Genomic DNA, 63,744 nt, shown 5'->3' on the forward strand with positions numbered 1-63,744 from the left:
TTATTATTTTAGTATATAATGTATTAACGATATTGGCTTAACAAGAAATAACCTTATTTAGATGGAAATAATAGATTTTGTCCATACAAATTGTTAATGCTACATGTATAAAGATCTTTAAAATGTTAGATAAAATGCATTCAATATTTTTGTAATTTATGTAGTTAATTTGATAATTAATTGATTTAATAAGTCATTTTAAAGTTTCAATAAAAAAAAATTATTTTTCAATAAATTTCTATCACTTTTTGTGAGATTTTTTTTATCAATATCGGATAAATTCTGATATTTTCATAGATATTTCTATATTTTGAATTATTTCTATCAATACCAATTTTTTGAATCTTATTTTTAACAACTTATAACTCTCATAATACTTGTTGTGGGTGGATTTTCAACCAACTCGTCTAAGCAAGCTTAGACGAAGAACAACTTCAAAAAGAGAAGAAACAACCTTAGATTGTAAAATGGCTTCAAGTTATGGAACGACTCCAGGTTGTAGAACAACCCTAGGTTGCAAAATTATCCCAGGTCATGGACCTGAATGACCGTAGGTTTCAAAACAAGTTGAGGGAGGAAAAAATGACTTAATCATTCAATATAACCTTGATGTCTGAGAACATGATGAAATATTTAAGAATACCTTGACATTAGGAGTACGACTTGAGATTTGTCTTGAAAAATTCTTAACATTGTTATCAATAACATAAACACTTTTTTTCAACAATGTAGCTATTTTATTAATTGAATAAAAAAAAGGTCGATTTGTCTTGTAAACAATTACTTGCATACTCCAACATTGTGTGACCTAAATTGTGTTGCGGTATGACCTCAAGGATCTCGTCATAACCCAAATGGTATTGAGAGAACAACCTCATCATAATCTCGATGATGTCGAGGGAACAACCTCATCATGATCTAAATGCTGTCAAGGGAACAACCTCGCCATATAATTCAAAGGGTATCAAGGGAACAACCTTGCCAAAACTTAAATGGCTGTTGAAGGAACAACCTCACCATAGTTTCAATGGTGTTGAAGGAACGACCTTGCCATAGCTAATAGTGTTGAGGGAACAACCTTGCCTTAATCTCAATAGTATCAAGTGAACAACCTTGCCTTAACCTAAATAGCATCAAGAGATTGACCTCGCCATAACTTAAATTGTATCCTGGTACGATCTTAAGTCTCAGGACAACCTCGCCATAGCTTAAACGATGTTGAGGGAATGAACTCGTTATTACCTCAATGATGCTAAAGGAATCAATTTATTGTGCCCAACCTTAATAATATCAAATGTATAACCTTAAAAGATTTGATGACCTTTCCATCAACACCTAAATTTGGAAAATACCAGTTATGGCCTGGATAAGGAGCCACCTTGAGCTCATGACATTCCCAAACACCCTTAACAAGTTTATCACCGAGCTTAGCCTCATGAACGACAATCAAGAAGTCCAATCGTCAACTAGTGATCCTTTACCATCCTCAGCTTAGCTCCTTAAACTTGGAGACATTTGAGCTCAAAGTTGAATAACCTCCTTAGCTTGTGATGGTTGACACAACATACAGTTCATATTATCAAACATTTTCAATAAAGTGTAGGCGATCTGCCAATGAAGATGGTCACTAACCATGAAAAGCATACATTAAAGAAGATGCATGTTAAGAACAAGGAGAATAAAAATCTAGGGGGCAATGACTTAAGGTGAACTTTACTAGGAAATTCCAAAGCAAACAACTTCATAACCTGAAGATCTTATCAAGGTTGAGAGCTCTTCAGCAGCGAAGTCGAAATTTATCATATGTTCAACCCTTCATTTCAAGAAAATAAATGGTTAAGGAGGGCAACTATTATGAGTGGATTCTTACTTAGCTCACCTAAGTAAGTCATATGAAGAACAACCTCAAAAAAAAAAAAAAAAAAAAAAGGAATGACCTTAGGTCATGGAATGACTTCTAGTCACAAGTCATGGGACCTTAGGTCGTGGAATGACTTGAACAACCTTAAGTTGTAGAACAACTAAACAACTTAACAAAGAAACAAGACAACTTGATTATTCGGTACAACCTCGATGTTGTTGTCAGGACCGGTCCAGAATTTCTCTCCGGAACCCTAGACAAGCCCTGATCCCAGAGAAATACCACTGAACCTTCCAACGGAAAATCCGACAGCACCTCCCCTAAGGGTAGGACTAACCAAAAATTTCTGCACTGAAAACACACTTCTAAAAACATCCCCTTATTCCTCCCACAATACTACAAATTGATTCCACAAATTTACAGCACTTCAAAGAATAACAGCAACTCAGTGCATAAATAACAACTACATGTCCAATACAGTATACAGAGCATTATTCAAATAAATGTGGAATTTATACAATGACAGATAAGAAGTAATACAAGATGAAGAGGAAAAAGGGAAGAAATACTTCTTGGACTTTCGGCAACGAACTGAGACGTCGGGCTCGCCCCGGACGATCAACGTCTCCCAACCTGGACCTAGGGGAACGGAATTTAAAAACGTGAGAAGCTAATCATCTCAGTGAGTGACCCTATCTACTGAACACCTTTAATATTAATAATATAGCAATGAAAAGAATTTAATTAATATCAACAATTAAATAAATAATTAATAATAAACAATTGAAAGAAATAATTTCACTCAAAACTCTCACTATTCACTCCGTTGAAATGTTTTCCTTTTTAAAACATTTTCACAAAACCCGATATTCGTACCTCCCGAAAACCAAGGGATCAATTAATTTAATAAACAATAAATAAATAAATACCCCAATGTAATTAAAATGTAAATAAATATAATAAATAACTTTTGAACACTTTGGGGTTTGAAACTTTATCTGAAAATTTACACTTGACGCACCACACCACATACCGGTGATGCCCTCCGATACCCAGCATCCCGAGCACCGACTGGCGGGGGGATTAAAAAGAGAAACTTGCAAACGGCACTTCGGCATCCCGACAGTACCGCTGCTGAAACCGTCATCCCGACCAAGGAGGGGGCGGCTGTGGCCAATATCAAACTTGCCTGCCCACGGTCCAATGGCAACTCACGGGAGACATAATACTTGCGCGCTAAACCACATATACATACACCAGAACACCAATACTGTATGAATGCGTCTAAAATAATTATTAAATCAACCGTACCGTTTTCCAAAATTACCATGGGAAATATACCAATTTTCACATTTACCATCCCACATATTTTCATTTAACAACCCGGTACGAAAGCATCGATAACCAATAAAACAATAATTTTTCTCGTAATACGAGGTTCAATAAATAAAATACCGTGGGCATAATTATAAAATTAAACCACCAATAAACAAATATTTTCATAAAATATTTAAACCAATTATGCCCAAAAATAATATTTAAAACCACATACGACTTATTACTGAAAATATCTTGCTCATGCATAATAATTAAAATTAAATCACAATAAAATCATAATTAAATTGCACCACATGAGCATAATTCAAATATCAATTTAAACACCAATTAAATATAATTAATTGCCCAAAATATTTTTAAAGGTGGGTCACTCACCTTAAGCGCGTATATCAGCTAAGATCCTCCTCAGGATCAACTCCACTATTCGCACGCGCACCTAAAACAGCCACAGTACACCAACCAAATATATTAATAGTTTAATCGGGTAACTCCCAAATGGGTACCCGGGGAGCGAACACAAACGACAACTAAAAAATTACGAGTGATATACCGAATCGAAGCTTGAGTGATGAGGATCACGGATTCGGTCTTACTTTCCGGAGATCGGACCCGAGGTGGCCGGAATCTCGCTGGAAAGCTTTCGGGATTCGACTCCTTAATTCTCCCAAACCGTCGCAAATTGGAGGAAAAGGACGCTGGATTTGGATTCAGGAGGTCGGAATTAGTGGACAGGGACCGACGGTGCAACTGGGTACTCACCGGAACAGTGACTTCCGGCAAGCCACAGCGGTCATCGGCAACCGTCGCCGGCGGCGGCACGTGCGGTGGCCGTTGGCTGAGATTTTTGGGAGTTTTGTAGATCGAGGGGAGAGGATTCCAACGGGATCGGCGGTGAGGCAAACGGAGGCCGGACGGCGAAGAGATCAAGGTTTGAAGATTTTTGACGCCTCGCCGGAAAAAGCTCCAATCCCGGAGCGTCAGAGGTCCGGTGGCCGTGAAATTTGGTGGGCTGGCCGAAAATGAGGAGGTGGTGAGGGGTGGCTGGTGCGTGTGGCCTGAAAATGGCCGGAAAGGGGTTAAACGGCGGTGGCCGGCGGTGGAGGGGAAAAATCACCGCCGAGCTTCGCCGGCTCGGTCTGGGCTCGTCCGGCAACTGACGGTCGTGAAATTTCAGGGTTCGGCCGGAAATGGAGAGGCGCTCCCGTCTGGCCGGCGCATGTAGCAGGGATCGGCAGGAAAATTGGACGATTTCCGGCGGTCGGTCGTTTCTCTCTCTCTCTCTCTCTCTCCTCTCTCTCTCCTCCCCGGCGTTTTTGCCAAATAAAAGCCACACGTGGTTGACACTATTCATCCACGTGGACCAATCAAGTGACAACACGTGGCATCACTATGCACTTAAACCAGATATAATAAAATATTACGGTATCCGGCGAACTTCAAACATACATAACTTTTTAACCAGATGTCCAATTTAAGCGTACTGCTAGTCCATGAACTCATATCAACGAGTACTTTACAACCATACAAAAGTCAAAACAAAATTACACAGCAATAAAAAGTCAACTCCCGGCACCTTTTGGACAGTTTGCACCTCAACTTGTTTTGCCCATAACTTTCAAACCGTAGCTCCGTTTTCGACGTGATACTAGTCTACGAACTCGGGGCATCATGCACTTCGCCACGGTACCTTGGTCAACTAGAAATTTTAACTGGAACAAAAAGTCAACTTTTGACCCACTAGGTCAACGGTCAACCTCGGTCAACGTGCACGAATTCCGATGTGGTTTGGGACGGGGTGTTACAGTTCTAATAAATGAGCTTAGGATGAATGACCTAAAAGTGCCTTAATGTCAAAAGTACATCATCAAGGTAAGTCCGTACTCACACTAGATTCAACTTGGAGTCTAAAAAAGAATGAACAATGAACGAACATGCTAAACACATGGAGGCATGTGTTGCTTCCATCAAGCGCAACTAATTCAAAGAACGCCACCTATCACGTGCTCATTTGAAACCTTCAAATGGGGTTAGGTCAAACAATCGAATGAGTTCACTTAACAATAATCTGCAAGCTCTTGTTGAGCTGAGCTTGCTACCATTTCCAGCTGTTACCTTGTGAGAGATCAAAAGGTATTCCATATGGAAAGAATCTTCTTGAGCTAGAATGAAAGAACCACATGGTGCGCATCCCGTAGTATAAGTGCTAGGTATCGGAAATGCACCCTCCTTCATCTCTTATAAAAAGTGACAAGTTCATTCTCTCTTGAGTTCTTTTATCTTTCCCTAAAAAACTCCTTAGAGGCATTCCTCTAGAGAACAACCTGCTTATTTCTCGCTAACTTGAGCATAGGAAGGATTTTGTCGGCACTCCCTGATGGTTTTCAAGTCGTTTCCACAACCTCAGCTTGCATTCAAAGGTTAGTTAGGTTAAGTCCAAAGATGGAGTTCAAGTTGGAAGTCAATTGGGAATCAAGTCGAGACAGTATAACTTTAGATTGAGTCAGCACAAATTCAAGTTATGGAGCTTGGGGTCAGACGAGACGCAGCGCTCCAACTCATACCAAAATTTGACAACAACAATACTAATAACAAGAAAGCACAAAGCATTTTGAAAAGTAAAAAAATAAAAAAAGTATGAAGCATCAGGATAGGAGCATGTTTCTTTCACTTTTTTTTTTTTTCTTGTTAATTTTGGTAATAAAAAAAATAAGAAAGCATGAGTGGTGTTTGACCCTTATAATAATATCTTATGTAGCCCCTTCAAAATGAAAGGAAATTTAGCCTAATTATTCATTAACTATTTGACAGAAGCTTGTTTGGTTATTTTTTTTTATATATATTATTATTACCACTTGTGAAGGGAGATTTTCATCCAGGTCACAGTTAACAATCATTTTTATCCATACAATTATGGACATTGATTAAAATAAATTAATAAATATGGTGCCTAAAACAAACAAGCAAATAGACCCTACATTAATTTATTGTCATACTTAGTCTTATTTGATGTATAATTATATATATATGTCAAATATTAATGTTAAACACAATTAGATCTTGCACAAAAGAACATTAAATTTTTTTATACCAATATTGATAATGGAAATTTAATCAATTCAATATTATTTTATTTTTATTCAAATCAGTATTTGAATTTTAGATCTGAAAGTATACTCATCATTGAGTCAAGGCCAGAAGTATAGCTTTAATTAGTTAAATAAAAAGAAAAAAAGAACTATGGTTAGTTAACCAAACGCTTTTTTTAAGCCGGTTAATGCATTTATCACTTTCATCCATACAATTATAGACATCAATTAAAAAAATGGTGCCTAAATAAACAACCAAATGAAGGATATATTAATTTATTGTCATACAATGGTTAATAAGTGAGAAATTAACATTAAGCTGGCTTTCTAAGATTCCCTAAGGACCCCAATAATTCATGCATGTTTGGTCGTATTTGATGTACAATTATATATACGTCAAATATTAATGTTAAGCACAATTAGACCTGGCAAACAAAAAGAAAATTTAAATTTTCTTTATGTCTATGTTGATGTTGACAATGGGATCTTAATCTAATCCAATATTATTCTATATGTAATCTAATAAAAAATGCTACACGTATAAATTAAGCAAAGTCTAGTTGCATATTATATAAAATATTCACTGACAAGAAGTCGGTATTTACAAGCCCTAGCCTAGCCATATAGGTAGCTTTCTTGCCATGCTTCTATAGAAGAGTTTGCATTAATAATTTTTTGACAGGTACATATTATTATATTTAATAATTGAATAATATTATATACCAACTCTTAGTGGGATGTCTCCGACATGAGACGTATGCAAGGGAGGTGAAATAATGTGTCATGCTTAATTAATTATTTCATTGTGATTAAAAGTTCTGATCAAGAAGTTTAAATCAAATTGGTGAGAAATTTCATTCCTAATAATCACCTCTATCTTTTCCGAATAGGTGGTACAGTAGCAAAATCAGTATTTCTTCAAACAATAATATGAAATTGAATTTCTTTTACATGATTAAATAAATTAAAATAAAAATGATCATCTCTATCATCAGCTATATATAGGTGCTGAAGTTCTCAATCTTTCTTAATTAATATGCTTAGGTATTTAGCATTAAGAAATAGCTTAGGTATTTTATTTTGTCCTTACTTGTAGAGCAAAATATTGTATATTATTTACTATATACAAATACAAGTAAATAATTAACAAATAAACATTTTAAATAAAATAAGATTCAATATGCTATACGTAACAAGTTTGTTTACCGACATTTTTTCTCTTACTTAAAAAAAAATAAAATTTAAAAAAAATAAAAAAATCGTAAGAGTGGGAGGGAGAGAATGACATATATACCTCCTGATGATTCCTCTCCCTTCAACATCATAGCGATGGCAAGCTTATATGTTGAAGACTTTCGTATTTATTCTTTACCTCTTTACTTTTTCAATTTCTTGTTCTCTATTTATTTGTTTTTTGACTTTTTTCCAAATGATTCTAGCTAGCTAGTATTCTTTTCTCTATGTGCATGTCTTGTTTGGTTTTTTTATTTAAATTCTGCTTTAAATTACTTGTATATAAATATAATATAAGGGATGTGCACGCCTTTGTTTGTTTGTTTGGATTTTTTTTTTTTTTTTTTTGGGGTAAATATGTGCACGCCTCTGTTGCATATATACTCTTTAGCTTAAGGCTCTTATCCTTGAATTTTTGTTCAATGCGTACAAAAAAGATGCATGCCCATCTCTCTCTTGAATTTTATTCAGATTCAAAACCCACATTTGTACTCTTTGCACGTCGACAATAATATTATATATATTAATACCAAAAGGGTTAGACCTAATGAACCACGGCTTCTTTCCCTACTATCCTTGTCATTTCAAATTTTAAATTTAAGATTTCTGCACTATCTGTGAAAGCTTTTGCTTCTTTTCTTTTTGTTCTGAGTGGGAAATTCATATTAAATAAGCATTACTTGAGAAAACAACATTTCAGTGTTCGCTGCCACCGAATCTAGGAAGTCCTTTATCAAATATAATATTTTATTATTTTATTATTATTAATATAATTTAGTTATATATAAGAAATTTTTTTTTAAAAGACAAATAAATTAAATATAAACCAACTAAATTAAAATATATCTATAATTGATAAATATTTTGATAGACTCTTATTATTTGTTACTAAGTAGTATTATACCAAATAATAAAATATCGTTATTTATTAGTTGAAATATTAATATAATATAATTGTAAAGGTAAATATTTAAAGATATATATTACTAAATTTAAAATAATCAAATAATAACTCATTATCATTTAGTAAAAGTTTTAATAGAATTTTTTATATATTAATATAATCTAATTATATATAAATGAATCTTTAATATATATATATATATATAATTAAATTTTAATCAATCAAATAATAATATATTATCGTTTGATAAATAAAATTTCTAGTACCCCTAATATTTTTCCCAGCATAACTAACAACAAATTGTCCCTCTAGTGAGAATAGAATAAAAAATATATTATTTTTCCAAAAGAAATACTGAGACTGCGTAGGTTGATTGGTACTCACCGTGCCTTTCTAAAACTTCTTGCCATTTATTAACATGCGGGATTTTTTTAAAAATTAACTTATACTTCTAATTATTCAAAAAAATATTATTAATCCTAATAAGATATGCTCAAACTGGAGTTGCAGTATAAATAATGATTTTTAACATTAAATTGGGACAAATATAGTAGTACCTACATGTATCTAAAAACTAAAAAAGTTATATTCAAGGGACAAATAAAACTCTCTTTGAATTTTGATTTCTAGGTAAATAAGCTTAATTTATTTATATATATATATATATATATAAACAGAAATTCTACAATTTAAAAAGTTGTGATACAAATCATATAGATGGTTTATGGATGGTTATTGCCTATCAAATAATGATAATTTCCTTGATATTATAGTAAATCAGTATATATATATATATATATATATATAATATTTAAAATTTTATAACGGCCAACTTAATGGCTATTGCTGATATTGTTTTGTGGCGTTATTTAATCAATGCTAATTATATCGCTTACCGAATTAGCGTGGGCAGAAGACACATTAATATTATGGATATGTATATAACTAAATTTATTGATTTCTATAATGTGGTTGAATATATATGTTAACAGGAATTTAAAATCCAAGGTCTCAACTCCTCTCGTTGCCCTTTCAATAAGTTTTTTTTTTTTTTTTTTTTTTTTCGGGGGGGGGGGGGGGTTGGAATTTATAAATCATTCAGTAAGTTAGACGGCAAACTTTATGTATACATATAGAGTTAGTCAACTATCACACTGCACCAGATAGGTACGTTTTAATTATTAAACAAAAATATATGAACATGTATGCATGAGCATATATATATATAATTATTCTCTTTTATACTACCTCCTAGGAGGCATATTGACAAAACAAATATACATATTTTTTCACGCCTGATGTTTCAACAAATGTTTTAAAATTAGAAACCTAGTCAGAAAAGTGATCCGCATGCATTTACTATATTATCATATTTTCCACTATAATGAAACGGAGCTATGATCACAAAAACAAACTATATATATTAATACATAAGGTAGTGGTTTTTTGTATCAATATTTTTTTATCAATATTTATTACAAATCATCATTAGCCATTGAAATGGTCTAATTCAATGATGGATAAAAAATGGGAAGTTAAAAATTTTAAATTTATAACTGATTTTAACTTATCATCTTATCCTTTTTTGGGTTACATAATTTTAATAGTCATAATAATTTGTCATAAATATTGGTCAACAACCTTGATATATAGAACGAACTCATATATATATATATATATATATAGTTTTACTCTATTAAGAATGTATTTATATATATATATATAGATAAAGTTATGTTATTATGGAAATTATCATCCATACGTTATATGATATACAATAATATATGTGACACCTCAACTAATGATTAAAAAAAAAATTGGATTAGTACCCTCAAAGTATATCAAACTAAAATATTTGATGTGATATAAATTAAAAATAACCCCAGCGCCTCTTATTGGATTATTTCTGTTTTTCTTTTTCTTTTTTTTTCCTTTTAATTCCAAATTTATATCCAAATTTATATCCAAACTTCATCAAATGTATATATAGAGAGCGAGAGAGATAGTGTCTTATGGAATCCTAATTTAATTAAATTAAAAATGCTTATGTCATAAGTGTTTAGCTGTTTGAGGCATTGGCAATAATTATTTGAATTTAAATTTAAAAAATAAATAAATGGAATTTGGGAACTTTTAACAGTCACCAGCTGGCATGGAAGTATTTCTTATTGAATAAAGTCTAATGACTTTGCCATTAGACGTTATTTTTTTTTTTTAGAATAAAAAAAAATTGCATGTATTTTTTTAACCAAAAAAATACTTTTATTATTAAATTAATAATTTACTTAGAATCATTAATATTTATATCTTTTGTCAAGAATTTCTTATAATTTTTTTTTTAAGACCTTTTGACTTTCTTAAGGATAGGCAAATAATTTAGGATTTTTAATGATTTCTTGTCAATATTTTAAGTTGATTGAACTGAGACATGAAAGTTTACATGCCCTTTTAATATCTATGCTATGTGTATGAATTTAATTAAGTAGCTACCCGGAAGATTTAATTTCAGATGGAAGAGTACTGTTTGAGAGACGGAATATGCAGCCGTCCCTCGGTGGGATTCTCTTCTTCTTCCTTCCATTTGATTTGATTTTATTTTATTTTTTATTTTTTTATTTTTTTTTAGTGGGGGGACTAAGTTATGCTTTATTTGGTTGAGTGCCTTCCCACAAGAACAGAACTTTAATATTCTGGCTGCAATAAACTTGAAAAAAAGAGGTAAGAAAATATGGAATTCAGCCAAAAGCATTTATTCGGATGATTAATGGAAAGAGAGATTAGAAAATGGTATGACTCTAATAGACGATAGAATTGGATGCATTGGCAAAACAATTATCTCATCCACACCTAATTTATTAAAGTATAGATGCTAATTGAAAGGGTTAATTACACTTGAGTACTTTTAATTTTTAGGATTTTGTAATTTAATTGTTTAATTATTCCACTCAACAACTTAGGCTTTCCTTCTTGTTTTTTAATTTGTTGCAATTTGAATTTTGTGTGACTTTTAACTATAGGATTTAATTGTTGTTGTTTTATGTGTTTAATATTAAATTGTATTTATTTTCTATTTTAATTACACTTTGGTACTCTTAATTTTAAGGATTTTGTAACTCAAGTTTTAAATTTTTCAATTCACAAATTCAGGGCTTTTTTTTTTTTTTTCAGTTTGTTGCGATTTGGGTTTTGTTTGATTTAACTGTAGAGTTTAATTGATGTTTTATATGTTTGACATTAAATTGTATAAATTTTCAAGCTAAAAAATTTTAAAGTGTAAAATTTTTAAATTATATTTAATATTTTATACTTTAGTACTTTTTAATTTTTTTTAAAAAAATTGATATAGTTTAATTGTCAGATATTAAACTGTATTAAATTTTAAATTAAAAAATATTAAAAATTTAGATTTCTAAAATTTATTTTAAAAGTTTACAATTGAATATTTTGTAATTCAAAATTTGATACAATTCAATATCAGTTATGTCATGAGATAACTCTTTAATCATATCAATTAAAAGTTAAAAAGGCTTGAATTTTAACAAATTAAAAATTAAAATCCAAATTGTTGAGTTTAAAAATTAAAAACCTAAATTATATAATACTGAAAGTGGAGAATATCAAAAAGCAATTATTTCTAATTAAAATATAATAAGGATTCTTTAAAAAAAATAAGCAAACAAAAAACAAAAGAAGGATAAAATTTTTAGTTTAACCCTGTTAGATTTATGGTAAACTAAGGAGGACAATTTAGCTGAATTGGAATGAGTATCTTCAAAGTTGTAGTTCAAAAAAATTGATTTTGTTTTATAGTGCTTGGTTGGTAATAAAAAAAAAATATAAAGATATAAATTTATTTATATTCAAAAAAAAAATTAAATGTATTTAGAAAAATTGATGTCTATAATTAAGGCAGGGTGCCATTTGAAAAAATATTTTAAACCAATTTATCAAAAAATTTTAGAATGATACAATTTTATAGAATAATTTTTCTAAATTTTTTTAAAATTTTGAATATCAATTTTTTTATAGTTATACATCTCGATTTCATAAAATTTTAAAAATATTATTTGTCATCTCAAATAATTCAATATTAATGAAATTTATATATCAAAGAATAATTTAATTAACTATTATTAAAAAATAATATTTTTTATTTTAAATTTTTAATATTAAAAAAATTTAAATGCCACCAATTAATATAATTACCCACGTGGCAACATGTTCACATTCCACAAATAATCATCGTCGTAGACGGACTCACATTGGGCCCAGGAGGGCCACGTGTTCCCCCTCAGATTTTAATTTTTTTAAATTAAGTACGTATTTACTGTTTTATCCTCAAATATTTTATCAGTGTGCCCTCGTTGCCCCTCACTATCAGTCTCTCCTCTCTCACACGTGGTGTAGTGTATACTGTTCTTTTGTTTTTGTCTTTTTCTAAAATTTGTTTTTCCATTTAATTTTTTTTTTCTAATCTCTTTTCTTATATGTAATAATAATTATTTATTATAATTATAAAATAATAACAAGATAATACTAATTTAATTAATACTTTCCCTATTTCGTACAATTAGTTAATAACCAAAAAGATATTGATAATAAAACTCCTCTTTAAGTTTCAAGTTAAGCTGCAAATTCTTTTTTTATTTAAATTCTTCTGTTTTAGTTAATTATTCCTTTCTTTCAAGTTTTTAATTACTTTTTTTTTTTTTGAATGCTAGAAAAATAAGAATTTTCTTTTTATTTTGGTTAAAAAAGTTTGTTTATTTTATTATTATTATTATTATATTATAAATTTGGAACCAGTTTTTAATGTAGCGCCAAAACATTCAAAATTATATTTTTTAAAAAAACATTAAATTATTTTTTAAAAAAAAAATTATTTTATGGTAGTGTATTCAATCTAAAATTCGAAGGATTTTAAAAATATTTAAAAGTTTAGAAGTATTCGATTTAGATTTTAACAGAATATATACAAATCCAATGATATTCAATTCAAATTTTAATTAATTTTATAAAAGTAAATTCAGGTATATTCAATTAGAATTTTGTAGAATTCTTTTAAAATCTAATGTATTTAAAAAGTCATTTATTTTAAAAAAATTTAAAAAATAATAGATTTTAATAGATTTAAAAGAATTTTAACAGTAAAAGTGTAAAAAAAAAACTGTTAATATAAAATTCAAATTTAATCCCCAAAATTTTATTGGATTCTTATAAACTATTTATAAAATTTATGAAATTCTACTATAATCTATTAACTTTTTTAAAATTTATAATTCATTTTAAATTTATTAAAATATAAATTAAATACATCTTTTTTAGTAGATAATCTAAAAAATTAGAATACAGCATAACAAAAAATACTGCATTTTTGTGTATATTTCTGTTTCTATTGGATTTGCTTGCCCCCTGAAAGTATTTTCCTGATTTGTCACTAATCATTATCATGGATAAATAGTAAAATTAAAAAAAAAATATATCCAAACCTCCAAGAACTATATTTTTGTAAATGATTGTCATATTCTGATCAACTTTGCCGTGAACTAAACGGGACCCAGGGAAAAATTAATTATCACCTAGTGATGATCACCAACGATGTGGACTTCAAAATTGTTATGATTAACGGGATCCATCATCACCACATCTACTGTACCCTCTTTATATCGATGATCATGATAAATAGCATTACCATTAATGAAATATTGAAGTCAAGCCCCAATAATATTATTCTACAGCTGCATATAATTTTGAAAGATCTAGAAAGCAGAGAGGTAGAGCAACAATAATAATACAGTAGTTAAGCAAGTTTGGAATTGTATTTATTATTTAAGTGGATAAATTTACAATGATTAAATTATTTTATCAAAATTATGATATTTATAATTTGATAATTTTTAAATAATTTACCTATTCATATGTGTATATATATATATATAAAATAATATAAATTTAATACTATTAAAAAATTATTACATAATTATTATTGAAATTTTGATAAAAAAAAATTTTGTAGAATGCTGTTATTTATGGATAGATAGCAGATGGACAATTAAAGTATCATAAATTAACTTAAGCAAACAATGAATACGGGAATTGCCATCCATGATTTTATCAACTTCGATGACTCTTTCAGCCCAAGGAAAAAAAAAAAAAAAAAAAAACAAAAAGGCGCTTTGATGAGACTTTCATGACTTGTTTTTGTTTTCCTTGATCCACATTAAAATTGACTATATTATTTTATTTATGGGAATAACTTGTCAAACTAAAAATCATAAAATAAATGCAACCACAGTAAGGTTAGGTTTGAAAAGAAACCTTACCCTAGAAGAATTCAAAATCTGATTAAAAATTATTATTTATGAGAGACAGACAGAGAGAGGTAGGGATGGAAAATATAGCAGATACTGTTTTCCTGCAGCATTTTTCTGTTTTTTTAAAAGCAATTAAAGAATGTAATAATTCCTTGAAAGCGAAGCAAAAATCACAGAAAATGTGTGAGAGATACGCCAAGTGTGTTGGAAGTCTTTGTTCATGTATGATAGACTTTTGAACGAGTCCAAGGGGCCAACCACACTACAAGGTTACCATTTCTACAAGAATTTTCCAAGAAAACAAAAGGTCATGCATGCTTCACCACGCAAAATAAATTAAATTATAGAATTAAAATGACTTTCTTAGATGTCCAGTGAGTATGACTAATTATCATCCTAGCTAGTCTTTTATTTTGTTAATTTATCTCTGAAGGTGAATTAATGTTTTTCTTTTTTTTTTTGGGTATAAAAATAAAATGTGTTTCTTCAAAAACGGTTAATCTTAAACAATATTTTGAAAGTTGCAATACCTTTGAAGAAAAACAAAAATTAATTATTAAATAAGAATCATATATATTATGTTAAGACGATTTGTGAAAAAGGTTTGTCAAATTACTTTACCAGTAAAACAGGCTCAATAGGAATATTCATACTAATAATGAATTTATATGTTCTCATGACATTGTGATGTATACTAAAGTTTTTGTTCCAAAAAAAATATACTCATTAAGAAAACGATTAAAAATCCATTCATTTTTTTTTTCCATCGCTCCTCCACAAAACATCATTTTCTTTCCAACATAAATTAAATCAAATTCAAAATAAAAATCCTGAAGTATGTAATACATTACCCACAGATCCATCCTCAAATCGCAGAACTTTCAAACGCTAATCGCAAATGTTAATCGTGAGGCTTTTTGGAAAAACTATGGTTGAGAACCAGAGACAAATAGGCTTCCCAAGTCGAAAAAGTTGGATAAGTTTTTGATAAAAATTTCTCCTTTTTATATTTGGTTAAATCAAAAAAAATTTAGATAATGAACTAATATGGTACAGATGTTTAGAGTAGTTTTGGCTCTCTACATTTAGAGAATAACCAATTTTTTATATTAAAAAATTAAAATAAAAAATTTATTGAAATTTTTTTTTAAATATTATTTTTTTAAAATAAAAAAAATATCACATTTAAAAAGTTTTTTAAAAATGCTCTAAAATTTAATCAGGATTCGGTCCATGGTAAAAAAGAATTATTGAGGCTTCATTTGATAAAGGATTAGGGAGTGGGAATTCAAATTCTTTGTAAAAGTGAAGTCTTTATATTTGACTAGTTAGCATTTTATCTTGCTCTTTAAAAGCTTTTTTATTTTATATTTTAAAAAGAAATTTTTTTTCATAGTTATAATAAACTCTTTAAATTGGAAAATTAAAATAATGAGTGGATTTCACTGTTTGACTAGAGAGATCCATTTTTTGTATAAAATTTTTAATAAACTTATTTACTCTTATATAATTTTCTATGTACAATTTGAATTATAGTTTAATATTTCAATTTTCCAAAATACTATTTTAGTATAAAGAAGGGGAAGAATAAGAGAAAAAGTTATGAATCGTAGTAATTGACTTATCAATTTAGCCAACATCTTTACCATAATTTAGAAGATTGTTGTAATTTAGGAGAATTACATGATTATATATAGATAATAATGTCGTTGCTATGTTGGGCGCGACCCAACTATCAATTCATAAGGTATTTCATCTAAATGATAAGTGATAATGCTAAACGCACAATAAAATAAAAGTATTATTATTATATAACATTATATAAACTTATTTTTTATAAGTATTACATTTTATAAACTTGATATAATATTAAGAAGGAGGACAATAGGAAATGCAAAAAGTCAATAGTTATGTAATCTCAATTATTGCTGGACTCACCCATGATTTATCACATCACCGTAATTTTGGAAACATGTCCATTAGATCTTAACTTTATATATATATATATATATATATAATTATATAATTTGTTGAGAATAAGATATACATGTATATATATACACATATCTTTATATAATTTTTCTACTGATATGCAACATAAGCAAAGTTATAACTTTATATATATATATATATACATATATTACATAATAATTATTTAATAGACTATTATCATTAGCTATCTGGCAACAGATTAACACATCATATACAATAATATTAATTTAAAGCAATTTTTTTATTTTTGCTTTTTAAAACTAAAAACCATTTAATGAAACCAATTAAATTCTCATATAATATTTAAATAATATTGAATTTTTTATTAAAAAAATTAAAAATTTATATAATTTTTTCTTAACCCCTATTTAGTTTTATCTGACACATAAAGTGAATTAGATAACTCACTCAAATCAAAACTATATATATATATATATATATATATATGTATGTATTGATGAAAATATACAGTAAAATCTCTATAAATGAATATTCATAGAACTATGAAATATTATTCATTTAAAGAGGTTATTTATTTATTGATAAATGAATAATTTATTCTTCATTGATAAATAAATATCTATTAATTTGAAAAGAATTTTATACTGTGTTTGTGAAATAATTTTACTAACTATAATATATATATATATATATTTATTAATAAAGAAAAATATAGATAAAACTTGATCATATTTACAATCACATATTGATCACCACTCAATTAATAAATAAATAAAAATAATCAATATAGAGAATTTTATCATACAAAGAAGTCTACACTCTACAGATGGAAAAATCTCACTGATAAATATGAAAAAAATCATTACTCAGTTGGCTAATTAGTTAACCCTCTACTTGTGATAAAATATAAAAAAAAAAAAAAAAAATCGTTGTTCAATTGGTTATTTAATTGACTCTTTATTTATAAAAAATTATGGATCAATTGAACAATTTTTATTTCAAATCTTATTTTATTATGCATTTTGAAAAAATTAAAAACTTTATATACATATTTGGAATAAAATAATAAAGCTATTAAGTAAAATTTTTATTTTATATATTATTTATTTTATACAAGTTTAACTAATTATTAATTTATATATTTAACGGATTCTAAAAAATATTTTAAAAATCATTATCTTATATAATCAATAAGTTAATTCATTTACTTCACCCATTCGAATAGAAATCTATTAATTTTATTTATTTAATAAAATTATTCATTTATAGAGGTTGTATTGCATATATATCCTTAAAATTTTCAAATCCTTACGTTTCTTTTTTTTTTTTTTTTTGGCTCTGATTCAAATCCTTATGTTTATTAAGATAAGGTCAGGCCTTAAAATGTTGGGACTCAAAATGATATACGTAGGCATGAAAATTCTGCAACATCTAGTGAATGGTTTTGTGTCAAGTGTCTGTTCAGAAGAAGTAAGAAAAGTATGAAATAGCACAATTTGCAGCCCACTTCCACTTCCATCAGTCATGCCTCCCATACAATTTGTCTTTCTAGATTTTGGTTTCCAATATTTACACGTTTCCAACACAAAATTTGACTTGAAAACGGCATCAACCATTGGATATTTTAATTCTAGTGTCTAGATGAAATCCCATGTGGTTGCACAGTAGCCATTTGATTCTGAAGATCATAAATGATTGGTTGTGATTGTGTACCTCATCAATGATCTAGATGAAGATGCAGTTGGGTGGTGGCATGCTAGTGGGGAGGGACCCATCAAGTTTTGACAAGATAGGGGGACCCAGACAAAAAAAAAAGAATAAAATGGGGCCCAAGAAGTATTATATTATCAAATGTTGAAATGTGGTCCATGGGTCATGGTCATGTGATATTGGCTGGTACAATTTGTCAATTCCATGTCATTATGTGTCACCTTGCATCAACTAAACACATTATGACACCCATTTGTATTACCCACCATATTTGCCTGTTTGCCCAACTAATTTTATTACCAATTTGTAGCTAAATTGGATCTATTTGAATGCATTGGTCTATTTTCCAACACCTTGTTTATAAAGGAATCTAGGGGTTATATTAATCAGATTTCGAAGTCCAACAGATTTTCTTTTCTTCTTTTTCAATAATTTATCTTTCACGGCAATGCACAGTCTAGTTGACAAATGACCTACAATAAATTTTCTTTTTTAAACAAACCTTTATGAAATATTAACCCCTAAATTTTGGATACAGATCTAAAGCTTAAAAAAAATAAAAAACATATATATATTGCTATTTATTATTGTTGGTGATTCATCTTTACCTACTAACAAAATAATAGATCTTACATGCTGACAAAGTAATTTAATAGACTAAATTAAAAGTGCTCATTTTTTCATTAGATTTTTAACTCTATAAAATAAAAAATATATATATTTACAAAATCAACAAGGTCTCATTTTTGTTTATCATTGTTGATAATAAATAATAAAATATTAATGTTAAATATTATTAAAAAATTACAAAAAGACCTTTAAAAAAGGGCAAATTCAAAACAGGCAGTTTTTTTTTTTTTTAAATTGATATTGGAAATGAAGGATTTTTAGCATTAAAATATCTCTATAAAAACAAATACATGTAAAAATTGAAAAGTCTATTTTGTAGATTTTTCCTAACATGATCCCAATCAACATTTGGTGAAGCCAAAAGGAAGAAACCAAAAACAAGTAATCTTAACATTTTAATTAAATGTCTTTTGTTATAAATTGATTGAAATTATTACAAGAATTTTAATTAAATCACAAGCAACATTTGATTGACATGATAAAAACAACCAAAATAAAAAATTTCATCCATCCCTTTTTTTTTTTTTTCTAAACTATTGTTATTAATTAAAATCAATTTCAAATAGCAATAACAATTTTAATTAATAAATTTTAAAAATATAGATTAAGCATACATGAATAATAAACAACAAAATAAAATGTTTATTTTAGAAACCTAAAGTGTTTATTAAAATGAACTTCTTTTATAAACAGTTTAAAATGCTTCATTTTTATTTTATTTTAATAAAATTTGTAGGTCGGTAAGAAACCCAGCATAAATCAGTTATATACAACTAAAGAAAAATCCTTAAAAACAAAATACGTAAAATATAAGGGGTTATTCGACTTGAAAAGTAATGTTATATTTACTAAGTTTGTTTACAAATGATGTGATAATATATAAATGGTTGAAAATTTATACATGTTCTACAATTATAGGAAAAAAAAAAAATCAATTGCATAATGTTATATTATTATTTATCAAAATTTTAAAAAATAAATTTGATAAATGTAAAATTATTATGTTTTAAAAATTGTTATATAAATGAGTAAATCTAGAGTAATCAAATTTTTTAACCTAAATTTTGATACCCACCTAGATTAGATGTAGTCATGAATTTTTTAAAAACAATTTGAAAAATAAAAAGAATAAAATAACAAAAAAAATGAGGGAAAAAAAAAAGTTGCTTTGAGTTGTTTTCATGTCTCTAAAAAATAATTAATATATAAAAAAATAAAAAAAACAATTTATTGTTTTGAAGACTTGTTCATTTTTACGAATCCTTGATATGTTGAATACCAAGGTACCCAAATCCGACCAAATGAACCTTCGGCAAATAACCAAAAAAAAAAAAAATCTTGTATTAGTTTCAAAATCTTGTATTAGTTTCATAAAATAATCTTGTATTCTCTGTTTTAGATTTTTTTTTAAAATATGGCAAGAGACAATATAATAAATCGAACATTATTAAATAAAAATTTGTTAACAGATGTTTGATAAGCGTTTGAATCCCAACGAGGTGAATAAAGTTTCAACATTTAAATACTATTATTGTCTAGATTTGAAGTACAATCAAATCTATGAAATTATACACACACAAACACACACATATATATATATATATATATATATATATATATATAGACACTTGTGGATCGAGCTGTGTACCTAATCTAGCCTAAAAAACAAAAAAGGAAAAAATAAATAAATAAAAATTGGAGCATGACTAGATTCAAAAGGGGTGATAAATCTACCTCCCCAGTTTATAAAAAAATAAATAATGGAGTGGTAATTGGAAGAATGAATAGGGGTATAAATGTAAATAAAGATATAAAAATATCCAAAGCTCATTGATTCTAACAAGTCAGGCTGGTGGTGGCATTGTGAAACCACGAGGCAGCAGAAAAGAAAATAAATTTGATGAATGTGAAATTATTGTGTTTTAAAAATGGTTATATATTATAGAGGAATCAAATTTTTTTAACATAAATTTTGGTATAACGTAGATTATATATAGCCATGAATTTTTTAAAAACAATTTATAAAAATAAAAAGAATAAAATAACAAAAAAATTTTAAAAAAACTGAGAAATAAAAAGTTGCTTTGTGTTGTTTTCATATCTCTAAAAAAGAATTAATATATAAAAATAAAAAAATAATTTATTGTTATGAAGACTTTGTTCATTTTTATGAATCCTTAATATGTTGGATAGCAAGGTACACAAATCCGACCGTATGAACCTTCGGCAAATAACCAAAAAAAGAAAAAAAGAAAAAAAAAAGGAAAGTTATTAGTTTCATAAAATAATCTTGTATTCTCAGTTTTAAATTTAAAAAAAAAAAATATGGCAAGGGACAAAATACCAAAAAGCATCTCCAATAATTTTTTTTATTAGAATTTATATAGTATTGATTTTTAAAATTATTTATGTTTATATGGTATTTTTTATATTTAATAGATAATATTTTAGATAATTTATTTTCAATAAATTTTATTTAAAATATCATAAAATACTAATATGTTATTTTTTATTTTAAAATTATATTTAATTAAAAAAATTAAAAATACACATTTTTTTTAATAAAAATATAATAAAATACTAAGTCAATCTGTCTAAGAAAACTTTCAGAAATAAAAAATATCCTTCACAATTTCTATTTTTTTTTTATTGCCATATCAGCTTAATAAAATTAATACATAGAACTATTAAAGAGTATTTTTTTAAAACCTTATCTTTTTATCTTATATGGTAAATGATTTTTAAATAGATAGAATCAATATACAGAGCCATTAATGCTTTAAGTATTTGTTTGATAGAATTTTTTTTTAAACAAAAATTCTATTTCAAAATCAAAAATTTTTTTATTAAAAAATAAAAATATTTGACAAAAATTATCAAACACTTGTTAAAAAAAAAATTTTTAAAAGTTCATATTTTATTTTTTTTAAAAAAATTATTTTTTTATATATATAAAAATTTAATAAGTATTTAATATATATATTTTTAATTTATATGGAAACTTATTAAATATTTATTACAGTTTTTTTATTTACAATTAAATATTTATTAATTTTTTAATAAATATTTTTTAAAAAATATATTATATAACACTCTATACATTAAAATTCTATTTTTAAATTAAACATTATTAAATAAAAATTTGTTAACAGATGTGTTGATAAGCGTTTGAATTCCAACGGCGTGAATAAAGTTTCAACATTTAAATACTATTATTGTCTCGATTTAAAGTTCAATCAAATCTATGAAATTACACACACACACACACACACGCGCGTATACACATATATAGAATGATGACCGTTAAAAATAAAATTATATACAGATCAAAAATAAAATTAATACAAAATTGATATTTTTTAAAAAAATTAATATTTTTTTTTTGTGTAGTATCTATTTTTATTTTGAGGAAAAAATTAATTTTTTTATTTTATATAGCATTTAGTTTTTTATGAATCTGTACCCAATTTTATTCCGACGATCATGACGGTAAAAGGTAATCTAGCCAAAGAAAACAAAAAGGGCAAAAAAAAAAAATTATAGCATGACTAGATTCAAAACGGGTGATAAATCTACCTCCCCAATTAATAAAAAAATAAATAATGGAGTGGGAATTGGAAGAATGAATAGGGGTATAAATGTAAATGAAGATATGAAAATATCTAAAGCTCATTGATTCTAACATGTCAGGCTGGTGGTGGCATCGTGAACCCACGAAGCAGAAGAAAGGACACCCTGACTTCACTTCCACCCCCAACCCTACCAAGTTTCATCCAATCCACACCACGTGGGGCTGGGCAGGCCGCTTCTACATTTATTTAACGCCCGCGGCCCTACTCCACATACGTGGCGCTCCCTCACACAATTTCACAAATCCGATTAGTTCTGATCCGTCCGATCATATCACATCATCAACCACGCTCGACTATTCTTTAGTCGGTTCCGTTTTGTACGGATCCCAATTTTTTTTTCAAAAAAAAGGGACGGTTAAGCTTTCTCACGCACCGTTTCAAGTGGGACCCACCCCGAACTGTTTTGCAAGTTTTCCAGGCCACGTTCCGATGACGTGGCGATATGCATGCATTGAAATTGAAACACAAGCCGTAGAAGCTGACTGTTCGTACCAGAGGTTTAATCGTATTTGGGTTTTCTCAAAAGCCGTGAAAGCCGATTTTAATTGTCGGCGCCGCATGGGGTTTGGGTTAAACGGCTTCATCATCGGCTTGGGAAAAAAGATTCGTCTTACGGTAGAGAGAGAAAGAGTCTTTGATGTTGTGTCGGTCAGTTTTTAGATGCGGTTTTGAGGGCCGTTGGAGATTGTACACGTGGTGTGAGAATGAGAGTGGGTCCCACTTTAAAGATAGGGTTTTAAGGTTAGGAATTTAAGGTCACCCTATATGCCATTTTTTATTTATTTAATTTGTTTTTTTTTTTTTAAGATACAAATCTCAGTGGGACCCAAAAAAGAAAACGACGACACGTAAGTGTGTTTTCTTTTTCTTGCCTAGTTATGAAAGATTTTTTCTGGTTTGTACTTAGCTTGTGACCGGCTGTTTTTGGCTGACTTAGCTTGCAAGAAAATTTCAAACTTTTTATTCTTTCTAAATATTAAATATTGTCTCTCTCTTTTCTTTAACTATTTTTTTATTAGAGAATTATTTTTTATTAATTTATATTAATTATAATTTAAATTTTAAATTATTTTAAAATATATCAATTAAATAATAAAAAATATTTTTCTATGAAAAAAATATAATATTTTTAAAATTAAAAAATTAAATTATATTTAAAATTATTAAATTATAATATATGAAATTAACCTTTTTCATTTTTTATGATGGAGAAAACAAATCCCTATCAAGTTTTATTTTATTACTTATTTAAATCCCTATCAAGTTTTATATTATTACTTATTTATGTCATAACATGATATGAAAAGGGGAAGAAAAAAAAAAAAAGTGTTATGGGGCTTCTTTCCACCTATGACGGTCCTCTTCTACATTTTTCTTTCTTTTTTTTTTTTTTTGTCCATTCTCTCACCACATGAAAACAAAAAAATAAAATAAAATAAAAATTCATGAAGTTAGTACGCATTAATAAATAATTTGAATGTCGGTAGGTTGATTATGGTAACAAAACTATTGTAAATGTGATTATTTTCTTTTAAAGTGAAATTTCATTTATTGATTTTGTATAAAGATCAAGAATAATGTTAAGGTAGAAATAACCCTATCAAATTTTAGCAAAAATTAAAATAAATAAATAAAAAGTAAAGATAGAATATCTATTTCTATATGGTTTTCTATAAATTTTTTAACATATGGAAAAAATAAAAGTAAAATATTAAAATATTAAATCACACTTAAAAATATATCAATCACTTTTTTTATTGATATCAAATATTTAAAGAACAAATAAAAATAAGTAGTCCAAAAATAGAAATAAAAATTCTTTCAAGATGTAACCCAAATATATGAAAACATAATGTATCATTATTTGATTGATTAAGAAATATAAAATCTAATAGATGAATCATGTATATCATAAATATAATTTTATATAATTTTAGCCAAAAAAAATATATATATATATATATATATATATGTATATATAGATATATAATTTTATATAAAAGCATTCCAATAGTAAATGCAGGTGACTTCTTATATAACATATATATTAATATTGTTTAAATTTAGATAATATCAATATATAACAAACTTTAAAATTGTGATTTAATAACAATGTACATAATAATTATTAATTAATTATATATATGATTAATATTTAAAAAATAATAATATTTCAAGAAAAAAATTGCCTTTTACAATATCTAATAAAGCTTCAAATAAACATTTATGTTGACATTGTCATTATTTGAAAAAATTTGAACAGAAGCAAGATAGACAGTCTTTTTTAAATGTTATGCTAATGTGGTTGAAGTATTATCAAAATGAATGTATATTTTATAAACTCTGTCTAATATTTTCTATTTTTTATAAAAAACTAATTTTTTTGAACAGTTGTTTTTCTTTTTAAAATGGAAAAAAATTGATAGAACTTATAATTAATTACCATTAATAGTCTTTTTTGCATATTATTATTGAATTTTTTTTATTTTACTGTATATTTTTTATATCAACATTCTTAATTCATATTTCAAAATTATATTATTTTACATTGATAACTTTTTATTTTTCACAATTTACTACTATACCCTAACCCAATAAAATAATGACTTGTCGAATAAAAGCCCTTTAGCCAACTGCATATTTTATAAGAATTATTGGATAAAAATTATCAAACGGAATTTCCTAATAAAGGAATCTAGTTGACATTTTCAAAAAGCCTAACGGTGATATTTAGGGATGGCAATTTATCCTGCACATCTCGAAAATCGCAGTGCACCGCTCCTAATGGGGTTGTTTTTTCCCGAAAAATATGGGTGACGGGGCAAGCTCGGAACTTTAGATGAAAAACTGATTCGAGGCCGGATTGGGCCCGAGGAATAAATATCCCGCCTTGAACCCGGCCTGCTATATATATATATATATTTAATTTAATTTTTTTATTTTTTATTTTTTTATCATTCCCAATTTTTTACTAACAAAACAACCCAATTTTTTACTAACAAAACAACCCTACCCTTGTAACCCCTCATTTCATTTTCTTCTTGCCCCGACACACACTGCCGCCACTTGCAGCTGCTGCTTAAGCCTTCACTGCCACTTGCTGCTCACCGCCCGTGCCACCTGCTGCAACAACATAGTTGAGCTCCTTGTGCTACTGGATCTCTCTTTCTTTCTTGTTTTTTTGTTCTTGTAAGAGCTTTATCTGCCATTGCTCTAAATCAGATATTTTGTTCTTTACTTTTCCGTTTGTGGGGAGGCGTTTGGGGTTTGCGGATTGGGATTGGGGGTCTGGGAGGTTGATATTTAGGAAGGGGGACCAACTCGAGTTAGCAAGATGGAAAGCTGTTGATTTTCTGAAATTCTATTTTATTACTTTCCATTTTCTATTTTTCCTTTCTTTTAATTATTTCATTTTCTTACTTTTTATTTTGCCCTTATAACAAATGATTATAATCCAATTTTTCCTTTTTCTTTTTCCAAAATAATATTTTTAAAACATTTTTTCTTTAGTGATTAGATCATAGCATTTCTTCTTTATTTCATTTCTTCTATTTATTTTTATCCTTACAAAATATTTTAAAATATTTTAATTTTATATTTTGCATCCGATTTATTCATTGAAGTATACTTGTTTAATCCCTTTTAATGCTATAAAATCTTTGTCTCCATGACAAAACTATTTATATATATATATATGCATTTGGCCACCGGGGCAAAACTGCCTAGAATATATAATTGTTTATTTTAATTTCCTCACACACTTGTCATCATTCAACGAAAAAAAAAATATGGCCGAAGTATGTGCATTTGTTTTTTTTTTTTTTTTTTTTTTTGGGTCAGTATCATGATATTGTGTTAATAATTAAACATGATTTTGCTAAGACTCATTGTGTTATGGAAAACAAGATTGACTCTTTAGATTTTCCAAAATCATTCATGCAAAACCATAATAATTAAGTTGTTTAGAAATAATATATATCAATTAAAAACGGAAAAAACTGTCTTCGTCTCGCAAAATCCCCGTCCCCACTCCGTATCTAAAGAAATGGGGAAAACCGCGGGGATGGGATGGCAAATTTCCCGTGGGGACAGGGACGGTATTTCAAAAACCGACCCCGCCCCGTCCCGTTGATATTCCTAGTGATATTTGTTTCTATGGGATAACTCTGTAGTAAAAATTATTATCTTTTCAAATAATGATGATAGTTTAATCTTAAACTAAGTATCAATAAAAAAAATTATAAAAAAGGAAAAAAATGATATTTGATTAAAAATAATATTCTTTGTTAGTTTTTATAACAAAGAATTTACCCTAAAATTTATGCATTCTTTCTAGTAGGCTGGGAGCTTGTTTTCTTCGTACCCTAACAACTTTTATTTGTTTTTTGGTCAATGTGAACCTAACAATTTGAATTGGAATAGCCAATTTGCGTGGAATTTTATTTGGAGAATTTTGCATTAAATTGTTCCTTGGACGGGCCTATCATTATAATGTTTAATTCACATATATTTGTGCTCTCCTTCTCCAATTTATATTTAGGAAAATTTTCATTTGAATTTTTTTAGTTTTATACAAATTATATTTAAATTTTATGCTTTTGAAAATTATTATTAATATTTTTTATTTTTTTATATCTATTAAAACAAATTTATCTATTTTTAACCTTCACTTATTTTATTGCTTTTAAAATTAACTGGTAAAAATTTATAAATTAATTTGAGTAATAAATTTTAAGAACTAAAAAAAGATTAATAATAATTTTCCAAATATTTTTTAAATATAATTATGACAATCTAAACATGCTTAAATAAAATTTGCATTTGTTTTTAGTTTTTTAATAATGTGCACTTGCAATATGATATTTCATAAAACATTATTTTAATACATTAACATATTGCCTTTTATATAATTAAAATCATTATCAAGTGTGGTTGGTTTAGAGTATACCCTTAAAATGTGAGGATTTGTTATAAATGATTAAAAAAAAAAAGAAAAAAAAAAAAACCCGAATATCATTAATCAAAAACAAAATGAACAACCTCATACAAGTAATCTTTTAGTCACATAGGATAGGCTCTTTAACCCCCATGAAATATAGGGCCCATTTATAAATTGATTAATGAGAAATCACCTTTTGAAACAAAATCGATTAATTACTTTTAGATTTTTTTTGGTAACACTGTTTTTATTAGGGGCGTTCATCGATTCTTTTGGATTAGTGAGGAAAAATGGTCGATTGATCAATTATATGACTGAAAACATTTTTAGGCTTTTGAAAACCGAATGAAACTGAACAAATGTTGATCAGTTGATTGTGGTATTTCACCAACAAAATCAAGAAAATAAAAAATAAACAAGTTACTTGGACAGTTTTTTTTTATTTAGTCCTTTTGGTTTATTTGGCTTTTGGTCTTTTTGTTTTATTTACAGATAATTTTCAATTTTTTGAATAAAATATAGAAAATAATAATAGATATGTATAAAATTATTATAAAAATATTAAGTATGAACAAATATATATATACAAATATATATATATATATCATGTCCTTAATATCATACTTAATATTTTGATTTCTTTTTACAACTTTTGGATCATATTAGAGATTAGGTATGATTTTATTATATTTATTAATCATTAAGTTGCGGTAAAGTTTTCTTTCTCTAAATAAGATTTTAGTTTGTAATTAAATTTATATTTGATCACTTTTTAAATTTTAAAAGTTTTCTAATGCAAAATTAAAACTAACCAATCACGATCGATTTCTCTAGTTTTTGATCGATTTTGAATTTAGTTGGTTTTCAGGTTAATATGCACATCCTAGTTAGAATCTTTGCAATATACCTTTTAAAATTCTATGAATCACTTTTAAACGCACCCTTAATGGCTAGCTTAACATTGTTGTACTTTATTTAAAAAAATGATGCCAGCTTGGTTGAATGTAATATCAGTTGTATGAATAATCAATTAAATGTTTGATATATTATATTTGATATAAGTGTTGTAAAATGTAAAAATTACATATAAATATTTGGTAACTCAAGAAGTTAAATTGGTGAATCCTACAATTGCTATTAGTAATTAAGTATGATGCATTTACTTATCTTATTGTCTACTGATGTAATCCCATCCCCATTCTTTTTTATTAAAAAAAAGCTAAATCATAATGACCATCCTCTTTTTTTTTTTTTTTCCCTTGTCCTGATCAAAAGAGAAATATATCCATCTTATTGTTTTTTCAAATAATAATGTTTAATTAAATAAGTATTTATACAAATAAGAAATATATATATATATATATATATTATACTACGAAAGACACCACGGGTCCACATGATTGAAGTATATGGTAATATGAGCAATTTCTATCAAAAAGAAAAAGGAAATTGTTCATGTGTATGTTTCAACTACGAAATGTGTTTTATCTTACATTAATTCTCTGCTTGCTTTGTAATGGATTGATTTTTAGTAGACAACATTTATTATTTTTTTAAGCTTTTATTTTAGTTGTACAAAATGTCAATTTTTTAATCGTAGCAAAACATTCTCATACAGTTGCAAACTTTAATAAAAACTAAAACTGATTTAGAATGGTTGTCAATTTTGTATTTTTAGTTAAGTGAGAATACATAACTATCATTGCCCCCCAAAAAAAAAAAAATAAATAAATAAATAAATTCTTTGAAAAAAAAATGTTTATCCTACGTAGTTTAGGCCACCAACTGAAGACTTAAAACAAAACGATACCAAAATACATTTAACATTTTTTACTTTTATTTTTTTCAAGAATAACAAAGTACTTAGTAATTAACTTTCAATTGTTGGATTATGGTTTGCAATTTATTTTATATTGATGATCTAAACAATTGATGCTATACCCTTTGAGATAGCCAACGACTTTGCCACATTCACCTTTTCATTTGAATTTTTGACACAATGTCATGTAGTTTCCAATTTTTTTATATTTTGTTTTTCATATACATAGGAGAATTTCTTTTTGAAGAATGAAATTCAGAATAATTTAAGCATTTGAATATTCCACAATATAATATATTATAAAAGGGATGCCTTCCATAATATGTTACAGGACTTTTAAACTTCTAGATTATCCAGGATTTCATCCCTCATAAATGCAAAACTAATTATATATATATATATATATATATATATATATATAATTGGTTTCTAAAATTGGTCATCTAGGACTTTAATATTCAATCCAATCCAATCTTATTCGCTGAGGGTTGGTTTGGGTTGGGTAACTTAGCCTGTTTTCCATCTTGATCAGAAGCCAAAAGAAAATAGGAAGAGATTTTTTTTCTTTCTCAAATATGGTAAAAACAAAGCGTGAAGAAGCAGAGTTATCCATAATATTTTCAAAAATATCCTACTCCATCTTCACAATCAAGGTTTAAAAAATTGAAAATCTTCTGAAAATTTTGTCGATTATCCATTTATCGATAGGGTGGAAATAAAATTTAAATTTCAAATGGAAATGGATAAAATTTCTGTAACATCCGTCGAAATTTTTGATATTTCTTTATAATTTTCATGGAAATTTCAGTCAAAATATACACATCAAATCTTAAACGATTTAGTTAAAAAATCTATACATTTCATGGAAATTTCCATAAAATTTCGAAAATATCCATGAAATTTTTTGGATTTTTTTAAATTTTTTTTATAAATATTGTTGATATTTAGTATAATTTTTTATTAAGTTAACTTCATTGATTATTTTTAACCCTTTAATTGCATTTTAAATATTTAGTGATATAAGCAAAATAGAATAAATTGAATCGAATAATTTTAATAAGTGCTCTACTTATTGAATATTGATAAATTAAAAATACAAAAATTATGGATTATACGTTTTAATCTGACAAATCTTGGATTAAGCCCATTTAACGGTTAACAATATTACACACATGCAATACAAGATGAAGATCATGAGAGTAGAGATGCAAATCAAGGAATTGGTGCGGTTAGAAAAGACTATATACATGAAGAGAAATCTATAATGAAGATGTCACAACAACAAGAATATTTGATTTCTATGAATTTTAGATCAATGAGGATTGAAAGTCATTTTTATTACCTTTATCCAATGGATATTTATGAAATGTTATCAAGTAGCAAATCACGGGTATCATCTCAAATTCAACTATCAGAAAATAGTAGTTATATACATTGTCAACCAATAATGCAATATCCATATAGTTTATATATTAATAATTATATGCAAAATTATTAAGAAAATATATATTTTCGTAGCTACTTCTCACATTTTACATTTTAAAATCAAAATGAGGAAGAGATCGATGATTTTCAACTACCTATAAATTTTATGTGATATTAAGATGATATTTATTAAATACAATGTAATTGTAATAATTATTTTATATATTTTAGTTAATAAATAATTTTATTAAATATAATTTTGACATATTTTTATTAATAATAATTTATCTATGATCATGAATAATTATTGTAAATTAATTGATTAAGAATAATATAACACCCATTCAATATTTTAGCAAGTTTTATAATCAATTTAATAGTTGATGGATTAAATAAGTTAATTATAAAGTTTCAATAAAAAAAATTTATTTTTAAAAATAATTTTCTATCATTTTTTGTCGATATTTGATACTTTCCAATATTTTTATTGAAATTTTATATTTTAAACTATTGATATTTTCATAGATATTGAAATTTTAAACCTTGTTCACTCTGCACATATATGTTAAAAGTCCAGTCTCAAAGTATTATAATTTGGGGTTAATGTTGCCTTTTTTTTAATACTTGGGAGGACTAACTGTTAATTTGATATTTTAAAAGGTAAAATGCAAAAAGATTGAAATTATATAACACATATAGCAAAACCCCTTTTATTTTCTTGTTCTCCAAGCCAAACGAGTAATGATAATAAAAAAAAAGATAAACAATTGACTCGGCCATCTCTCAATTTTAATTGAAACGTTTATTTCATTTTATTTTATTTTTTGAAAGATTGAGACGTTTATTTTACCATTTACATTTTGTCACTTATGATGTTAGTACAAAAAAGTAGATCCGAAATTTTAATTATGTATATTAAAAGTTATGTAGACGTTTATTACACAATATTAGTAACGAAAATTACTTTATTTAAATTCTCGCAAGAATCAACCACCAATTAATTTTTAGACATAAATGGCAAAAAAAGCAGTTGGTTCAAATATGTAACATTCACTATTCTTTTTTTTTTCTTTTTTGGTGTAATTTTGGTCAATCAAATTTATTCTTTTATCTAAAAAGAAAAGAAAAAAAAAAAAAAATTAAAGACAGCAAATGCAAGAGAGAGCCCTGAAGACCGTTCCACCAGCGACAAGTCTCAATCGGACCACCAAAAAAAAAAAAAAATTGAAAGCAAAACATAGGCCTAAAAGAGAACCAACCAAACCAAAACCAAACCACATGATTTCGACTAAGTCGGTGGGCCCACAAAAACCGGATTTCAAACCTTGGATTTAAATTTAGTTAATTGGACAGCGAAGAAAAAGTAAAAACAGGGAAAACAAAAAAAAAAAAAAAAATCCCCCACAAGAATATTAGAAGAGACAGGAAAGAGACAGGAAAAAGTGGAAACGGAAAAAAAAAAAATTAAAATTAAATATTCAATGCGTCCGTGAAGGACTTTTTAAAGCCCTACCCGCAATACACGCGCCTGTCACTATCTCTCATATCTTGTTTATTTATTTATTTATTTTTTCAAAATTTCATACACCTATTTTCTTCCCACTATATATAACACTCTTTGATTTTCCTTTTTTCCCATCGACCAAACACCACGCTCTCTCTCTCTCTCTCTATCTACTTTCGTTCTCACTTTTTCTCTCTCTCTGTTTACTAAATCAAAAACCTTTCATTTTGTTACCCCCATTTTCTTCCACCTAATCTTTTTCTTTTTTGTTCCTTGGTCCCCTCTATATTTTACTACTTTTCTTTTATTATCAGTTTTTTTTTTTTATAATCACCCACCGCCCTTAGTTTTTTCCTTCCTCTTTTTTTTATTTTTTTTTTCCTATCTTCCAAACAACCCTCATTTTTCTCTTTTATCTTTTAGACTTTCTTTTTCTATTCCGTCTAGAAAATTTTAAACTAATCTCTTCTTCTTGTCTACTATATAAACCCCTTCATTTTCTCTTCCTAGCCCCCACGAACCCAACACTTCACTTCTTTACTTTCCTACCACTTTCTCTCACTCTCCATTATTATTTTCTCTCACTCCAAACATAAATTTGTGTACTTTGAAATTCTGTTTCACTTGAACCCCACCTTTTGAATCTCGGCAAAAGCTACTATTCGGGTTTTGGATTTCGAAAAATGGATAGCTGCGAGAACAAAAAGCGGGCTCGGGAAGACTCGGAGGACTCGGACGTCGACTCGCCCGAGTCCAAGCTAATCCGAGTCGACTCGGACGGCTCGAAGGTCATCCTCTGCGAGTCCGGAATCACCCGGGTTGACTCGGAGAACTCGGATGCCAACTCGCAGGCTCCGAGTCTTACGGAGGTCGACTCGGGCGAGTCGGCCGATTCCGTTCTGGACTCGCCCGAGGCGAAGCAGATCCACGACGATCTTTTGGACATCCTCGACGATCCCGACAGCGTTACCGACCGTGATCCGGCGATTCAAGGGCTCGACTCGGTTATCAAAAGCTTCGCGGAAGAGATCCAGGTTCCGGAGCCGGAGCCGGGATCAGAACCGGTGCCGGCGGGTATTGAAATGAGGTCGGAATCCGGCGAGTCGCAGCCGGTTCTCGGTTACCTTCTGGAAGCGTCGGACGACGAGCTTGGCCTCCCGCCGACGACTTGTTCCGGCGAAAAAGCGAAGATCGAGGCCATCGATTTCGAGAAAAGCTGTTCGGAGACGGTTGGTTTGGACGGAATGTTAGGGTTTGAGGACGAGGTTCCGAGTTACGACCCGTACGTGTTCGGAGTCGGGACGGAGACGAACTGCAACGGCGTTAACGGCATTGATGAATACGTTGCGTTAGACGGGCTGTTCGATTACAGCGATGGAAGTTTCGAAACGGGTGGCGTTTCGGAGGTAGCTTGGCGGACTACAGAATCACTGTCGGCTTTGTAGAAAGAAACGTTTCGGCGTACCCGGGGTGTTTTGTAGGTATCCTGGGACGTTTCATGAAATGTGTTATACTTTTGTTTATAAACTAGGTCGTATAAATTTGAAGAATGTAAAAAAAAAAAAGAAAAAAAGAAAGGAAACATTATTTGATTCTCACGGGTTGACAAAGACAAAATATCTTTATCAACAATATTTAAAATTTTCACCTGTTAATATTTTGATGGTTATTTTTTGTTTACTAAAGAGTGTTTGGTTTTTGGTAAAATAATTTGTTAAGAATTTAAGACAATTTGTTTTTTGTGCAAAAATAAAAAGCATGTTGTAGGATGATTTTGTGGGGCAGGGTAGGAGCAAATCGTTAAGTCTGGTATTCTGATGGATTGAAATATGGAGGAGTTTATTTTAAACATGTATTTTTGTTAGAACTTAAAAAAAAACAAAAATATTGAAGGATTTTGTCACGTTTGGAGGGGTTCTGTTGGTAATGATCAAAATAAAGGAGCATTTGCACCCCAAAATAATAATAATAATAATAATAATAATGATTAGCTCTGGTTCTTAACATGCTTCATCTTCACCACCTCCTACACAAAACCCCAAACCAGAAGAAGTATTTGATTAATTCACTATCCTTTCTCCATCCGAGGCTTGTGGGCTTAGTTAATACTCAACAAAAAGTGGATGCTAATGTAGCTTGAAGAAATAATATACCCAGATTTCATTAAAGGATATTTGGGCAGCTTTCGAAGAAATAGTAGCAAGTATGATGAATATGAGAGAGATCTTTGTCCTGATCTAATAATTTGTGATTTTGAAAATTGAATATGAGAGAGAGATCTTTGTCTTGATCTGAAATTTGTGATTTTGAGAATTTAATTATTGCACCACGGGGAAAGACAAAAACAGAGCCATGGCAATTGGCAAGCATTCATCACTGAAAGGACAAACACAAAAGTCTGATATATATAGGATGCGGGTAGATTCTCTATAGGAAACAATGTATAGATGGAGTTACCTTGTCTACATCTATCTGTATTTCCCAAAGCCTTGTGTTTTTTTTCTTTTTTTTTTCCTTCATCAAATGCCATTTGATATTTTACCATGAGTGATGCGCTTGAGGGCCTCCTGTCAGCCTCTCTAAACAGATGCTACAAATTGTACTAAAATGACACTAAATCTATAGTTTGGGAGAAAATATGTCATATTTTGAGGTGGTACAGTAACAATCATATTAAAGTTCAGGGGATAAAGTGTAATTAATCCATAATATTTCTGTGCTTTCCTGATGTTACTCTTTAATATTAATGTAGAATTATGAAAAATCAAGAACTACTGGCGTGAAAATATTCAAATAATAAAGGCAAATCTTAGATCATAAACCTGATACTAAATCTTAAAAGTTTCTTGGTTAAATCACCTGATAAGTGTATATTGGTTGTTTATTTATTTAGTTATTTATTTTGATCTTAAACAAACATCAATAACTTATTCATTGATCAAAAAAAAAAAAAAAAATCAATAAAATCAATACCCGATTCGTCATTAGACAATATTGGTTACTTAGGTAGTCTTTGAACTAGGGGCTTTTAAGAAATTTCCTTTTTTTTTTTTAATGAAAGAAATTTCTTTTAAATATATGTAAAATAAAGTTCAAAATAAATAATAATTTTTTATAATTGTTTTGTATAGGGTATGAAGATTTGTATTCATAATCATTTGTTAAAAAAAAAAAAAAAAGAAAGAAAAAATGAAAGCAAAAAACAATTTGTATACGATCAAAAATAAAAAGAAAACAATTTGTATAAAATATCTATTTGTTTAACAGTTTTGCAAACGTATTCCTTTTTTATGCGTTAAAGGTGACTTTCAACAAATATATTAAAGAAATTTAGAATTATTGTACAAGAAAACAGTTCTATCCATCAATGAGACGACATCAAAATCCATTATTTATTTATTATTATTTTTTAAATTAGATTTCAATGTATTGGTAATTTAGATGGGCCAGAAAATGATAATTTGGGCCGGCTTAATGGATCCGAATAAAACCCAAAAGAAAAAAGGGCAAACCAAAAAAAAAAAAACAAAAAAATTTATTTTCTTTCTTATCCTAATCCACACTAGAGAGAGTGTAACGGCTTTGCTGTCCACTCATGGCGTTAACCATAGCCAACAGCGGTGGAGGAACTGCGATTCTCTACAGCAACTCCACCAGAAACCACCACCAACCCATTCGCCGCCACGTCATCCTCTTCCCGCTCTCCCCTCGAACCCTCCACGTCGTCTCAGCCAAGAAGTTCTCACCCAGAAGCGGCAGGTTCGACGGTAGTAGAAACAGGAAGTCCTCCTCCAACACCACCACGACCCGAGACCAAGATCAGTACCCAAATGAGCTTCAACGGACAGTGGGTGGTGACTTTGAATTCGAACGAATTGAGAGCCGTGGTGGTGGTGGTGGTGTTGGTGTAGAGAATGTTGCCGATGATGGGTATTTCTTGCCTGAACTTCCCGGTGATAAGCCCGACTTCTGGGAAGGTCCTCAATGGGATGCTCTTGGATTCTTCGTTGAGTATTTGTGGGCTTTCGGCATAGTTTTTGCGGTAATATCTTGTTCTTCATTTCAGTTTTTCTATCTCATTTTTCTGTTTGGTATTTTGGGTTTTCTGCTTCGCTGTTGGTTGTTCATCATTTTGTTTATTTATTTATTTATTTTTATTGGGATAAGTAGGATGTTATGGAATTATAGAGTAATTTATAAGTGAATTTTTTTTTTTTTTTTTTTCCAAATTGGAGGTTCTGTTCAAGAAGTTGATCCAATAAACACTTTAAATGCAACAAAGTTTTGAACTTTAAATTCAGAATATCGGGTCCAAATAGTAGAGCCACATTCTATTGAATTTTTTAATTAAAAGCTGCTTTTTAGTAGTTGCAAGAATCTAAGTTTAGTTATAGGCATCCAAACACGGTTTGAAAGTCGAAGTATCATGCAAGTTGTCGTTGCAACTAACTAGTTCATATATATATATATATATATATAAGGATTACTCTGTACCCAAATCTTAAATTGCTTTGGTTCAGCAGAAAATGGTGGTTAGAAGATTTTAAGCCCATTTGTTAGCCTTAAGTCTTAGCCTTAGCCGATGCCACGATAGTCTCTGTAACTATGGTGAAGGAAGATCATTCTGATATCTGACATTTGTTAACCTTAATTTTGATTGAAAACTTTTTAGGCATATGTTAAACTCACATATGACATACCTGCAAAATCATGGTTTGATAGGTGCCTTAAAAATCATGGTTTTAGGCAGTGCCATTCCTCTTAGCCGCCAACCAAAAAAAACAAGACCTAAATAAATGAAAAAGTAAATTACAAAAAAAGGAAAATAAAAAATCACTTCATGGCTGGACATATTCAACATATTCCAGGCTGTGACGTTTTAATCCTTCAAAACTTGTCCCTTTATATTAACAAGCTGTCCAGGTCAGTTTCGAAAACCCTTGTATCATCAACCTTACCCTTGGGAAGCACGGCTGTGGATAGCAATTATCCGTCTATAAATCTGACTCTCTGGTTCACAGTGAATGGAGTTCTGAAACTTCCAATGTGAATTAGAATAATTTAAGTTTAAATTTGGAAATGTAAACATCTAAGATAGAAATCATTATATCATTGATATTACCCTTGGGAAAGTATCGCTGTGGATAACAATTATCCTCAAGAAATCTAACTCTCTGATTCTCAGTGAACAGAGTTCTGAAACTTTCAATGTGAATTAGAACAATTGTCGTTTAAATTTGGAAATGTAAAGATCGAAGAAAAGAAATATGTAAAGAAAATAGCTTACAAAGAAGAGCTTAAAATGTGAAAAACGAGAAAATAAGAGTCTTACATGAAAGGTTGTTAAAACATAAGTAATGCTTAAGCTTCTAGCACCGAGAAAGGTCCATGTTTATGCTGGCTCTCATAACCCGCTTGAAGAAATGAAAACAGTTTTACCTTGTTTGTACTTTGTTAATAAAAGGTTAGGAAAATTTTCCCAACTTGACTTATGTGAAATTAAGAAGCCTCACTTTGTTCATAAATTTAAAAAAGGTATAGGAAAATCTATCTTATTTTATACATTTAAAAAGCACATAAATTTTTTGCTTCGGCATTTATTTTTAAGTGCTCTTTTAGCTGTCACCTTAGAAGATTAAATTCTTAATAACTTTTAAGGCTAATATTTGACCTCCTTTTTTTTTTTTTTTTTTTTTTTGGTTGTGTGTTTGTGTGTGTGTTTACAGGCAATTGCTTGTCTCATTGCTGCTACTACCTACAATGAAGGGGCAACTGATTTTAAAGACACTCCTGCATACAAGGAGTCAGTTCAATCGGGAGAGCTTTTAGAAGAGCCTGATGCATCTAACACGGATGTCTTTGAATCTAACCCAACAGAGGTTGCTCCTAGTTTGGAATAGTTTCTATAGCAGAATGAACAACCTTTACATATGATATATTGAAAAATACCAGCCTAGGCAAAGAAACAATCAAAAGATGGTATTGTCCACAATTTGTAAGATGATGTTTCCATTTATAAGCTTTAGCTTACTTTATTATACAATCTTGTGAAATACGATACAAGAGTTATTGATGTGCATTTGATCTGAGAAAAAAATTTTCAAAATGCCTGTCAATTTGATTTCTGCTGTTTTCTCATTGTTGAGACTTTCCAATGATATTGGAACTCAGACTGAAGGATAAAAACATGTAGGCAGAGCAGCGGTGTTTCATTTTTATGTAGTACTATTCTAAGACATATTATATGGAAAAAAAAAAAAAAAGTCTTAAAAGTTTTGGCTAGGTAAGATTTTCAAAAGCCTTGCAAAATGAGCATCAATTACTATCTTGTAAAAGTTAAATGTTGCACTCTTATGTTTTGCTAGAGTTGTATCATGATGGTCAGCTTAATTTTGTTGATTTCATGCAAATATGATCTGTGATAATAAGCTTAACTTTCTGAATTTCATGCAAGTATGATCTGTGATAATAAGTAAATTAGCTGTTGCTGCAATTTAGCTTCACAATTACGTAATTTGGTTGTCAATTTATATCTTCTCATATTGTAAAGTTGGCTAAGATAGACAAATTTTAGTCTGCTAAAGTTGCTGGGTTTTTTTATTCAGATTTTAATGTTCCAGAAGATATTAAAAGCTGCTGTATGTTTTAAGTAATTAGAAATGTAATATTTTAAAATCAAATCATATTCAGTAAATTCCTAAGTCACCACTAATAAATCCTAAACATACATAAAAAACACTAAGCACACTGTTATGCTATTTTATTAATCAGATTGATTAGAGAAGTTCTTTGAGCAGAGAAGCCATCATCATAGCCATCATCACCACTATATAGCCACCACCAGTCTTCGGTTTGTTGCTGGCACTGTTGCCAAATCCCAATCCCGTAATGCTGGGTCTTGGTGCAGTTTGAAATGTTGGAGAAGCTGAAATCCACCAAAAAAAAAAAAAAAAAAAAAAAAAAAAGCGTTTAAAACAGTCCGTAGACCAATTTTTGTTAAATTGAGAAATTTCTAATGCCGTCGAGCTGCCAACTTTGCCAACGGGATTTCTCTTACCAGCAACAGTAGAGTTCGAACCAGCGGTGGTGTGGGGGTTTGTCCCAAGGGAAACTTGAGATCCGGGTGAAGTAGGAGGAGGAGGAACACTAACCCCTTTAGAAGAAACCATAAAAGTCACAAGTTAAAACAACAATATCAAATCCAACTCAATGAAAATTGCAAAAACCATGTAAAAATTTTCGTGGTCATCAAGATTATTTTTAGAATTGGCTAAAATATTGTGACAAACCTGAACAAGTAGACATGTCTGCTTGGAGGCTGCAAAGAAGAGGCAGCTGCAGGGCAAGTGTGGAGTTGATAGGAAATGAGCTCAAGGTGGTGTCATTGAGCAAAAGGCAGAGACACTTTGGCTGCTGGTTGTAGATTTGCCGGAGATTATTGCAGCAGGGCACGGTGGGGGACTGAGCGGTGCCTTGAACAAACGGTGCGCATGAGGCCAGCGGAAGGAGCTGAGGAGCACATTGTGCTATGCTGGGGCTTGGGACTTGCGAAAAAGTGAAAGATGGAAGGGAAATGGTGGAAAAGAATATTGCTAGAACCAGAGAAGGAAGAAGAGCAGCAAATTGGTGAAAGTAGCGAAGAGAAGCCATTGATTTGCTTTTTTGTTTGTGGAGAAAAGACCAAGGTGGTAAAAATAGTTGATTGAGCATGTTTGGAGTGTGAATTGTTGCATGTATGGTGTGTGTTATTCTCCATGCACATTTTGCCTTCTTTCTCTCTCTCTCTCTGTGTAACTAATTATATAGCATGCTGTACACATTAAGCCCAAAGACTGAACTTTCTTTTGGCTTTTTATGCTTCTAGGCTAGTCATTTGTTTTGCTTCTAAAACTAACCAATATCAACTGTTTCTAATGTCCTTAATAAAATGATTTGTATCATTCTATTACTTATTTGATCAAAGCACATAAAGCTAGAAAAAAAAAAAAAAAAAGTAAAAAAGGTTTGGGTACTATGTAATATAATGACAATTTTTTTTTTTTTTGGGTTTATTTGGATATATATATATATATATATATATATATATATATATATATATATATATATATATTTTGGATATTGTAGCAAGCCCCACTAATTAGATTTTGTAATAAATTAAATAGGCTTTATTTTTTTTTTAAATTTTGCTCTAGTTTTATTTTTGGTAATTGGTTTCCCTACTAATTGAACATATTTTGGCATTTTAGTCCTTGAGTTTTTTTTTTTTTTTTTGGCATTTTATGTTCAAAAGTCTATTTTCACTTTAATAACCATTTGTACAAGTAAAATTTAATTTAAGGATGGACCATTTGTACAAGGAAAATTTAAATTCAGAGATTAAAGTGTTAAAAATTTGAGCTCAAGAATTTAAGTGTCAAAACATGTTCAATTCAAAAGGAAACACGCCAATTACACTTTATTTTTTGGAACAATATAATTTCAATATTTTGATAATGATTTGACGTTTACATTAAATACATTACAAAATTTATATAAGAAAACATAATTCTCCCTTGGAAGTGTTAAAAAAAAAAAAGAAAAGGAAAAAGCAAAATTATTTTAGATTTTGTTAGTTAATTAACCAAAACAAATTGAGAATTAAAAAAATAATAATAAAATTAATAATTAAAATGAATGAATCGACATGTCTATTAAAATAAACTAAAATGGTACTTTAGTACTTATTAAGATTATTTATAAATAGGATTTTTTTTAATTATATAATTCTTTTGTCATTAAATAATTATATTAAATTATGGTAATTGTAAATAATCATTATTTTTAATTAAAATTTGTGATTAATAAGTATTATATTGTTAAAAATGGATAGATAAATATTATAACTTATATTTAATAATTATGATTGTAAATAAGTAATAGATGAATAAAAAAGATAAGTGGGAAAAAATAGCATTGAAACTGAACTAACAAAAAGTAGGGGGGAAAAACTGAAAAGAAAAGAAAAGAAAAAACTGCAAAACAGCATTTTTGGGGCGGGTGGGAGTAGGGGGGCATGAAGGGGGCACCTGGACACCCTTGTTTAAGAAAGGAAGAAAATGCTGTTTTTGATTTTCTTAGCTCTTTATAACTATTATTAGTAGGTACAAGCCACCTGTTTCCTTCTTGCATATAAAACTAATTGCTAATTTGTAAATGAAAATAGTCTATAACAAAAATCTCAGCAACAAAGAAGAAGGAAAAGAAAATAGTCAATAAACAATAATCATCTGGTTTTAGGATTATGTCAATCTCAGTAAATCAATTACCAGGAAAGAAAGGAAAAAAAGAAAAAAAAAGAGAAAGAAAAAAAAAAAAATCAGTAGTGTATAAGAAGTGAAAGAAAAATTTCAAAGCAGAAAATATGAGTTATAAATAATTGGTGCGGTATGTTATCATCTTCTAAATTAGAAACTCTGTCAACATCTTCTGAATTATAATATTTTTTATTCTCTAAGATTTTTTTTTTCTTCTATATATATGTGAATTTATGAAAAGGATCATAACTTTGTTAGTGTAATCCCACAAGTCCCTAAGCCAAATTGCAAAAACAAATAAAAAATTAATATTTAGTTTTAGCTAAAATAGACCTTTACACATGTTGATGTTTTACCTGTCATGTAATTACAACTTCCGATATAAGTTTAAATATGCTTTTTATAATATATAACTTAAAATTTTCATTTGCTTTTAATTATATATGGCAAAAAGAAAAAGAAAAAGAAAATGTTATATATGGCCATGAAACTTATATATAGTATAGGCAAAGTTAAAAATATTAATGTCCATGGAAACATTGCAAGTTCCAAACTTAAAAAAGAGAGGGGTTTCATCTAATTAATCGAAATCATGATTTAGAGGTGTATTTTTAATAGTTTTTCTTAGTTTGATCACTAGACTAAACCTATAAATATATATATATATATATATATATATATATATATATATATATATATATATATATATATATATATATATATATATATATATATATATATATTTTCCATTTGTAGTTATGTATTCTGAGAAATAATTATCAAAACATATATTTTAGTGATAGTTTTAGAAGTGTTTGATTATTATAACATGTAAATTTAAATCCTTTTTATTTAATAAAAAATTATTACTTTTGTTCATTGTAGTTGTTATTTATTTATTTTTAAATATTTGTAGAAAAGCTAACTTATAAAGTTGGGTTAAGGCCCTCAACCTTGATTATATATAAATGAATATTCCAACAATCTCTCCAAAGTCTGATGAAAATTTATTGAGACTTTCAAAACATAAATGATAATTATTTAAATGTCGGAGCTCCCGGTGAATTTTCATCTAAATTGTAGATGAATTTTTTTTTCTATAGAAAAAGCACCAGTAAAAATTTACATGGAATTAAATCTAACTTGCAAGTCCTCCATGACCATCTTTTCTTGTGAAGAAAAATATCATAAATGGCTTGTTAGACTATCAACATCCCATTACAAATATCTGTTAACGATGAGTAGGTGATAAACTGAGATATTGACCTACCATTATGAAAGTGACCTGTATGGTTTTAAGGCATAACAAGAGAGATAACCATATATATATATATATATATATATATATATATGTATGAATAATTTTATATGCTAAAAGGGTTTATTTTTATAGGTTTAATTGGAAATTTTAATAGAATAAACAGTGAATGTCATATCATCATCATTATCTTTTATCACAGTTCTAAAATATTTCAAAGGAAGTGGGTCAGGAATAATTAATGTTCATCTATATTTATATACAAATTGCATTTCTTTGGAGAAACACACATAAAAAAATCATGTCTCCAACTTCTTGGGTTGAGAAGAAGCTTGACATGCTAAGAATCCACAAGGGCAATGATCTGCTGCTTCGTGGAACCAGTTTGGCTTCGCGCAATTCTTCGGCAGTGCCTCTATTTCTCTGTGTCTTAATTTTCTCTAAATTGCAGAAATGTTTTTTGGTAATTCATGCTTTAGTAGATTTCACACTATATGTTCAAAATTTGACACATTATTATTGGGTTTTGGAAATTAATTTGATGTAGGTTCATCAGGACATTGATTTTGGTGCTGATTTTCGATACAACAATTGCTCAGACATAGACATTGATGGTGAGGGTTAGGCCATTTGAGAATCATGGTCCGTATACATACCAAAAATTGTATTTGATTATGTGTATTTTTTTTTTTTTTTGGTTGCAGATATGGAGTCCATGGTGTTGAATCTGAAGAAGAAGAAGCTTAAAGTTTTCACTCGTAAATCAGCCAGTAAAGCATCCTCAAGAAGAGTGAGAGCTGACTACAGAAAACTATCTACCAAAGCCTCCAAGAAACTTAATGCATGGCTTTCTTTCTATATGTAGTTAAAAGTTTCAGTACCCTTCTAATATTGATGCATATTGCATAAAGCACTTCTGAATTTGCTTTATCTGGGGCTGATGTATTGTGCCAATAAAATTTGACACATATTTATGTGATCAAAATAATAAAAAAGTGATTGAAACTTTTTTTTTTGGTTTTTTTTTTTAAATATGTTTTTGGAATCATAAAAGTTGTTACTTATTGAAGTATTATTGATGAATTTGTCCTGCGTATAAAAGTTAGTGGATTTGTGAGTATTTTCTACAACCATTTCCCTGACGATTGGCTCTTTTATTTTATTTTTTTCTTCTTCTTCTCTCCTTATTGCTTTCTGAAAGCAGATTTACCTTTTCATTTGATTTCAATTTGATGGAAAGGAAAAATAAGGTAAAATAACATAAAACAAAAACAAATTAAAAATGAAATAAATATTCCTGCACAAACGTTGTACAAATATTAACACAGTATAAGTCAAATCATATATAGCCAAGTATGAGAGAAATAATACAGCATAGTACTACGTATACAAAACGAAACCATAAGAACCCTAGGTCAGATAACATTTTTAATTCAAAGGTGAGAGATAGTTAGCTATTCCCTATGATTAGGTAATTAGCCACTACTTCAGGTCCACTTTTATATGCATCAGATTTTATTAGCTTTTGTATCATATACACATAACCATAAAAAATTCAGAACCCCTTTTTTTGGGGTAATAATTCTGGAACCTAATTATGTTCTAAACGAAAAAGTCATTTACAAAAGTGTGCAAAAAAGAAATGCCTTACTGTTTCAAGAAAAAGTAGAAGAAAGTGATGCTCTTCAAGTCCCTTATTGCATGTGAGAGATATATATATACAAAAACAATGCAAAGACGTCAAGAATAATGACCAATTAAACATATATATATATATAAACCACCACAAATGTTTATATGATCTTTACCATGCAGAGAATCAGATTCCATGGTACCAAACATAAATAATATTCCGCCATCAAATACAAAATCAGAATCATATATATGTAAAACATCCAGTTCATCGTTTTTCCATTTTTCTGTTACAAATCTCATTTTTTTTTATTTTTTATTTCCTTTTGAAATTCACTTTTTCTCCTCTTGCCCATCTGAGCATTTTCGGGGTTCTGTACCAATGTCTCTCTCTCACCAATTCATGAAAGAGAAGGTAAGCTTCAACTGCTTAGAAATTAATCAACCATATTTTTCTTCTATCCTGCAACAAATTATGGATTGTTTGGCATGCAGTTTTTCTTAATGGTGATGAGGATCAACATTGACTGCAATGGTTGTTACAGAAAAGTAAGGGGAGCTCTTCTTGGTATGCAAGGTGATCATAAGAATTTCATTATATATATGTATACATGAAAATACTCTTATCCAGTATTTTTGTCGAGGATCATGTCATATCAGACAGCAAGTCACTTTATTACAGTTAATAAAGTGATTTATAATGGGATATAATTTGATTTATAGACAAAAAATTCCTGGATATATAAGAAAATTACTTAAACCCATTTCATTATATTTGTCTCTCATATACATACATATATATATATATATATATATAAAATTTTTCTCTGTTACTTTTTCACGATAATCAATGAGAAGAATTGGAGACCCATTCGATAGAAAAGAAGCTGAGCATGGTTAGAGTTTATGGGAGATTCATACCACAAGATGTAGCAATAAAGATAAGGAAGAGGACGAATCGCAGGGTAGAGATATTGGAGATACATGAATTGATGAGCAACAATGAAGAAGAACTCCATCATGATCATCAGCAAAAACCCTCAAATAATAATGTTACTTCTTGGGATCTCATATCCACTGCCCAACACAATCAAATTGAAACTTGTACGTAGTTTTAATGATAATCTTTTTTGTTTTGGTGAATACATTTTAATGATCATCAATTTATGTTAAAACAGCAACTTATTTTGTTTCATGTTATTATTATTATTATATTGAACTGGTTCAACATAATATGTGTAATTAGTGTGTGTAAATATATTTATTTTGGTAAACAATCTCAAATAAGGTTTAACTTATTTTATTAAACTAAAGTTTATTATGAGTAATCATTAGATTCTATCAATAAATATAATCCCATCTTTTAAATAGAAATTCAATAGTTATCAAAGAGAGATCTTGATTTAATAAATGAAGTAAAATATATCTTATTTGAGTTTCATTATTTTGGTAAATATATATATATATAGTTGTAAAGAATTTTGCTTTTTGATTGGATTTATATCTATTGATCATTAGGAATATGCTTTGCTTTATTGGAAATTACAGACTGTCAGGAGACTGAAAGCAAATGCAGATGCCATGGAGGGTATATTTGTGGTTAATATACATGTTGTCATTTCTAAGAATGCTACACTTAAGAAAGTTGGATTGTTGATACATATTTATGGCAGGAATAGTAGTAGAGGTACCACTAAGTTAAAAGGCTTGTTTACTGATATATATTACAATGAACGTAATTCTGTTGCAGATGGTCTTGCTTATATTAGTCACAGCTTTAATATTGGTTTACATTTGTTGGATGTTGCCCTAGGGGAATTGATAATCTTGTTGCTTAAGATTGTATGGGAAGATTGTCTTTCCCGAGACATCTCTATGTAGTTTTTTTTTTTCTTCCCTATTGATTAAAAAAAAAAATTTTTTTTAGAAAAAAAAACGTCTTGTTTTCTAAAACTTGGTTGAAGTAATTATACTATTAAGAATATATGTACCTCTAGATTCAAAATTCAGTTGTTGACGTTTATAATTCAACCAATAAATAAAAACACTATATCTTGCCATACCATCTTAGTGAATTTCATGATGGAATTCTTAGTATTGGTAGCATTACTTATATTGCATTACGTGCCCTCTCTTGGATAGAAAATATATCGAGCTAAGCTAGATAGTATTAAATTAGATTGGTTTGAATTATCTTATAATTTGACTACACTTAAACTTATAAAAATTAGGGTTAATTATAGTTTGGTACCCTTTAAATTTAAAAAGTTTCACTTTAGACCTTCAAAGTTAACATGTTCTAATTTAAGCCCTTAAATTCCAATTTGTTGCATTTTGGTCTAATTGAATTTATTGGCTAATGGTGACTAGCAATTCCATTAAATTTAACCAATATTAAAATACAATTTATTGTAATTTAAGTTTTTTAGTTTCAATTTGTTGCAATTCAAGTCCTCTACCCTTAAAAAAAAAAAAAAAAGTTGCATTTTATACCACCTAACACTATTAGCCAAAAATTCAATTGGACCAAAATACAACAAATTGAAACTTGATAGCCTGAATTAAAATGTTTTAAATTTGAAAATCGAAATGCAGCTTTCCTAAATTAGAGCTAAAGTGCAATCAAACTGAAAAGCTACCATAAGCTATTTTTGAGTTTTAAAAGCTCAAGACAACATTTTAGAAACCATGCTACACAGGTCTAGTCGTACTTCTCAAATGGATCCTCTATGTTCTAGATCATATATACTTTAGGTCAGAGTATTTGTTATGGTATTTTTATTTTTCTTGGGTAATTTGTTTATTACGTTATTTATTTAAATATTATTGCTACGAACATTGATTTGTTTACTCAAGTTGATCATTAAGTAAGTGATATGACAAATTTATGCATTGATTGGTATTATTTAATTTGTCAAAAAAGTAATATAAACTAAATTATATAAATAAGTGAATTTTTTGTTTACTAAATGACATGGCAAAACAATTTATTATAATTTTATTGGTTGAAAAATTAATATGATCTACATATAGATAGTAAATTTTTTTTTTAATATTTACAATAATGTTAATTCTTATTTCAGTATTTTAAATTCATAACCTTTCAGATTTAGATGCGAACAGCTTACCAACTAATTTAACTTCATTTGAGTAAACTATTAAAAAAAAAATAATTGAAACTAAATTAGCCAAAATGCACTTTAATATCCATTATTTTCACTTAAGGGTCTATAAAATTTTTTTTAACACTTAATATCCTTTTTTCCGAATTCCTTTAAATCCTCACAGAAATTGTCCAAATCATGTCATGTGCTGCTCACATGACCAAAAATTGATTTTTTGAAAATTTTTCTTCTATTTTTTCAAATATAATGAGAGAAAAAAAATAAAAAAACACAAAATCAAAGGCCACCGTGAAATCCTTTCTTTACTTCTCTTTTCTTTTCTTTCCTTCTCCACTGGACCTCCTGTCAAGCCGCCACCTCCTCCTCCACCCGAACCGTAGCCATCACCTCCTCCAAAGCCTCTGCTGCTACCTACCTCGTACGCTCTACCACCACCACCGTGAGTAGAACCAATTCCAGTGCCTGTGCTTGCCCTTTTTTTAAGTAAATCAAATATATTCTCATATGAGAACATAAAATACTTCTAAATTAATATTAGATATAACAAATATACAACAATTGATAAACCACGGGAAAGAGAAAAAAAAGCAACACTTCAAGAATATTAAAGGAACTGCCCTAATTTATACCTTAGTCATGCCTATAGAAACAAACTTCTCTTCAGGAGCCCCATTGACATTGAATCTGGCAAGCATAGCCTAGCTTGAAACAAGTGAAAAAGGTTGCATATACATGCAATTTGGACCAATTTCCACACCCCATTCTCAGGCAACCATAAAGCTTTTGATCAATTTCTGATGGGCCGTTACACAATAATAGAGGGCTACAGGTAAATGGGATTGAAATTGTTGACCGGCTGCACAAGTTGGTAGAGAAGGTAGTGCTACAATGGAGAAGATGTAGTAGTAGTGGTGAAGGGGAAGAAGTGTAATGGGAGAAGGTGATGGCAACGTGGTTTTTGAATGTGGACCAAAGACTTTTGAGGGAGGAGGTGATGTGGCAAGATTGCTCCTGGGGTCTTTCACGGACACTCGAAATAATATTGTCCAAGGTTTAAATTTTCAATATCGATGAAAATATCAATGGTTCAAAATATGAAAATTTTCATGAAAATATTAGAAAATATCAAATATCGATTAAAGTTTACAAAAAATTATGAAAATTAATGGAAATTTATTTTAAAAAATGGAATTTTTTTTTGAAACTTTACGTTTAGATTATTTAATCAATCAATTATCAAATTGATTATAAAAATTACTAAAATATTGAATAGATATATTATATTTCTTTTAATCAACCGATTTATAATAAACTGTAATGATCATAAATAAACTATTATTAATAAAAATATACAATATATATATATATTTGATAAAACTGCTTATTAATTAAGATAAAACAATTATTACAATTGCCTTATATTTCATAAATATCATTTCAATATTACATAAAACTCTTAAGTAATTGAAAATTATTAGTCTCTTCCTTATTATTATTCTGAGATTTAAAATGTGAAAAATAATTATTAAAAAATATATCTCCTTGGTAATTTTCATGTAATTGTTAATATGTAAACCATAAGGATTTTATATTAAATGTGGTTGTCCTTAATATTTAATATAATATATTCTATCATCTTTTTACTTTTATTTGTATAATATTATTAATTTGAATACTATCAATACCAATCTACATAATATTGTATTTCCATATTATTATTTTATGTTATTATTTTTCTTTTTATATGTCAATTATTAACTTGTAATTATAGGACTTTAATAATCCATTTCATACAAAATGTATAGTAAGTGTATATATATATATATACACTTTATCAATGAATAGAAACTATCAAGGTTATTCAATTTAATTTATTCTGTTTTATTTATATAACTAATCTTTAAAAGACAATTAAAAGGTAAAAAGAAAAAAACATATCACTGAACTTAATTTGGTTAAAAAATATATATATGTATATATATCACTGAAGTTAATTTGGTAAAAAAAAAATTTTACTAAGTATTAATAATATTTGTGAATTTTTTTATTACAATATTTTAAAAAAATTTCATAGATATTTCTAAATTTCCATAGAAATTACATAGGAATTTCTGAAATTTCGCTGGAAATTATGAATTTTTTAATCAAATCGTTAAGAATTTGATGTAGATATTTTGACAGGAATTTCCATGGAAATTTCAGAAATTTCAATGGATATTATGAAAATTCTACTTATTTTGATTTAGAATCTAAATTTCTTTTCGATCCCCTTAAAAAAATCAAAATTTTTTCAAAAATTTCAATTTTTAAAACCTTGGTCTCACCTAGGGATGCTTTACCAAATTTCCTATCGAAAATCTGGTAAAACCTTTCTATAATTTGGATATAACCCAATCATATATATAGAATGACAAAAATAAATTTTCATAGAATTCTCACAAAATCATTAATCAAAGATAATATAGGAGTTATACATCTTAGGTTAATCTACCATAACAATCTAAATCTAAAGAATACAAATAAAGAAATGCAAAATATTAAAGTGCTCAATATAATGTATATATCATAATACAACGAAAGTAACAATATTTACTATCATTATAGTTAAAGGAAAAAATCAACACATTAGCATCCCAATACCATATAAACAATGAAGATACCTAGATGTGATGGACATAACATCTTAATTGAGGGATAGGGGAACAATTTAAAAATAAAATTATGAAACAAGCTTAGTGAGTGGAATAAAATAAAAATATGAAAACAATCACTAAACTTCAAAACTTTTTACTCAAGATATTACTTCCACTTTTTTGAAAAATTTTCCTTTTTAAAACCTTTTTCATAAAACCACTTGTATCCTATATCAATATCATAAAATGAGTATCTCATAATTAAGAAATTTAAAATATTAATAACTAATTGAAACATAAGTTTAATACTAGACAATAAACAATATAATCATAACCATAGAAGCGATAATAAAAACGTAGAAAAATCAACAATATATATATATATATATATATATATATATATATTTGCTAGAAAATTATACAATATACCATATGATATATCTAATATTGCTAGTTGGTATAAGGGATCCAAAACATCATTGGACAGTAAAGAAATACAAAGAAACTAATGTCATGAAGGAGTGACACATAACTCAACATCATTCCAAGAGAATGGCACACAATTCAATCATTATCGTCTTACCATGACAACCTATCATCCTTTGATTGTGAGGAAGTGTTACATAACTCATCATCACTCCGAAAAAATGGCACACAACTCAACCATAATTCTTTTATGTCGTGATTGCACATAAAATAACTAAGCGTACACGCAATAATAACATATAGCAGAACCCTTAATACTATATGGTACACCATTTAAAAACTACAATATAGTATTTATAATAACCCTTCAAAAATCATATTTTCCATTTTTCCAAACAAATACAATACCATAATCTAGAATTTAATATTCAAACCTGATCACTTATTTAAATATTTAAAAAATTCCACATCATCATTTCATGACAAGATATAAATATAAAAAATGAAATATATAACATCATAGATCATATTAAGCACTTTGAAATACAAAATACAAAATTTCCAATTTCCAATTTCCTTTCTCAAAACCAATTATTTTTTAAAAGGATAAAAACATCAATTCAAATACGAAGATATTTAAATATCAAGATTTTCAAGTTCATCATGACTCATTAGAATTTAAAAATATGTCAAAAGTCATATAAAATGATAATACATATATATAAGGATATATTCATATATGTATACGATAAACATTTAAACCAAACCATATTTATAAAATATTCAAACCATATATATATTGTACTAATGTGCCCGAAATAAATTAAAAACACAAACCATTTGTATATACTGCTAATATCCACTCCTATTTTTCCATAGGGTTGCCTCTAATCTTAGTACGGGTGCCTATAACATAATAATATATTTCTTAAGCTCCAAAAATCAAACCCAAAAAATTGGTGCATACTAAATGTTTTTAAATACTTTATACAACTTTCAAATCATATAAATTGGACATGAAAGGGTCCAATTATTCTGCGAATCTTTGTGACCCAATATCCAAAATTGGGGTTATTCATTCGAAGGCCAATTTGATGAAATTCTTTTGAATGGTCCTCTTAACATCTAATTACACAAATACAACTTTAATTTTATTCAATTTGTTCAATTTTATTTAAATGCAATCCAGTTTTATCCAGTATTAAATTAAATGACCCCAAAAATAGAAAAATTTCAAACGATACTCAAAATTTATAAATTTTATATCAATGGAAAGCCTAAAAGTAAGAAATGCATTGATATACTCACTTTGGTCCAAAAGTCTTGCCTATGGCAGGAAAATACATTGCAAAATTCAACCAAATTTTTTTGCCAATGGATTTCTCTAACTGTGTGAATCTCAATAAACTGAAGGTGCCAATGGATTCAAAGGGTCCAAAATAGGAAGGAGAAATGTATGGCATGGCCTTGAATGGCTAGAAAAGCTAGATTCTCAAACGACTCATTGGATCGCCACTATTGACTTTGTTAGCTAGATTCGAGCACGTCCAGTAGTGGTTTGACATGAAATTTGGTGGCCAAGGTCACTGTGAGATGGTTAAGGACGTTGACTAGCACGTGTGAAAAGTGGTGGTAAGAAAATAGGTCAAATCGGTGTGACCTAGTTGGAGGTGGAAATGGGTTGCAAATAGATCGGGTAGGGTTGTAAGGTTCCACGGATTTGTAGGGGGTTTTTGGGATTTTTTTTAGGTATTTTCTGAATCATTTAATGAAGACAAAGTTCTTCATATACTTATATACCCTTAGGTCATTGACAGATAAAAATCTAGGATTGATATGAACATTGATATAATACTAATGTTTAATAACTTACTTGAACCGTAACTTTTTAACCCGAATTCGGAATTAGACGTGCCGCCAATCTATAAACTCGTATCGACGAGTCTATGCTATGTTATAAGAGTTAAAGCCAAATTTCATCTCCAAAGAAAAGTCAAACTTGATCCCAATTAAAAGTTCAATTTGGTTATACTTGGACAACTCTAGTCAAACGGTGAAAAAATTCCAATTTTAGGTGTTTTCTCAAGATGGGATGTTACAAACCTTCCCCTCTTATGAAAATTTGTTCTTAAAATTTCATACCTTGATATTGGAGCATGCAAAGATGCTGAACCAACATGGTCTAATCATTTGGAATCCAACATAAGTTAACTTTCAGAGAAAATTTCCATTGGTAGAAACTACTTAACCATGAGATCTTACTCAACCCAACTAGGTTTACACTTGAAGAACATTAATGCAGCAATGTAAACCACTAAGCACTCAAGTTCTAACCTTAAAAATGATAACATTTTGACTTTACTACACTGTAGAACAAACTCTAATTCTTTACAAAGAGTCCAAAAGTAAGAAGTAAACTAAAATGATCAATACCAAATCCATAAAAAGCACAATGATAACAACAGATCTTTACTAACTCCCAAAACAAAATAGCACAAGAATCAATATTCTAGTGGTCAATTCCAAAGCCAACTCAAAACCATTAATATCACAATTATAAAAAAAATATACATTTTTTACCAGTAATAACTAACTCTAATAATCCATTCATCACCTAAAAAAACAAAATTTATAACTTAAGTCTAATTTCTCAAACCAAATACTAATGACTCAAAATAAAAATTGAGATTGTTCATTTTGATGAAACCACACTTTCTTCCGATTTTGAGTAGACTACAAAATTCATTCTTCAAATAATGAAAATTTTAAATCTTAATTCTAATATTATAACCTAATACTAAGAGACTAAATACTAAATCCTCAAACTATTAAAAGTATCAGTGTTATCTTATAGTCTTTCTGTATCCTCCAAATCGACAATATCTTTAAAGATGAAAAGTTGCCAAGGAGTATCAATTGCAAGATCTAAGTATCCAATATGTCCCTTATAGGGTAAATTGTCATGCCATAAAAAATAAATCAACCCTAAGTGTGGCTGCCTTTATTTGCTATAATAGACCACCATTAGGCATCTGTCTAAACCATCGGAACGATCTGAGTTTTGTGCTATGTCATGAAGAATACTCTGCCTCTACCTGTCTATCATCTTTCCTGATTTTCATCTTTAATTGTAGCTATAGAATGCTACCCTGTACTCATGGAACTTCCTACAGCCTAGTTTGCCCGTATGTCTCTTAGCATCAATAATTCTTTCCCAGCTCTAAGAACTTCAATATCATTATGCATCATAAGCGCATCCATGTCAATAGTAGCCTGATCATCCTACCGTGTAATGATAAATGCTTTGGCTCAACTCAGTAAGCATTCAATATGACCACAACTTCCACTTATAGATTCCAGGATTGGGTGTTGTCTTGAAATTAATATGATCACACATCAACCACATGAATAGGAATCGTATCTATATTCTTATTTGGAGTAGCACAGATATCTAATCACGTCATTAAGAATACTCAGCTTTGGCTTGATGGTTTTCCTCATTAACTATTATCTTTCCCCATTGGTGTAACGCGGTTTAGTACTGGTAGATGTAACAACTGTCAGGACCCGTCCAGAATTCCTCCCTGAAACCCTAGACAAGCCCTGATCCCAGGGAAATACCACCGAACCTTCCAACGAAAAATCCGGCAGTACCTCCCCTAAGGATAGAACTAACCAAAAATTTCCTGCACTGAAAACACACTTCTATATTTACCTCCTTATTCCTCCCACAATACTACAAGTTGATTCCACAAATTTACAGCACTTCAAATGAACAACAATAATCTAGTGCATAATTAATACATAAATGTCCGAGACAGTATACAGAGCTTTATGAGTTACTATTAAACATAAAATGCAACAGGAGTGAAAGAAATATTACAACTGCAATAAAAGAAGGCAAAGGTTCTTCTCGAACTAAGACAGCGATGAAGATCAAGTCCGCTTCGGATGAATACCGACAAAACCTGGTATCTAGAGGAACGAAATTTAAAAATATGAGATGCTAATCATCTCAGTGAGTGACCCTATCTACTGTACAATTATAATACCACGATAATTAAGTAGATAAATAATAATTAATTAGAAATAATAATTTCTCTCAAAACCCTTACAATTCTCTCGGTTGGAAAAGTTCCCCTTTTAAAACATTTTCGTAAAACCCTTTATTTGTATTCCCCGAAAACCAAAACATCAATTTATTCAACTAAATATTAAATAAAATATAATAAGTCAAGCATCCAAAATTTATAATTAAAAGAAATTAATTTATTGAATAATTAAGTAAAGGGAAAATTAAACCAATTTAAAATCCCCATTCAAATAAATACCAAAAACAGTATTAATTATATTTTTAATTCCAATACAATTTCAAAATATTTATTTTAAAATTTTAGTTCTGAAAATCACTTGATGCACCCACTATATATCAGTGGCACCAACAATACCCAGCGTCCCAAGGTACCGCCAAATAGGAGGTTATAGAGAGAAACCGGCATACAGTCGCGTGACGTCCCACCGCGCCGCTGCTAACAGGTGTCCCGGCCATGGAGGGGCGGCCTACCCTCATCCGATGGCAACCACAGGACAACCCCATAAAATTACCTGCGCGCTACTCACACCCACCAGCGCGCTAATCACATCCGTGTGCACACTAATCATATCACATATAAACAGAACACCAGTACGTGTACGGTGCATCTAAAAATCATAAATCAATACATCTCAAAATTTCAAATTTTCCATAAACATACCGGGTTTATTCCATCCAATTAAACCCGGAAAGTTTCCACAATTTCTTTATAATCAACATCATAAATTCCATGATTTCCAAATCTACCAACTCCCAAATCCACCAATTTAAATATTCAAATTTTTCCAATGGCATAAATATTTTTGAAATATAATAAATTAAATCACATAATATTCCATGGGCATACTTATAAAAATTGAAGTCACCAATATAAACAAATATTTTCCTTGAATATTTGAAAATCAAAACATGCCCAAAATAATGTTAAAACCACCAGAATTTCATATATAATTGAATTCCAAAATTCTCAAGACCATAAAATAATTTTTGCATGGCATAAATTTATATAATGCATATTTCTTTAATCAAAATAAATCCACCAATAATCTCCACAATAAATCAATTAAATATTTGACACATAGAATATAATTTTCAAATATTCAATTCATACAAAATATTCACAAATTTAATTCCCGAAATTAATTTGAAGGTGGGTCACTCACCTTAAGCATGCAATTAACCCACGATCCACCATAGGATCGATTCCACAATTCACACGTGCTCCTAAAACACAATTCACACACAGTCAAATAAATTAATATTTTATTCGGGTAAATAATACCCGGTACCCGGGAGGTTAAACACAAACGTTAACCAAAATTGACAAATTATATGTCTATGGAAAGCTTGTGAGATGGGGATCACATTACCGACCTCCATTGAGCTCAATTTGACTGCGGTGGCTGGAATTTGGCCGGAAAGTTTCGGCCGGTTTTGATCTCCTCGTATCTCGCAAACCGCTTCGAATTTTGGAAATTGGAGGCCATATTTGAACTCAGAGGACCTAAAATAGGGGGAGAGGGGTGGCAATTTGGACTGGACTGGCCGGAAAACACAAGAAAAGAGGAGAGAGAAAATTTTCCGACCGGCGAAGCTGGGCGCGTCCGGCGGCCGGTGACCGTGAAATTTTACAGCCGAGCTCGCCTCCTCCCTCCGCTCATCACTGGCCGGCGCGTGTAGCAAGGTGGTGGCTGGTGAGAACAACGACGGTGAGGCTGAGAGGGAGAAAGGAAAGGAAAGGAAGAAGGAGAAGGAAGAAGAAGAAGAAAGAAAAGAGAAATTTCCCCCCGTGTCCCCCCCCCCCCCCCCTCTTTTTCCCCACGTGGGGAGAAGAAAAGAAAAAGAAAAAGAAGAAAAAGAAAAAAAGATAATAAAATAAAATTAAATAATAAAATAATATTATTATATAAAATAACAATAAAATAATTTGATATTAAACATGGTTGACATGTGGCATCTCAACATGGTGACACATGGTCACATTTATTAAGTCACACGTGGCACATCGTTACACGTTTAAAAAAATAATATTAAAATAATATAGTATTTGAAAAACTCTACAGGTCTATAACTTTCAAACCACATGTCCAAATCGGACGTGCCGCTAGTCTACGGACTCGTATCGACGAGTAATTCACAACCATGCATGAGTCAAAGCTCAACTTTGCATGAATAAAAAGTCAACTCGGGCACCCTTGGACAACTTTGACCCCAACTTGTTTTGCTCATAACTTTCAAACCGTAGCTCCATTTTCAACGTGCTACTAGTCTACGAACTCGTGCTAACGTGTACTTCGTAACGGTACCTCAATCAACCTAGAATTCTATCTGAGTCAAAAAGTCAACTTTTGACCCCCTTCTATCAACTGTCAACAGTCAACGGTCACCCTCGGTCAAAGTTGGAAACTTCCGTTGCACTTTGGGATGGGGTGTTACAACAACTGTCTAGCCTAGCTAAAAACTCAGTCTCGTAGTACCATTTGTTTGCTAAGGAGATATACTAAATCCAAAAGCTACACCATCATTGAGCACCAAAAGATGACATTCCTTTTTGAAATGGTGAAGCTGTCCACAATAGTAGCATCCATTGTCTATTTGACAAATCTCAAAGAATAAGAACTACACGAACACTATAATCTCATCAAGATCATCCATACTGGTTATAATTGAGCTATCAAAAGTGATGAGAATACTGCCACACCTGACTAAGAATAGATTAGTATCATACGTAAAGGTACTCTATAACTCCACAACCACTAACAATAATGATACCACCTCTAATAACGCCGCCACTAGATAACTCATAAACTGTAGGAGTCCCATTTTGGGCGATACTCATGGAAGCATTAAAATAAAATCAACATCAAAAACCATACAAGGCTAACCTTAAGAACTATACCTTGGATAGTCATAGCCAAAATCTTTATTAAACAATCTATGGAATCCCTCCTATGTGCAATCTCATCTACACCCTCAATTGTCTCAAGCTAATTTCTAAATCTTACACTTCCACATCTAGAAATCATTTTTAGAACAATATGAAAGAAAAGTGAGCTCAAAAGTCAAATCCAAACCAATTAATACAATCGAAAGAAATATATATGTCTGAAAATAAAATCAAACATCAAAAGATAAAAGGATGTTGCAATTCAAATATTGCAACTTAGCAAATAAATTTTAAGATAGAAGATAAATTTCTAGAATGATAAAGTAATATTGAAAGAAAAAAATGATGTTGTAACTTAAATGTCACATTTTCACCAAATCAACATTAATAACAAGAATAAATGATAAAAATAATGAAGCAAATATCATAGGAAAAGGATGCACACATAGGTGCGAGTTCATAGGAGCAAGAAACCTAATGCTCTGATACCAAATTGATAAGAAAGCTCCTAGGATCCTTCCCAGACATCTGAAGTGGTCCTGCTTAAGGAAGCTCTATCGAATTTTCTATTGAAAATCTAGTAAAATCTCCCATAATTTAGATATAACGTTATCGTACAAATAAAATGACGTAAACAATTTTTGATAGAATTCTCTCAAAATCATCAATCAAAGATTAGATTAGAGTCATACATATTTAATCCACTATAGCAATCTACGAAGTACAAATGAACAATTGCAAAATATTGAAAGTGCTCAATATAATGTATACATCAAAACACAACAAAAGAAAGAATATTTACTATATGTGAGTTAAAAAAAAAATCAATAGTGAAATACCATACAAAAAATGAAGATGCCTAGATGTGATCGACATAACCTGTCACCTAAGATTTATGGAAACAATTTAAAAACAACACTATAAGACATGCTCTATAAGTGGAATAAAATAATAATATGAAAATAGTCATTAAACTTTAAAACTTTTCACTCAAGACCTCACTTTCCCTCTTTTGAAAGTTCCCATTTTTTAAAACTTTTTTCATAAAAACACAACTTATATCCCAAATCAACATCATAAAATGAGCATCTCATAATTAAGAAATTTAAAATATTAATAACCATCTGAAATATAAATTTAATGCTGAACAATAAGCAATATCATCATAGTCATAGAAGCAATAATGAAAATATAGTCAAACCACCAATATATGTATATCTGCTAAAACAAATTTTATAATGTATCTACGATAAACCTAGTACTACCAGTTGGTATGAGGCATTCCAAAACAAAGTAGACAGTAAAGATGTACAAATATAAACCAATATCATGAGGGAATGGTACACAACTAATCATCACTATGAGAGAATGACACATAATTCAATCATTATTCTCTCGTATCATGCTAACTTATTATCATATGCTCATGAAGGAGTAGTATACAATTTATCATTATTTGAGAGAATGGTATACAACTCAATCATTATTCTCTCATATCACAACTATGCATAAAATAACTAAGCTTGACTAATAGTATATAACAAAACCACTAGTACTATATGGTATACCATTTAAAACAATAGTATAGTGTTCATAATAACCATTTCAAAATCATACTTTCATTTTTTCCTAAACAAATACAATGCCATAATCTATAATTTAATATTCAAACCTGACTATTTATTTTAATATTCTAAAAATTCCACATTATCATTTCATGTCAAGATATAAGTACTAACAGTGAAATATATTACATCATAAACCACTTCAAGCACTTTGAAATGAAAACACTTATATATAGTTCAAAATATAAAATTTCTAATTTCCTCCTTAAAACCAATTGTTTTCCAAAAAGACTAAAACATCAATTTAAATACTAAAATATTTAAATATCAAGATTTTCAAGTTCATCATAAACTCATTAAAATTTAAAATCATGTCAAGAGTCACATGAAATGGTAACAAATATGTATAAAAGCATAAATTCATATATGTATACAATAAATATTTAATATGTAATATATATATATATATATATATATATATATATATATATATATATATATATATTGTACTAATATGCCTAAAAGCATTTAAAAACATAAAACACTTGCAGATATTGCTAATGTTCACTCCTAATCCTTGTATAGTCGCTTCTTGCCTATTATATATTAAAATACTTTTTAGCTTTTAAAAATCAAACCTAAAACATTGGTGTGTACCAAATATCTTAAAATACTACAACTCTCAAATCATATAAACTGAATACTAAAGAATTAAGTTATTCTAAAAACCTTTGGGACCGATACCAAAAATTGTAATTTTTCATCTAAGGGCAAATTTATGAAATCGAACCTTCAAATGGGTCCTCTTAACATCTAACAATACAAATCCAACTTAATTTTGTCCAATTTTGTCTAAACACAATTTAATTTTATCTGGTATTAAACTCAGTGATCCAAAAATAGAAAAATTATCAAACAAGTTCAAATTTTATAAACTTTATATCAATGGAAAGCCTAAGAGATGTGGAATGCATTGATGTACTCATGTTAGTCCAAAAGTTTCGCCCATGGCCTAAAAACATGTCATAAAATTGACCCAACTTCTTATTGATGGATCTCTTAAATCATGTGGAATCTTGATGAACGAGAGGTGCCAATGGATTCAGAGGGTCAAAATAAGGTGGAGGGTGTATGGCAAGGTTGAAAAGCCAAATTCTTCAGTGACTCATCCAATCACCATTGCCAGCTATGTCATCCAGATCTAGCTGCATCCAATGGTAGTTTGTCTTGAAATTTTATGGCTAAGGTCACCATGAGATAGGTAAGGATGATGGCTGGCACATATGAATAGTGGTGGCCAGAAAATCTATCAAATCTGTGTAATTCGATTGGAGCTCAAAACAAGTTGGTTCATGTTTGATGGGTTTGTAGGGATTTTTGTGGACTTTTTTGTGTATTAGCTAAATTATTTAATGATGGCGTGATTTTCCATGTATTTATACAACTTTGGGTCACTAATAGAAAGAAAAAAAAAATTAGAAAACTGGTTTGGATATTAATATAATACTGATATTTAAAAACTTCCCAGAACCATATCTTTTTAACTATAACTTAGAATTTGACATTCCGCCAATCTATGAACTCTTATCAAGAAGATCTATGCTATGGTATAAAGGTCAAAGCTGAATTCCATCTCTAAAGAAAAATCAAACTTGATTCCACTTAAAAGTCCATTTTGATCAGACTTGGTTATCTCTGGTCAAACTGTTCAAAAATTTCAACTCCAGGCATTTTCTCAAAATGGGTCATGCATGATGAGATGGAGATGACTGGGTCCATGGTGAAGGTGGTGTGTGTGGGGAAGGAAGAGATTGTGGTGGCTAACTGTGGCGATTTGTGAACGGTGCTGAGAAAAAGAAGATGCAAAAAAGGAGATGATGTGTCTTAAGTTTTTGTGTTTTTATAACAGTCCAGTCCACCCGCATGAGATATTGTCCACTTTGACATTGCGGAATCCTCTTACGATCCACCCTTCACGGGTTTAAAACGAGTCTCAAGGGAAAGGTATCCACAGTCCCTTATAAGGCATGCTTCGTTCCCCTTTCTAACTGATGTGGGACTTTACAATCGACCCCCCTTGGGGTCCAGCATCATCGTTGGCACACTGATCCGGATACTGGCTCTGATACCAACTATAACAGCTCAGTCCACACGCATGAGATATTGTCCTCTTTGGGCTTGAGGAATTCTCTTATAACCCAGCCCTCAAGGTTTTAAAAGGTCTCTCAAGGGAAAGGTATCCACAACCCTTTATAAGGCATGCTTCGTTTCCATTTCCAGCCGATGTGGGCTTCACAGTTTTATATTTATTTTTCTCTCAAAATAATTTTAGAAAATAGAAGAAAATCCAAAACAATTAATTTCTTGATCATATGAGCAGCAGGTGAGATGATTTGAACGATTTCTATGTGGTTTTCACGGAACTGGTAACAGGGGTATTAAGTGTGAAAATATTTTTTACGGCCACCTAGGTGAAAACTCAGTGAAATTAGAGGGCACCAAAGTTTACTTTGATCAAACTAAATATATATAAACCCATAAAATAATGACATCTCATCTTGCCATATTACTTTTTTCTTTGGTAAATAACTTGATGTGTCTAAAAAAATGCTATGTTTTTTTATGGTAGTAAGATTAATGTCATGTTATTGTCACATAGTTGGTCAATAAAGTTGGTATATATATATATATATATATATATCTTATGGTATATATATATATATATATATCTTATTCCCATAACATTGTTGTTATAATAATATTAGAGTTACAAAAATAATCATGATGAAAGATGTGACAATATTTAATTAATTTATTTTTTTTATTTATTTATCTATTTAAGGATACACTTATTTATATTTAGATGTTATAAATATGCCAACTAATAATATTCTAATATATGTAATTTAGTAAATAATTTAGTAAATATTTTGGTGCTTATAGCATTACAATAATATTATTTGAAATTTACTATATTCAAAAAAAAAATTATTATCTTATAGGCGAGCAAATAACTTTTACAATCGTAGGCAAGAATAATCTCCATCCCTAGTTGACTCCTTCTATTTCTTTTTCAGCTTTATCATTCATTTGCCTGCAAGATTCAATCAAAGTGGATCCTTTCCTCACCCTGCTTGATTGATAACATCATAGTAATCTTTCAAAAATAAAAAAATTAACATCTTAGTATTATTGTGTTCAATTATAGTAAAGTTACCAAAATATATTAAATTTATTTATCAAATGATGTGGCGAATGATATATCAATATTTAATTGATTTATTTATTCGATTCATATATTAATATTTAAATAATATTAATATGTTAATCAATAATATATTAGCATGTGCCATTTAATAAATATTTTTTTTGTAAATATTTTAGTGCATGTACCATTGCTATATTGTGTTAATCTTATTTTAACTTCAAAAATCCAGTTGATTTTTTTAAAAAAAAAAATTCACCTTTCTTTTTAAGGTAAATTCAATAAATTTATTTTCTAGTTATAATTTTTAGGAGTCAAGTAAAATTGAATTAGTTAGTATGTTACTTACACTTATAATTAAAAGTTCGTAAATTTGAGATATCATAGAGGAGAAAAATTTGTTGTAAATGATAAAAAGTAGTTACAATTTTTAGGGAAAAAAAACAAAAAACCTCCTAAACTATTTAAATAGTTACAAAAATAATCACTTAAAACTAGGTAAATAACAAATAACTCCTTGTAATGCATAATATGTTGCAAACATTTTAGGACAAATTACCCTATTATGTTAACTATACTACTTAATCTTTATATTAAATTAATAAATGAAATGATAATATAATTAACTTCTTTTTTTACAGGACAATATGATTTTTTGTTTTTTTGGGAACAACAAATAATATGTTAACTAAAAATGTTATAAAACTAGACTTACCATAAAAGAAAGTATGATTATGTTTCATAAAATTTTTGGCTACAATATTATATTATCCTTTTGAATAAACATACAGAAAATAAAAAGATTATGATAATCAAAATAACAATCATAAAATGAGATGGTTCAAAATTATTTATGTATTTCTTTTAAATAATAATTATTTAATTTTCAAATTGTTAGAAAAAAATTATTATTTATCCAATATTATTTTGATAAATTATATATTTAATATTTAAATTTTACTTTCAAGCATGTACATGGCATTTAATTTTCTAAGGGAATCGTAGAAATTTAAATCATTATTGTCTTTATTTTTAACTACTCATAATTTAGGTTATTATCTGTAAGGTAGCAGGATTTTTTGTTCTAATTCAATCCAAAATTTAATGTATTTAAAATAGGTTATATATTTTAAAGGATTTGATGGATTGTAATGGAATTTCATAGATTTCATAAACAATTTATAATGATTCAACAAAATTTTTTGGATTAAAGTTGGATTTCATATTGACAATTTTTTTTTACAATTTCACTATTAAAATCTTTTCAAATTCATTAAAA

At 28.9% G+C, this 63,744-nt stretch overlaps 5 protein-coding genes across 7 annotated transcripts; 4 read left to right on the plus strand and 1 right to left on the minus strand.

Annotated features, from left to right (window-relative positions):
• The first annotated feature begins 32,468 nt into the window (after positions 1 to 32,468).
• LOC107418840 (uncharacterized) lies at positions 32,469 to 34,003 on the plus strand. Its single transcript, XM_016027524.4, has one exon. It carries the CDS (start codon positions 33,032 to 33,034, stop codon positions 33,791 to 33,793), a length of 762 nt encoding a protein of 253 aa, XP_015883010.1. The 5' UTR covers positions 32,469 to 33,031; the 3' UTR covers positions 33,794 to 34,003.
• Positions 34,004 to 35,888: 1,885 nt separating this feature from the next.
• On the plus strand, positions 35,889 to 38,427 carry LOC107418836 (uncharacterized). The gene is made up of 2 exons (XM_016027521.4): positions 35,889 to 36,390; positions 38,075 to 38,427. The coding sequence occupies exons 1-2, from the start codon at positions 35,944 to 35,946 to the stop codon at positions 38,246 to 38,248; spliced, it is 621 nt and encodes a 206-aa protein (XP_015883007.3). The 5' UTR covers positions 35,889 to 35,943; the 3' UTR covers positions 38,249 to 38,427.
• LOC107418831 (non-specific lipid transfer protein GPI-anchored 10) lies at positions 38,249 to 40,233 on the minus strand. Its single transcript, XM_016027517.4, has 3 exons — positions 39,638 to 40,233; positions 39,406 to 39,501; positions 38,249 to 39,273 (listed from the first exon to the last, which is right to left on the minus strand). Exons 1-3 carry the CDS (start codon positions 40,056 to 40,058, stop codon positions 39,125 to 39,127), a joined length of 666 nt encoding a protein of 221 aa, XP_015883003.3. The 5' UTR covers positions 40,059 to 40,233; the 3' UTR covers positions 38,249 to 39,124.
• Positions 40,234 to 43,084: 2,851 nt separating this feature from the next.
• LOC112491708 (uncharacterized) lies at positions 43,085 to 43,932 on the plus strand. The gene is made up of 3 exons (XM_025074061.3): positions 43,085 to 43,305; positions 43,447 to 43,513; positions 43,604 to 43,932. Exons 1-3 carry the CDS (start codon positions 43,141 to 43,143, stop codon positions 43,762 to 43,764), a joined length of 393 nt encoding a protein of 130 aa, XP_024929829.2. The 5' UTR covers positions 43,085 to 43,140; the 3' UTR covers positions 43,765 to 43,932.
• An 851-nt stretch (positions 43,933 to 44,783) lies between these two features.
• LOC107418838 (heavy metal-associated isoprenylated plant protein 25) lies at positions 44,784 to 46,398 on the plus strand. 3 transcript variants are annotated; one of them, XM_048474170.2, is made up of 4 exons: positions 44,784 to 44,946; positions 45,027 to 45,099; positions 45,390 to 45,635; positions 46,080 to 46,398. In XM_048474170.2, the coding sequence occupies exons 1-4, from the start codon at positions 44,914 to 44,916 to the stop codon at positions 46,133 to 46,135; spliced, it is 408 nt and encodes a 135-aa protein (XP_048330127.1). In that variant the 5' UTR covers positions 44,784 to 44,913; the 3' UTR covers positions 46,136 to 46,398. The 3 variants fall into 3 exon arrangements, with proteins under 3 accessions (XP_048330127.1, XP_048330128.1, XP_048330126.1); XM_048474171.2 differs by having other exon boundaries at positions 44,791 to 44,946; positions 45,027 to 45,108; positions 46,050 to 46,374; XM_048474169.2 differs by having other exon boundaries at positions 44,791 to 44,946; positions 45,027 to 45,108; positions 46,080 to 46,374.
• Positions 46,399 to 63,744: the final 17,346 nt, after the last annotated feature.

The sequence above is a fragment of the Ziziphus jujuba genome, chromosome 2 (genome assembly GCF_031755915.1).
Source record: "Ziziphus jujuba cultivar Dongzao chromosome 2, ASM3175591v1".
Taxonomy (NCBI): Eukaryota; Viridiplantae; Streptophyta; class Magnoliopsida; order Rosales; family Rhamnaceae; genus Ziziphus; species Ziziphus jujuba.

Coding starts and splice junctions, on each gene's coding strand:
- LOC107418840 (XM_016027524.4), top strand. CDS start 33,032: ATGGATAGCTGCGAGAACAAAAAGCGGGCTCGGGAAGACTCGGAGGAC.
- LOC107418836 (XM_016027521.4), top strand. CDS start 35,944: ATGGCGTTAACCATAGCCAACAGCGGTGGAGGAACTGCGATTCTCTAC. Junction 36,391..38,074: donor CTTTCGGCATAGTTTTTGCG/GTAATATCTTGT, acceptor GTGTGTTTACAG/GCAATTGCTTGTCTCATTGC.
- LOC107418831 (XM_016027517.4), bottom strand. CDS start 40,058: ATGCTCAATCAACTATTTTTACCACCTTGGTCTTTTCTCCACAAACAA. Junction 39,502..39,637: donor AGACATGTCTACTTGTTCAG/GTTTGTCACAAT, acceptor TTTCTTCTAAAG/GGGTTAGTGTTCCTCCTCCT. Junction 39,274..39,405: donor TTCGAACTCTACTGTTGCTG/GTAAGAGAAATC, acceptor GGTGGATTTCAG/CTTCTCCAACATTTCAAACT.
- LOC112491708 (XM_025074061.3), top strand. CDS start 43,141: ATGTTCATCTATATTTATATACAAATTGCATTTCTTTGGAGAAACACA. Junction 43,306..43,446: donor TGGCTTCGCGCAATTCTTCG/GCAGTGCCTCTA, acceptor AATTTGATGTAG/GTTCATCAGGACATTGATTT. Junction 43,514..43,603: donor CTCAGACATAGACATTGATG/GTGAGGGTTAGG, acceptor TTTTGGTTGCAG/ATATGGAGTCCATGGTGTTG.
- LOC107418838 (XM_048474169.2), top strand. CDS start 44,914: ATGTCTCTCTCTCACCAATTCATGAAAGAGAAG. Junction 45,109..45,389: donor AGCTCTTCTTGGTATGCAAG/GTGATCATAAGA, acceptor ATCAATGAGAAG/AATTGGAGACCCATTCGATA. Junction 45,636..46,079: donor ACACAATCAAATTGAAACTT/GTACGTAGTTTT, acceptor TGGAAATTACAG/ACTGTCAGGAGACTGAAAGC.